This window comes from Lytechinus variegatus, chromosome 5 (assembly GCF_018143015.1).
Source record: "Lytechinus variegatus isolate NC3 chromosome 5, Lvar_3.0, whole genome shotgun sequence".
Taxonomy (NCBI): domain Eukaryota; kingdom Metazoa; phylum Echinodermata; class Echinoidea; order Temnopleuroida; family Toxopneustidae; genus Lytechinus; species Lytechinus variegatus.
In genome coordinates this window covers 18,332,285-18,402,270 of record NC_054744.1, presented here as the reverse complement: position 1 = coordinate 18,402,270, position 69,986 = coordinate 18,332,285, and the positions used below count along the sequence as shown (strand labels likewise).

The 69,986-nt window shown below is 36.0% G+C and overlaps 5 protein-coding genes across 6 annotated transcripts; 3 read left to right on the top strand and 2 right to left on the bottom strand.

The window, feature by feature from the left end:
• The first annotated feature begins 4,500 nt into the window (after window positions 1–4,500).
• LOC121415631 (WD repeat-containing protein 93-like) lies at window positions 4,501–17,174 on the top strand. Its single transcript, XM_041608919.1, has 13 exons — window positions 4,501–4,932; window positions 6,996–7,197; window positions 7,630–7,767; window positions 8,277–8,428; window positions 9,308–9,394; window positions 9,960–10,119; window positions 10,818–10,995; window positions 11,560–11,714; window positions 12,747–12,878; window positions 13,650–13,933; window positions 14,529–14,688; window positions 14,861–15,077; window positions 15,772–17,174. Exons 1-13 carry the CDS (start codon window positions 4,675–4,677, stop codon window positions 15,854–15,856), a joined length of 2,208 nt encoding a protein of 735 aa, XP_041464853.1. The 5' UTR covers window positions 4,501–4,674; the 3' UTR covers window positions 15,857–17,174.
• Window positions 17,175–20,833: 3,659 nt separating this feature from the next.
• LOC121415630 (NADH dehydrogenase [ubiquinone] iron-sulfur protein 4, mitochondrial-like) lies at window positions 20,834–34,731 on the top strand. The gene is made up of 4 exons (XM_041608918.1): window positions 20,834–21,020; window positions 31,237–31,412; window positions 33,038–33,111; window positions 33,708–34,731. The coding sequence occupies exons 1-4, from the start codon at window positions 20,871–20,873 to the stop codon at window positions 33,809–33,811; spliced, it is 504 nt and encodes a 167-aa protein (XP_041464852.1). The 5' UTR covers window positions 20,834–20,870; the 3' UTR covers window positions 33,812–34,731.
• A 1,023-nt stretch (window positions 34,732–35,754) lies between these two features.
• Window positions 35,755–42,301, bottom strand: LOC121414793 (somatostatin receptor type 5-like). The gene is made up of 3 exons (XM_041607849.1): window positions 41,898–42,301; window positions 38,218–38,353; window positions 35,755–37,190 (listed from the first exon to the last, which is right to left on the bottom strand). The coding sequence occupies exons 1-3, from the start codon at window positions 42,270–42,272 to the stop codon at window positions 36,565–36,567; spliced, it is 1,137 nt and encodes a 378-aa protein (XP_041463783.1). The 5' UTR covers window positions 42,273–42,301; the 3' UTR covers window positions 35,755–36,564.
• A 2,980-nt stretch (window positions 42,302–45,281) lies between these two features.
• On the bottom strand, window positions 45,282–53,202 carry LOC121415629 (DET1- and DDB1-associated protein 1-like). 2 transcript variants are annotated; one of them, XM_041608916.1, is made up of 5 exons: window positions 53,115–53,202; window positions 49,249–49,332; window positions 48,819–48,873; window positions 48,373–48,434; window positions 45,282–47,941 (listed from the first exon to the last, which is right to left on the bottom strand). In XM_041608916.1, exons 1-5 carry the CDS (start codon window positions 53,115–53,117, stop codon window positions 47,828–47,830), a joined length of 318 nt encoding a protein of 105 aa, XP_041464850.1. In that variant the 5' UTR covers window positions 53,118–53,202; the 3' UTR covers window positions 45,282–47,827. The 2 variants fall into 2 exon arrangements, with proteins under 2 accessions (XP_041464850.1, XP_041464849.1); XM_041608915.1 differs by lacking the exon at window positions 53,115–53,202 and having other exon boundaries at window positions 49,249–49,338.
• A 99-nt stretch (window positions 53,203–53,301) lies between these two features.
• LOC121415628 (maspardin-like) lies at window positions 53,302–67,788 on the top strand. Its single transcript, XM_041608914.1, has 9 exons — window positions 53,302–53,387; window positions 56,725–56,948; window positions 58,098–58,259; window positions 59,483–59,563; window positions 60,579–60,724; window positions 61,151–61,259; window positions 62,830–62,937; window positions 63,541–63,681; window positions 64,989–67,788. Exons 2-9 carry the CDS (start codon window positions 56,883–56,885, stop codon window positions 65,133–65,135), a joined length of 960 nt encoding a protein of 319 aa, XP_041464848.1. The 5' UTR covers window positions 53,302–53,387; window positions 56,725–56,882; the 3' UTR covers window positions 65,136–67,788.
• Window positions 67,789–69,986: the final 2,198 nt, after the last annotated feature.

The window sequence follows — 69,986 nt, the reverse complement described above, 5'->3', positions numbered from 1 at the left end:
GAGACAGGAGCTGTAGCTTACTGTATATATTTCATATTCACTTTCGGATTATCACAAACTTATCCCAAGTTTGTGAGTCAATTAAGTTGAATGTGATTAAAATCATTCAAAATTTAGGATCTAATTCGATACCAGGGATGTTTTATTCGTCATACCAGTACACAAAGATTATGATCATTTATTGTCAGGTAGTATGTCATATAATCCCCCAAATGCCCATGATTCTATGATACTTGGATAGTTCAGTTTGAGGACACTAAGCTTGATCTTTTACATTTAACAGAAAATTGGGGATTGAACAGTATATAAATTGCAGCTCCAGAATGAACTCGCTTGGTTTTGCTTGTCTTCTCTCAAGACAAACTGTCTTCTCTTAAAGAGTCAAATACATGTATGTTCTTTGCTGGAAGACTGAGTTGGATATTTGAATATTTTAATTGTGTAGTGTTTTTATTTTAAATGAAATATGATGATGGATCGGGTGCTTCCATACCATGATCCCACTTTTTCTGACTCCATTTTCCTGATACCCCTTTTTCCTATTATTTGTACAGACAGAGTTTCATTCTGTTGATTGTTTAATGAATATTCATCTCTTGTCGAAATGTTTTTTTTTTTATTAAAGAGAGGTGTGTTCAAATCCTATTCTCTTATGTTACTGAATATATATTCAACATCTAGCTTCTTCGCTGATGACAGTCTTTCATCAAGCAAAAACGCTTAATAATAAAAAAAATCTCTCTTAGCAGGAGTAAAAATTTGTGATCTCTGGGTGTATAATTTAATTCACAAGGGACATGTATTTGTTTCTTAGGTCCATATGTTTAAGGAGTTACAGTGTTAAATTTTATTCGTTCTTTATAGTTCTGAAGTGTGATATCACGAATTTTCCTTTCTTGCATTTTGGTTAATTTTGATAACATATTTCAATAGAGCATGATGAAATTCCTCCAAATCCAAAACTGGTTGGAATTGGGCTGTGGGGGCCCAAGCTAAGACCTCATGAATACATAATTAGCCCCATTGAAATAAATATATTATTGGCCTAGTTCAAAATTGTATGACCCCGGCCAATAATACATCGACTTATATGGGGCTCATTATGTATTCATGATGTCATATTGTGCACCCCTCTGGACCAATTCTTATCTAATTTAGGCTATGGATGTTTTTGTCTCGCCTGCATAATGTGGAAAGTTTATGGATCTGCACATGTTGTTCACAAAACAGACAAAGGTAATCAAGTATGAATGATTGTTTTGCACATGTCTTAGGTCACATGATCATGGTCAAAGGTCATGTTGGGTCATTGGACATACCAGTGGTGTTTTATTATCATTTGAGTGTTTCTTTTGTGAATAATAATTTAATAGCCGTTCTCAAAGTCAGCACTGCTGCTATATCGAATCGCGTAATACTGGCGAGACTGCCAGAGGCGTTTCACTTGTTTCATCGTATTTTGTGACATCATCACTTCGGTACTCTTCAGACGTGTTGTGAAGAGATCATATGTAGCGGTACTAAACTCAACACAGCTAGCCGCCCGAGCCGAAGATCACCCACCAGACGTGGCAAGTCCATTGGTCCGGCGACAGAGTATACACAGTGATGAATATTCATTTAAAAAGACAATTCACTAAAGTGAAACGTCAGCCTGTTCAAAAGTGAATGGTAAAATGAGGTGTCAGAAAAAAGTGGGGTCATTTTATGGAAACACTCTGATGAATTTTCATTTGACACTTCTGGTAACAGGACTTATGGTGTCAGATTTTCTTTACGTAATCATCCTCTCTTTCTAAGCCTTTCAAAGGAGTGGGTTAATTTTAGAATTAACCAATTTTAGAATTTTAAATCATCCTCTCTTTCTAAGCTTTTCAAAGGAGTTGGTTAATTTTAGAATTAACCAACTTTAGAATTAACCAATTTTTGAATTTTAAATCATCCTCTCTTTCTAAGCCTTTCAAAGGAGTTGGTTAATTTTAGAATTAACCAAATTTAGAATTAACCAATTTTAGAATTTTAGAGTCCTGCCAAGAGTATAAATAGTCTCGTTATATTTTGAATTATCTTGAGCTATGCATCTGTGTCTATTTCTGTTTCATGTTACAGTTTACTGTTTATAAAGTCAATATTAGCTACATGTAAAATGCATCTTGGAGGGATTGTGATGCAGATATAAAACTCTGCATCAAAGTGGAATCTATTAAGGTTATTTCATGACTTGATTAACTGATACTGACGTACAAGTAGTCATACTAAAACTCTTGTGCATGTTGTGGGTATATTAGTTTGTTTTATTCCAGATGGTTTTACACTAATTTGGCTAATTCCACTTTGTCTACTTAAGTTTGGGCTTATTTTCAATTGGCCTGTTACCACTTGGTCTTATAGCCACTTTGACTAGTTTCCGTTTAAAGAGAAATTCCAGTAGTTGCAGTAAACACTGATTTCATGAGAAAGTCTGTAAAACCAGGCTTAATTGTCAGTATATCATCGAGGATGAAGATCTGGTACAGTTACATAAACTGAACTTTGTGAAATCTTGAAATCTACTCTGAAAAACGCTCACACTGAAGATCACCAACACAGATAGGCACACGTGAGACAGTGTATTATTATTGCTGGAATAAAGACCCGACGGAAGTGACTGAATCCGTGCTTATTTTGCTTATTTCTCAGCAATTACACAGTTTCTCCCAGAATCCTTTGGCACATATTTTTTATTCATACAACAGACACTTGGTGGTCATTATATTAGATTCTGTAAAAAGTCATTTTGAGATCGTTACCAAAACTGGAATTTATCTTTAAGTCTTAAATCATGGTCTCGGTGTCACCAGATTAGTAAAGTGGTGTTATTGTGGGAATTCGACAAAATGTGAAAAACTTCAGTGAAAATAGACAAATTTGTAGAATAGTGGTGATTAGACTAAGTGGTAGTTAGATGAACTGGTTGAAGCCTTGTAGGATAACATCAATTGGCCCTAGGACAAAACAACAACACCCAACAATTCAGGAAACATTTTCAGACATATATCACAAAATATCCATAACTTTAATTTGTGTCATTTCTTTAAATCATGAATATTTTGCCAGTTCAACACACATATTCCATACTTTATTTTGTTAGGAGTATACAGATAACATATGTAATTGAGTATTGTAAAAAGTGTAGTGTTGGATAGCGGGGTTGGTAAGTATTTTTGATTGCACAATCACACAGTCGTATGATTGTAATACATCATTACAAAAATTATGTTACAGGTACATTGTGATTTTGGTGGTCATTTTGTAAAAAAAAAGATTATTTTTTGAAGCATACCCCAGTGTAAACCCATTCTCTCTACATTGGTTGGAGGGGTGTAGCTGTCTACTTTTTTTTTGCCTTATCTGATGAAATAAAAGGTAATAAATGTATATTCAAGAATAAAGGCTTTTTATTCATGTACTGTTTTCTATGATCCTTGGGGATGTTTCATAAAGATTTGAATCTGGTTAAAATTCATGCTTAAATGCCAATGTGCAAATGATATTGTAATGTGTAATCTCATTGATTGTCAGGCAGTAAATCATGTTTTCTGAGTGTGATTTAACCGAATTGGAGATGCGATTATATACCATACGCAATTTGGAATTTAAGTGTGATTATCTTGTTAAACTTTGTGAAATACCCCCAGATGTAGGAGTTTGGAATGACGAGAGAGGGAGAGAGAGGGGTGAAGGGGATGTAGGGAGAAAGAGAGTAGCCTAGAGGGGTGGGGAGATCGAGGGAGAGAGAGCAAGAGGGGGAGAGGGAGGGGTGAAGGGGTGTGGGGGGGAAGAGAGAGCAATTAGCATCACTCAAAAAAGTGTAATAAATCAGAAAAAGCAGCTAAGTTTAGTTACATATATGGTCATTATATTCCTGGGCTTGAACACTGATGGTAGGCCTAATGAAATAAACCATAATAACAATAATAATTGAGATTGAATCCCTTATAATCACAAATGCATGCAAAGAACCATTTGATTGGAAGTAGTTGATTCATATTTGACACAAGCCATTTTTTAACACTAAAAAGGGTCAGTGTTTGCTCAAACGTGATTTTCTTCATAGGCCTGGTCTGAGAAGACTTTAGAACATATACAAATATATAATCTTGATATGTTCAGATTTCGTTTAGTCAAAGATACTTTTGCATCATATTTACAATCAATCTTAATTTTTTTTTTTCTGTGTTATAGCCTTTAGTGAATTTGTGCTATTAAGAATTTAGTTAAATTTCCCTAGTTTTCCCACGGACAAAAGTAAACAAACTGTTAAAACCAATGAATATTTTTATTTAGTGAATTTTGAATTGTGAATTGAATTGAAAGAAGTGAATTCTTTCTAACTTGAAACGTCTTAAAAAAGAAAGTATATAGAGTAAAAAAGAAAATGCCCGGAAAAAATGAAAAGGGCGATACGGTAGTCGCGTCGGTGATGAATTAAACAGTGCCCTCTCCGGTTAATGAGCAGAACAATGTTGCCAAGGTACTGAGCTCAAACAATTTGTGAGGGCTGATGTTTTGCCTCAAAATTCTAGCTTTATATCTTCATTTTGGTTTAGCTTATCTTTTGGAAAAAGGTTCTCCTGATTAAATAGTGAACAGGCTATTTATGAGTGTGGCTCACTGACTTTAAATCCACCGACAATGCCAGTTTACGTGAGGAAAAACTTGATGTCCATTACGCCGGACACGCTGAGCAATCTGTCCAGCGACGACGATGACTACGCCACAGATCCGGACCAAATGTTCGACAAGTTACCGCAGCCTTTCAGATTGGTAGACAAGATTGTAAACCGGATTTTCGACGTAGCTTGGGAGCAAATAAGTGCAAGAGAGGCTGCTGCTGAAGAACTGCGAAATCGAGAACCTGTCCCTGAATATGAACACACTGCAATTGCTCAGGTATAATCAGCAGTAGACAGCTGGCAGCCGTCTGTTTCGAGGAGTTTTTTAACATTTTATTTTTTTCATTTCTCCTCGTACACAGACGGCTCGCTATCGTGCAGCCACCATTAATTAGGGGACTTGCAATGCAAAATCCCCCCGTCGGGGCTCTTCAATTTTTGTCTTTAATGAATAAAAAAAATTTAAGTTAACACAACCAAAATGCAAATTAATATTCCCTCTTGGCAATGCTTGGCAATGCTTGGCATTAATTGCCAAAAAACGGAGAAAAATCAAGTTAAAAGGAACAAAAACAGTGACTTACCTCGGCTGTCGCGCAAATTCACTTCCCCGCTTTATCCGATCTTAAGTACATAAACATATATGGCCATTGAGTCCCCTGTACAGATCGTGCTAGAACTTCGGTCTCTGTATTTGGTGAGAGAAGCCAACGGAGTTCAGCTCAACAACCAACATAACAGAGACCGAAGCTTTTGGTCTAAATCAGCAGCTGGTTTTAATTTTGTTTAAAATGCATTCCTGTTCACATTACATTTGCAGTAACAATCTTGTGTGTGCCTGAGTAAGACTGAGTCAGTGACACCGACAGTGGAAAGTCTTTACCCTTTCTTTACACTAACATTAAATTTAGACCCTCATTTAGTCAAGGAAGTCCACTCCTTTAAAAAAAAATGTAACATTGATTCGTTCAGACTTTTTATCTAATATTTGTCTTTTCTCGTTTACAATCTTTCTTTCTTATTTTTATAAATTTCTTCCTGATCGTTTGAAATTTATTGTAATTTTCCCTTTTCCTCATGCATGTCTTTCTTTTTATGTGGCATCATTTGTGGAATTTGTTTTCTTGTTTAGATGTTTTCTAATAGAAATTTTAATTGATTTGCCTTCTAAAAATTGTTCTTGTTGGCAGAGCCAAAGGTACATGTAGCCCCATGATGATTTATACCTCGAGTGAAGTTCGTGCAGGCTCCACTCCACTTCACTACACTCCACCTACCCAAACTTCGGGACGGTGAACTTGATCGCGTCGTGACAAATGTGGGATGGAAATGTTATTTATTGTAAAAATTATAGAAAAAAAAAGAAAAAGAAAAATATCTTAATTTCTTACTCTTCACCCGTATTTCACTCCATGTCCATCCTCTAGTTATCCTCAAAATTGGTGATTTGGGGCCAGTATCTATTTCCTCACACGTATTATTCACGGCCGATTTCAAAACATAATAATAATAATAATAGGCATTTATATAGCGCCATCTATCTAGAAATATTCTATTCCGAGGCGCACAAGAAAAGAAAGAATGAGAAAGTTTGGATGAGTGTCAATGTCAAAGTGCCAATAACTAATACTGTTAGAAAAGATAAGATTTCAGTTTGGATTTAAAGGTCTCCAGTGATTGTATAATTCTTAAATTTAATGGCAAATTATTCCAGAGAGAAGGTGCTGAAGCAGAGAAAGCTCGTGCACCATATGCTACACGTGTCTTGGGAGTCTTAAGCAATTGTTCGCAGGTCAAACAGCATAAATATTTATATTACATTTGATGGCTCAGAAAATACCAAAAATATTCCAAGAGTTAGGGAAAATATCACACAGATTCGTGGAATATATATTTTTCCAAACTCTTAGAATAGTTTTTCACGGTACCTACAGTGACGCGACTGCCGTGATCCCGTTCTGTAGATCCTGTTTTTCACACCGCGTGGTATATATTTAGTTCCCAAGACCGTGTACAGGTAATACCATAAATAGTCAGTCCCTTAGACCCCCATTTCAGAGTTTTGTGAGGCACACTCCCATAAAAAAATAATTTTGATTTAAGTGTTCCCCCCCCCCCCCCCGGATTAAGATACCTAGTCTGGACAAGACAGTGATTTATTGCTTTCATTGGTTCATTACTTTTTATGATGGTAATATCAGATTATTCCAAAGCACAAAACTTAATTTACAAGTATTTGAAGAAAACTCAAAAAGCAAAATACATTATCCATAGACCCTACATGTCAGTGTGTTCAGGATGAATACTAAATGACATTTATACTCGTCTCTTTTTTTGCAGGAGAATGAGGACATTTTGTGCATGGCTGGTAGCCCGGATGGGAGTGCTGTATTTTTAGGACTCAACAAAGGCCTTCTCGCACTTCATGCTACACTACACAATCCCATTGCATCATGGGAAGAAGAGGGTGCTGCACTCACTACCATAAAGAGCACACAGATTGGGGTTCAGATGTGCTTGGTTGCTACACTCGATGCCAATGGTAAATTTGCCTACCTGCCAAATTTTATTATCAAAATAGAATATTCCTATTTTCTATAAAAGAAAAATGCCATTTTATCTTGTTGTTATGTTATGTAAATGGGAACTTCAAAAATTTTCATATTTTGTATAATTTATTGGTAATTTTTTCCTTATTATCTTGGCTCTCACTGTTGGAAGGTATGTTTATGTGATTTATTATGATTTATGATTCAAATTTCCAAAGGGGTTATACCCACATTCCAATAGCTAGAAAACAATCCTTGCATTATGACATAGATTTCATCAAGAATATTCAATTTTCATCCAATGCCTATGTTGATCACTCATTTTCATTATTCATTTTGTATCTCTGATAAGACCACATAATTTCATTACTACTTTTTGAAAAGTATTTTAATAGCTTGATATTTCCTATTTTTTACTCTTCCAGATGTTTGCCGGTTATTCTGTTTCAGTGGATCAGCTCTGCTATTATTGAAAACCTTTGATTCAGAAATACCATCCAATGCCCATGTCGTTGCCATGCATCTTTCCAGGGATGGTGATTATATTGCTCTTACATTGGAAAGTAAGTATTATTTACAAAAGATTTTGATATAATCATTGACAAATACATGTAGAATGGGAAAACTGAAAAAGAAAGAAGGAAAGAAAGAAAGAGAGAGAAAAAAAAATGAGAATGAATGGTTCCGAAATTGAATTGTTAAAAACATTTATATTGAAATGAAAAATGAATGATAACATTTAAGAAAGAAGTCATAAGAATATTCTTGATATTCTTTGATCTCTTTATGCTTTATACATTTCTTAAAATCATCTCAAGTAACGATTCAAAGAAGTGGAGCTCCAACAATATAAAGACCAATGCCCTTGAAGTCAAGAACAAGATTGAAAATACTGAAATGTCACCTGGGTTAAATCACAGAATGTGAATACCAAGTGCCAATTTTGCAGGAAAGTAGCTAAATGTCTCTCGGGGCTACAGTGTACCTCAATATTTATGAAAGAATCAAAGTATCACATTTATTTAACAGATTAGCTCAACCAAGAATTCTATTTACCTTTTATTTTCTGTAGAGGGAGATAAAGATGACAACACAGAATCCTGGATAGATGTCTTTAAGCTTCCTAGAGACAACTGGGTGAGAGATGTGGAGGCTGCCATAGCCAAGCAGCAGCAACAACAGCCAGGTCACACTAAGAGCACAGAAGATCTTTCTAATGCACAGGTATACTTGTAGGCAGCTCTTAGCCAATGCTTAGAGAACTTTGTGCATCCTGTAGAATTATCCCAGCAGTCTTGGAATGTTCTGCTCAGACAAAGGTTGGGGGTAAATCCATTGTTAAAATACAATACAGGTATCTAGCCCCTATCAACCATTATTGAATCATAATGTTTCAGGGTTCTACAGCCGCATCCAATATTCCCTTATGGTAGTACAGTTGTCCTTTGTTAAACAAAGTCTTCTCCAGTACCAGCCGTACGGAAACGTTGTTAGAGCTATCCATGCACTAACGGGCCTAATACCATCGGTAATGTTGCAGCGAAGCCTAATGTCACAACAACATCACATTCTGAAAGATGTTTCTGGGTTTACTTTTAGTGCTATTTAAACAACATTTCTTAGTGGCCAGAACTGATATATTTTAGCTGTGTGTAACTGGATGCATTCTTAAACACTACAATTCAAGATTCTGCTGTGGACAGTAAAGAATTGTCTCTTTCTCATGAAATAGATAACTTTGTTGCCTCTTCTTTTGTGAAGTAGTCCACCTCTGTTCTCTTGTTCCCTTCTACAATATCACCCTCCTTTACGATCCTTTAGTAGCTTGTAAAAATGAATTTGTTAAATGTTTACCTTGCTACCTTGATCAAACACTTCGATCATCCAATATCTTTTTATCAATTAAAACCACTCTCAGTTGTGCTGTATGTTCACATTGATGGTTGATTTTTAGTCGATGGTAGAAGATCTCGGTATGAAAATGCAGAATGCATGTACTTGCCCCATGTTTTCATTTGAAAGTCATCGCACTCTTTCCTATGCTCTCATCACCATGCATGCCTTTCTATGTTGCTTGTATGTATGACTTTATTTGATTTACAGGAGGGTACCGGGGATGGTTCGCAGAGTGATGCCATTGAATACAGCCACCCCATGGAAGGGCTCTCAATGCCTTCAAATAGACCCAAGGTAAAAAAAAATGGAGGATTTCTCTAAATACTGCGTGGAAAATCTAAATCTGACAAGTAGAATCATTCATGTATGTTTTGACAGTGCATCATGTAGAGCATACCAGATCGAAAAAAATTAAAATCGAAAACAAAAAATGATAAATCAAAGGTTGCTTCCTTCTGTAAGTGGATGGCTGTATTGTATTTTTGCTTCTATCCATCATAAAGGAGTATTTTTTTTCTTTATGCCATTATGAAATAAACGTTTACTTGTGCATTAATTTTTTTTGGCCATCTTTTAAGAAAAGTTTAGAGCATAAACTTTTTTTCCTGCTTGCATGTTGTATATTCTTGAAGCCTTTGGTATATTCACTCCATTTCTATTCTTCGCCATGGAAACCTTCAGAAGTTATATCATTTCTATTTAATTCTCAATTCAATGTAGATGTTTCATGTTTAGCTTCTCCACACAAATATACAGCATTATTGATGTTTCTCTTATCGCGTTGAGAGTTTAATATTTTTCTGATCATTATCAATAAGAAGTTCAAGTAATTTTTTTCTCTTCTCTCATTTTTCCACAGTCTGTGACCTCACAGGACACACCACGAACCGTGACACCCACAGCAGCAGTGACGGTGCCCCAAACGGGTGCCTCTACCACAGCACCAGAATGGAACCCTGCATCCCTCTCTAAACCAACCACTTTACTTAGAGTGAAACCACTCCCAGACCAACTATCAGGTAATACTAATAATTGATAGTATGAAAATAATGATTGTTTGAAATGTTCAGAATACTTCATGAGGTAAAAGATGGTGATGAATTCAGTGAGGCATAGCAGAGTTGAATGGATCATTTCATCTTTCACCGAATGAAATATTCTGTTCATTGCACGAATGACAAAAACATTTCTTATTTGTTTTGTATGACACCTAAAAATAGATGACATTTATGAACATGCAATGCATGTAGCTGAGCGAGCACGGTCTGTTGATTTCATCAGATACAAAGCGCATTAAAGAAAGAAAGAATAACAGAATGTAAATCGGGAGTATGAAACATAAGGATAACAACTACAAAATTGTGAAAATTATATGGAAACCGTACAAAAAATTAGAATAGGTAAGTTTTTAGACATTTCTTTAATGAGGAAAGTGTTGGAGAAGTCTTTAGTGAAGGCGGCAAGGAGTTCCGTGTTTTAGGGACAACGGTAGAGAAGGCTCTATCACCTATTTGTTTAGCAGTACGAGGTACAACAAGAGTATTACTGGTGGCCAAGCGTGTTTTGTATTTGGATGTGTGTGCACTAAATAGGTTGGGGCTTGATTGTTAACACATTTATAAGTTAGCTGTTATGTTGATGAAGGAAATCATGTCATGTCTGGAATTGAACCCCAAAAGTAAATAATCTACATAATTCCTCCTTGATTTCCATTCAGCTGCGAGTAGCGTTCCTCACCCAGGTCAACCCACCCCAGCATCAGAGGAGTGGTGTTCAACTGTTGGTCAGGGTAGCAGGCATCTCATACAATCAGAGCATCTTAACACAAGAAGACTGGCTGCCGATCAAGTCTTAGGGCCTTACACAGACCCAAAGTACCACATATCAGAAAAGAAGTGAGTTGATGTCTTTGACATCTCTTTTGCCTGATAACAATTTGATTTTGGTTGTTAATATTTTTAAACATTTTTGGTATACACTAGCTGGAGATGGGATAATCAAACCTTCCTATGTGTGATGAATCCTGTGTCGAAAAATTGACATGAATTTATTTGATATGATATGTTGATTGAACAGGAATATCTGAATTTTTTTTTTCTTCTCATCTGAAACACAGCATTTGTGTGGCTCTTCCTGAGGTCCCAAGAATTGTGTCCATGTAAATTATTTGTGTTCAGGTACTCGGTTGTCATGTATTTATGAAAGGATTTTCATATATTTTAATATTACATTAATTCAGAAGAGTATGTAAATTAAAATGATATGTTCTAAATCCCCATGGGGGCTATTTGAATTGATAAAGGCAAGTTCATTGTACTTGTAGTCATAGTTTCAGTTTGTCAAAGGAATATGTATAAATTGTATTGGATGTATATCGTCATTTTTTAATTTATATTTTGTTATCTGTGTTTAATTTAATTAGGCAAATAGAATCACCACTTTCCTTTTCTCCTCTTCAGGCCTTGCAGAGCAAAGTGTCTGTTTGTGAAACCTGGTTTGATGCTAGCCTCTGCCAATGCAGCTCCCATTAACCAAGACCAGGCCCATATCTTCATAGCTAGTTGGTCTAACTCTACAAATATCTGCCTGTATAACCTACTTAAGACTGCCAAAGGTAAGGTTTAAATAAGATTTTAGTGAGCCCACGACAGGTAATATCAATTTATGAAATATTCAAGAATGCATGTTAGGAGCCTTTAGTGGATGTAAGTTCAAATCACCATAATGTTTTTCCTCATTTGTGACGAGCCAACCCAAAACCAACAAGTTGCCAGCTAGGAAGGTTCTCTTTAAAAAGCGAAAAAGTAATTTGGTCTCAAAACAGCAAAAATGAAAATAAGCTTGTCAAAAAGGGCAATTCTAAAGTTTTTAAAAACTTCTAAAGTTGAATATAAAATTAAATAATACAAGGGTTTTTAGACACCATTCTTTCATACTGCTTGAAAGTTTCATTGAGATTGCACAGTGTGCATATCTCATGCTTGAGTGAACTTGAACCCCAAACTTCAAGCATGGTTTCCCTCTGATTTTCAGAAGCTCTTGTTTAGTTTCTTCTGCAATCAATCAAGTACTAGAGTAGGTTGTTTTGATCAATTTGGCAAGTTTTAACATTTTAAATCCTGGGATGTGCTTTTTTCAATCTCAAAACTCATTTTGGCCGACTTTATTGGCTTCGGATGGCTTGTCACACGTTATCGGAATAAAATGAGCTACATGACTTGGATCATGTACTTCAAAAACTTGGTGCATGCAAATAAGTTGATGTGTTTTCAAGGTATTACTTTAAAGATCATTCCATTTCTAAAACTGCATGCGCTTTTCAAAATTTCCTTCTCTCTTTGATGAGCTGATCTGAGTTTCCTGTTTTGAAATACAGAAATTTATGGTAGTCAGACATTTGATGCGAACATTTGATTTGGGAGGTTCGGCATCAAACATGGAGTTGCCTTTTCAGTTTTACTTACAATGTACAAAAAGGATTAAAAAGGTTCAATGCTTAAAGCTCTGATGCCCTCATCAATGATTCTGTTCAGTGGTAAACAATCCAATACCAACCACCCACTCACATTACACCTATTAAATGTCTATTATCAGCATTTAAGTTGGGCAAATTTTGTTATTCATTCATATTTTACCCTCATTCTAGATTTAGAGCACAAGCCAGATCAGGTTTGGCCAAACGCTGGTAAGACCACATCAATGACTACCACACCATGTACATCACTCATTGCTCTCGGACTGGAAGATGGATCCATTGCTCTTTGGGATAAACATCTGAGTAAGTGTTCTTTGTTCAAGAATTGCATTATGGCTCTGATTGTGAAGAGAACTACATGTAGAAGTGTCAAAAGTCGGTTTTACCAACATTTCCTAGTTAGAAACATGTTTCTTACCCATTATCAGTACAAGAATGTGTTTCCGAATTCCTTCACAAACGTGTTTGTCAAATGGCTGCTTTTATCATCCCACTGCACAGCCAAAACACTTGATTTGTCACTTTGCAACCGCAGAAGAAGGGGCGATGTCAGACGTGCAAGTTGTATTTTTGGCGTATAGCTGTATAATCTGTTCTCTAAAACCAGAAATGTGTTTCAGAATTGATTAGTGTGTATAACTTGTGCAGAAACACTGTTCCAGCTCAAATATGTAATGGATCACACAACTAGTGAGATTAAAAAAGGCTTTTGGAACGTGAAATTAAAATACCTTTTTATTTGTCATCTGCAAAAATATATTGAAAAAATGTTTTGTAAACTTGTAGTTTGAACCTTATTTCTAATTTCTACCTCAGAAAAAAAAATGAGAAAAGAGATGATGCTCTACGTCAGATGGAATGCCTTGAACTATCGATAGTTTTCATGTTAGTAAAAGACCTCTGTCACTCTCACATAATTCATATAATACCCCATCGAATACTGAGCTTCTTAATATATCATTGCAATATTGAAAAGTGTATTTTGAAAAACTGCACCTAGCATTAAGAAAAAATGTATTTGGATGCTGAATGTGTATATTTTCATCTGTGATAACCTTCCTATACCACCCACAGGTATTCCTCTAATGGCCAGCAAGGTCTTCTCACGCCCCATCTGCCATCTGCACATCCTTCCCCCGCCCCCAACCAAAGGCATCACTTCCCCTGGTGACAGACTGGAAGCCCTCAAAGCCAAGCCCGAGATTGCTGTCCTGGTCGGCGATAGCAATGGTGACTTAGCGACAGTATGTTGTTGTTATGGTGATAAGCCGACTGTGAAGCCGGTGTATCGTGGGACATGGAGGGACAGAAGAGACGGGGCTTGCCATGTGGCACCTGTCGTTACGTTGCGAGACACGGTGAGCATTGTTTTTTACTCCTATGTTCCCTGTTTCTTATTCAAATTTAAGATTATATTAAAGACTTATTTTATTATTTTTTTTACATTGTTACAAAATGTATAATGGTTTTGCCATCTTGTGTGTAACCCAGTGCCAGGCAATGCTAAAACCATACCTCTCCCATGCCATTTGGAGGAGAGTGAACGGTTCTTTGTTTTTTATTTTGATAATTTTATATTTTATCAGCAAATCATTTCAATTTTTTAATGTCATTTCAATGTAATGAGTTACAATTGTAAAAATATGGTTATAAGATTTTAAATACTTATAGCTCCTTCTCTACAGTTCTTTGCTGGGATCTTATTTTTTAGGTATTTTTTTTATCCAGCCATTCCTTGAAAATGGGTAAGCCATTTGGCAAGTGCATTCTTCAAAGTGGGCAGATCAGTTAGTTATCCGATCAAATGTATTTACAGTCAAATATCTCTTTTCCTAAAATTTTACAGATTATTACTTAATCTTCAAGTATATGTTCATTGCATGCAAAAGAAATACTGCAATAAAAAATTGAATTACTGAGCTCTTATCTTGTTCTTACTTATTTTTCATGTAGACATTATTGGTGACCAAGTTTGGTGATATATACCTCTGCAATGTCTTTACTGGCAAGAAGCTCTGTCTTGTGAAACTCCCAGAATCAACTATTCTCAAATGTGACAATGAGAAGCCAGTCATTTCCTTGGCTGCTGCAGGCCAAATGCTGTTTGTGAGAGGTGAGTCACTTTCATATCCATAAATTATTATTTGTTTTGTCCTCATCATAAGCAGTATTTATTTCATTAAAACCTTCATATTGTAGGCCTACTAAAATGATTTATATTCAGTTCATGTAACAATTTGAAATTCAAAAATTATCTTGACCTCTGCATTTTTTTTTCTACAAAGGAGAGAAAGCAAGAGGGAAGAACAATGCCGCGGATGGAGCAGAAGCTGAAAATGATTTAACCTTTGACCCCAAGCCCACTGTCTATGCATATGGAATGCACTCCTTTGCTTGCCTGACAAACTTATGGAGAACATTGGATGATGTAGACACCAAGGCTCCCACTCTCCTTCACACCACACAGGCCAAAGGCAGATTTGATATTCTCTTCTCAAACAGGTATGTTAATTTGTTTAACAAATTTTCGGCATCACTCCTATTTGTTTAAGATCAGTATGCTCGATCTGTAATGAAAATCATAAGATCAGTATGCTCGATCTGTATGAAAATCATAAGTCAGAAAAAATTGGAACCAGCGGGATTCGAACCTGCCATCTACTGGTTCGAATCCCGCTGGTTCCAATTTTTTCTGACTTATGATTTTCATACAGATCGAGCATACTGATCTTATGATTTTCATTACAGATCGAGCATACTGATCTTAAACAAATAGGAGTGATGCCGAAAATTTGTTAAACAAATTATAATCTCCTCCTATAAAAGCCTCTTGATTTACTAGGTATGTTAATTGTTGTGATGAAATATTTCTTTATAAAGATGTATCTCAAGTAGTTCAATTTGTAGATCATATCAAGTTAATTGAAAGAAAAGCTTTCTCAGAAAGTCTGTTTTTTTTTTTTGGGGGGGGGCATTATGTAAGAAACCATGAGCATCAGTAAATAGTTAAACTTGGGTTACAATGTGTGAGGGTAGTTCAGTTTGTGTATTACATTATAAATGTAACCTCAGCTCTGCAATGCATGGAGCTTAATGATTGTTCTGCTGATTAAAAGATTAATGAAGGAAAGGGGAAAAAGGGGTCAGAAATGATTTCATCAAATGGAGCTCATATATTTCCTTGTTCTTACACCAGGCTGAATGAACAGCAGAGCCGTCAGGTACGGATGCAGGATCGATGGAACGCCCTCAAGCAGAAGGCAGCCAATAGGACTAGGTAGAGTTGGCACAAACAATCATAGCTGTTGACAAGAGATGAGCTGTTGCCAATTTGATGTGCATCCGAATAACCTTGTTGGCCACTGATCAGAAAACAATGATGTACATTCAAGCCAAACATGGTACTTCAGGATTCAATATAATCATGCTGGACCAGTTTGAGAAGGCCTGAACAATGATACAATTAATTGGGACCAGAGATTGGAGTGTTGCCAATTTGATGTGATGGTGAATAGTCCCGACAGTCAAAAGAAACTGACATTACTGTATTTCAAATAAGGAGCGTGTGAACTTGATAACTTGGTATTTGATTACTTGAAGCTCCATCTTCTCATCACAAGAGAGAACTAGATATTTATATAATTCCATCGACTTCCAAGTTTTCTCATTTCCAGAAGTCTTATACATGGACTAGTAGGAGGTCTTAGCTGTGTAACTGGGTAACTCCTGATTAGTAAATTCAGACAAACATAATGTCACTTATGTAAGGTTGTTATGCCTACCCCTCCCCCCTCCCTTGAGACTGTAGAACTTAATATTTGACGTTATTCAATGAATTGATACTATGCCTTTAACTGGTCTCCTTATGTTGATATCATTTATTTGGAGGAATAGATGAATATTGACTGTTTCTTCATATGTCTTAAAAAATTGAAATGAAATGGGAGGTATCTCTTACTTTGGAACTGAAAGTCATTTCCCAGTTAAAGTGAAGTTCATGTCAATTGGACCAAACCTTACCATATTACTTTTTGAGTGAAAGATTGAGCCCCCCCCCACACACACACACAGCATGGTATGGTAGTTAACTTACTGCGCAGACCATCTGCAGACCCTTCACTCATGGAAAGTGGTCTGAATATGCAGCTTATTGTCCCTGCAATTGACTGGTGTACAGTAGATCCCTCCCATTCCTGAAAATGAAACGGCAAGTTTTATTAGTGCTAGTCTTGTGTGAAGACCAAGTTATTGGTCACATTTTCTATCAGGGCCTGAGTCTACAGACTAAGAAATGCAACCATAGGTATTGGGGCCTATATATTGGATAAACTGAAAGTAGTTAAAGGGAGTGGGAAGAGTCATATTAAGAAATGTACATCACCCAAATTGCTTCTGAAAAAAGATATCCTGAGTGGAAATTAATTTTCCTATGTATATACATGTATATAGTTGCATAGATTATATTATAATTTTAAAGATATAAATGTATCTGTATAATTATTCTGTACAAACATTTCTACAAAAAGGCTGTGAATTATAAGAAGGCTATGTATATTTGTGTACAACAAAATGAATAAAAATGGATTTTGATGAAATGCAGTGATTTTTTTTTAAATTTTGTGTATTGTAGTGTCCATTGAGGAATGAGATAGATTGAAAACAAAATCATGATTGATAAATGACACCCATTGTAACAGTCACCTTTCCAGACAATTGTAGCTCATTTTTTCTCTAATATGGTAACACAAACAGAAAGAAATGAGCTAAGAACAACTGTTTGTTCGTTAAATCTGATGCTTGCATTTCTAACATGTCATTAAAAGAATTTGCTTTCACTGGCTACCTATTGTAGAAAATAGCAAAGTTCACAAGATATTATTGCATGGCTCATTTTGAGTCAAGAGTGATTAGTTCAAAATTGGCAGGCAGCGTGTGAAAACATTGTTTGATAGAATTATCAAGATGCAATCATTTCTAGGATTCTAAACGAAGAGAAATTATTTATTCTTAATTACTGAGACCTGTATCATGTAAAATTACAGATGGATCTTCAGAGAAATTTGCCTTTTTGGTTTAATTTCTTGTTCTAAATCTTGTGTGACATATGCATGAGTTTAATCAGATCAAAGGTAATGATAAAAGTGTTTAAAATATCCTTATCAACTATGATTTTTGGCTGTAGGTTGTGATTCAATGATTCTCTTTTTCATTTCATGTACTCGAAACATAAGCAACATCAACATATGTTAGGTTATAGTCATGTGGAATGAAAGACTGAGATTAGTAACTTATGCAATATGTTTTAGCTAATGAACCAGACTATTACAAAAGAAAATCAATTTACTTTTGAAACAACTAACAGCATACACATATTTGTCTCAATGTGAATATAATGAAAATGGGAATTGATACATCTGCAAAATGTCTCTGCATACAGCAGCGCCTACAGTTACAATCAGATAATGCTTAGGGTGCCCATGAAGGGGGGGGGGCTGTTATATCATAGTTGATCAACCTCCCACCTCTTTCTGAACCAAATGTTCTGTTGCCACAGTATGAGAGGAATGAATTGATTTAGTGAAATTCCAAATGAAAAAAAAAAGAAATATAAAATTGAGATATAGCAAAAACAAATAAGCATTATATCCTGATAGATTTTTTGTTTGTTTTAGCAACATGTATTTTCTCTGTAAAGCAAGGAAAAAAGGGAAAAGGTCATCATTTTCAAGGGCACTTTCTGTTTGACAAGCCATACAAAATATTTTTTGACAATTCAGTAAAAAAATATAAATGATGTATGTAAATGAAGGTTTTCATCACTTTTGGGTCTCTATTTTCTACTCTCCAAGGTCCTGTCAGAGGGTAAGACACTTTGCTCTGCCCACATCTGCCCCCCCTCGGGTATGCCAGTGTTCAGGGGCGAATCCAGGATTTTTTTTCGAAGGGGGGGGGGGCACATTTTCTTTAGGAAAAATTTGACAAGCAAATAAAATAATGAATTTAAAAAGAAGTGTTTTAAGCAAATATTAAGGGTATTTAGTCCACACAAAAAATTGACAAGCAAAAAAAAAAAGAGGGCTTCACTTTCAAAAGGGGGGCACACTTCTGTTTCAACGGCATTTTCACATTACAAATTTTAATTGTACCTCTCAAGGGGGGGAGGGCACGGGGCGGCTGTGCCCGCCTCCCCCTGGATCCGCAAGTGCCTGCAGTGTTCATGTGTGTTGAAGAATGCAGTTAGTGAGTTTATGAAAAGCAACTTACAATTCAGCACGCTTTACATGATTATCTCTACTGGGAAAAAACAATAAAAGAGACTATAACAATTACTAGTTCATTGCATGGGAAGTTCATCCTGATGGTCAAAGCATCAAAGAATGAGTTATTATTTTTGATGTATTTCATTTGTGATACTATTACCCATACATTATAAAATCACAACTTTAACAATTCATAACAGGTTTGAGTTCATCATACCACCAGCATTTTATTTCACCTTTAAGGCATGGGCGGAAATCTTTCCCCAGAGCTAGGGGGACCAGGGGCTGGAATCTTTGACAAGCAAAAAAAAAGAAAGGTTATCACCAAACATTTAAGTTCTTTTTAACCAAAAACAATTTGACAAGCAAAAAAAAAGTTTAATTTAGTCCAAAATACATGTATTATTTCGATTGTGAATGATGGTATTTTTCTCCATCATAACAGACCAAAAATAGTAGGGGTACATATTCCACCCATGCATTAAGGTAAACTTCCCTAAGTGTTGCGAATTTTCTCTAACACATAGGGGAAGGCGGGGTAAGTTGAGCCACCAGCCCCAGGCCAATAATGAATGAGTCAGACATTGTGGTGGTGTCATGTATTGATGACCCATAGCATAACCCCTAACCCCACCACATTGTTTCCAACTTTGAAACAAAAAGTAGTTTTTTAGAGGGAAAAATATGAATTTCAGCCAAAAAAGTAAAAAAGAGTGTGAAATAGATAAGTGCTTTATAAACACACACGTCTTTGAATATAATAAAGACATGATAACAATATTATTAGTCCAGGTATGGATCTTCATTCTTGTCATAGTCTTTTATATGATGGATGCATAATAAATTTGTGGATACAAAATTATCGCACTAAGTTCGGACTGGGGTAAGTTGAGCCAAACAGCATGGGGCAAGTTGAGCCATGGTAATTCCTATGGTAATGTATCTTAAAAAACAAACAAACCATAAAAATAGATTGAAATGCAGGCTGAAAGGAGCAAATATACATGACTGCTCTTTTCCTTTTACAGGATGTTAGTATTTATAGAGAATTAGCAAGTGAAAAGACTTTAAACAAAAAATTGACATGCTGGTTCTCCCCCATACATTTTGTACATAGTTTTTGTGGCTCAACTTACCCCAGAAGGTGGCTCAAACTTACCCCATATATGGGGCAAGTTGAGCCATTTGACATCGGTTTTTTCAAAGGTCACGATGACTTTCAGTGTTGGGGTAGAAAGTTATATATAGGTGGAAAATATTTCAGAAGAATGAAATTTCAAGGCAAGGTACTTATTTTGACAAGATTATTAATCATATCAATTCTAACATGCAAAAAGCAAAAACTGTCACAACTTACCCCGCCTTCCCCTATACAGAAGTACTGGAGATCCATTTCCATTCCATTCCTTGTTTTTATTTGGCAATAAGTCATAATTGAGACTATTTTTGCCACTCACTTTATAAAGAGTTGGGAAACGATTTAATTGAATAATATTATTTTCATTTTTTATTCAAATTTTTTTTCTTCCCTTTTTTCGAGATTATACCTGGTAGTCTCGGGACTGGACCCTAGCTAATAATGCATATTCATGCAGATCCATGTGCTTGAGAACCATATATGCCACACTCATATAATAAATAAAATCATAAAATTAATGCCGAGCGCTAGCACTTGGGGGCCATCTATATGCCTACATATAAAGGAATCAATTCAGATATATATATATATATATATATATATATATATATAATTTGAATTCAAATGATGAAAACTGAATTTCCTATTTCCCGGCCGCTTTCATCAAAATTTGCTTCGATTCGATCATGTCTGACCCCCTTGAAATATTTCCCTTATTACAGCCCTGATATTTTGATACTTGAAGGATAGATTGATGCTCCAATTAACAGCCAAGTTAACAGCCTGCCACTTAAACTAGGTTAACTATATAGGTCAAACGTTAGGCCAATTAAGTTTTCATACGCAAACTTTAATATTTGACAACATTACGTCTGTGATTAAGACTAGCCGCTGAAAATGGCGTCTCTGTGGAAGTCTTTTTCCGTCCTCAGACCCAAATTATGGTCTTGTAATCAACTAACATGTCGCACCTTAGCAGTTTCAGCCATTCCTAGGGCTGCTGCCAATCCAACAGAAACGCGGATTGAGGAAATTAAAGAAAAAACAGTGAGTATCAACAATATTTGTGTGCTTTTCTAACGGTCATTAGTATTTTATGCAAATGTGTTGTCCCATACATAGAAAATCGTGTTTGTTAGTTCAGTATTTTTATATGGCGGTCCCCAAGTCTGCGCACCCAACGATTTGAGTTAAAGATTTAACATGAAATTCTTTTTATTTTCCAAAATCTTTCAGTCGACAATGTTCTTTATACTATTATAAGTAAGTGTACCAAATATCTCAAAAAGAAATAGAAATATATCATTTTCTTGGAAAAAACCTCGGGTGCCGGGTTGTCATGTTCATGATGTTCAGATTGACTTTACTTTAGTTTTGAAGAACCTTAAGTTCGAGGCTAGACAAAAAAAAAATCTTGATCTAGACTTCTAACAGTAGGGTGACTGCACACTGAATTTTTTTTCACCCTTTTCACCCAGGGTAGGGACCCCAATCGAGAAAATCAAACAAAAATCTCCTTCGTTTTACAATATTAAAAGCACTTACCTCGATTGAAATAAGTGGTACAAATCTATTGGAACAGGTCTTGTTATTCCAACATGTAAATGAAATGTGGAAAAAAGGGTTCAAACTTGGCCAAAAACGTTCAATTTCCCCATTGACTCCGTCCGCGCTGCTTTGTGTCAATAGAGCCTTTGCGGCCAGTTTTAGACAGTTTGGGGCGGAGCTAACTGCGCGAAAATATCAGGTGATCGCTGGCGCATCGCGTAAGTCCGATGACCCCTAAATCTAGTCTTGTAAAAGACGTCGTCAACCCGCGCCGTTATTCAATAAATGATCTCGATCCCGAAATATTTCCACCCAGTTATTTCACTTTTAATTTAATGTACGCGTCCATCGAACATTGATTGAACAGAAAGAAAGCGTGAGTGAGTCAAGGAAATGAGAGAAAACAGAGAGGGCAATCGGGAGAGTATTTAAATTGTTTTCAGATATTGCTTGTGTGTCATTAATTTTTACATGTATGTAATAATGAAGTCATCAAGCTCGCCCGGCAAGCTCGAAGAGGACGAGCAGAATACAGATAATTTGATCGTTAGATTGTTACATTGTTATGATTTCATTCCTTACTTTGATCTAGAGGATGGTGAATTCTTATTTAGATAATCATGTCACGAGCTCTGTCTCTTTATTTTGGCAGTCTAGCTAATACCTCGGTTGAGTTTGCTTAGCATGCAAAGGCCGTCGGAGGTGTGAAAAAACGCCCGTCTTAACATTTTAAATAGCTCCGTGGTTTGAATAAAAATTAATAAAACGGCCGTCGTATTAACAAATGTGACCGAGGTAGAGGCTCCAGTGGCGTAAGCGGGGGGGGGGGGGGCGGGGGGTATAGGGGCTCACCTTAACCCTCTTAAATTCCCCCCTCCTAATTTTTTTTGCTTGCTTGCTTGTCAATTTTTTTTTTGGTGGGGGGGGTAAGTCAAGACCAAGTCGAAATAATGATGATTATTTATTCTTTGACTTCTAGACGATCTTATACCGCCCCCAAGAAAAACACACCTAGCTCTTACCAGATCATTCTTCCGCGAGCACATTGTTCCCCTTTATTGTTCCCACTTACGATAATGACTTAATGTCGACCCTCAATGTTTTCATATTTCTCCCCCCCCCCCCTCATCGCAAGTGGGAACAAAGATACGAGGGGTGCATTGAGGGACATGAGGGTTGAAGGAAAAGTGTAAGTTGTTGAGATTATGGGTTTGGCGCCCCCCCCCCCTTATCCGTTGTTTGAAATATATTTTCTATACATGCTTACGCACAAAGAAATCATATACCAGTAAAAGCCAGTGATCTAATCTTATATTTTTATGGAATAGAATCAAGTTATTAAGAACATTTAAAAATTATCTTTGCATGTACATGTAGGCCCAATTTGAGTAAGGTTTGGGGGGTGTTTATATCGAATTCTGTCTTTATAATTTATAAGGTTTAAACATTCCCGCAGTGGAAAATAAATTTGAATAAGGCCTACATATTGATTTTAATTATGAATTGTAATGGATGATTCTTACCCGGATGCCCTCGTCCATCTGGAGTATTCCTGGATCGGAAGGCAGGGGGCACGCCCAGCTCAGAGATCCCTGGGAGTATTCTCGTTTTTTCAGGCTAGAACACACAAACCCATCATGGGTTCATTCAAAAGATCAATGGAAAGAGGTGCTTTTCACTGGTCGGCACATGAATGCTTTGACCCAATCAGAAGTGAAAACGCAAGAAAAAAATCATTCATCTCATGAAATGTTCCCATCGATGGCGACGGAATGTCTGGCTTCCAAGACCTTATCGGACATGCGGTTTCATGTCTGTCAACACCGCGGCAACTTCAGAGAAAGATTCTTTCACACACTCCTTATTCCGAAAAATCCCCGTAAATTACTTTCTTTTTTTGTCAACACCTTTCGATATCGATCTTTTAAAGTACACCCTTTAAATACCGACAGTTGTAATATTTTGGCATTTCTTTACGTAATCAAATAATAATTTCTTTTGTGCTGTCATACATGAAGAGTTCATATTTTGGGGGATCCTGCAGACTGAACAAATAAAACGTTTTCTCATGCAGGTTCCCTCATGTTATCGCTGTATTGCCATGTCTGATTTGTACACCATGTTAATTCTTCTGATGTAATACTTTTTGTAAATGTTCATGATTATGACTTGTGAAATAATGCCATATCTTAAAATTGACGAGAAGAGCTCCACATAGCAACCTTCAGAATATTTTTCTTTTTGGAAAACTCACAAGTAGCCAGGGACACCAAAGGAGGGGGCAATAAGATAAAAAGTGAGTATTTTCGATCGTCTGATCGTTGTTACATGATGATACCCTTTATACCCCCACCCTATCCCTGTCCCCTCATATCGACCCTCAACTATCACAGGTTTAAGTTGAGACTCGATCATCGCGGAAAAGGAGACAATTAAATGGAGAAATGTGAATGAGCCATGTAGGCCCCCTCCCAGTGCTCCCAGTGTAAAAAAAAAATCAATATATGGCACATCCCTTGATATCAGATGGTAATTTCAATTTGACAGTCGCATTGGATACCTAATTTATTTTTATGGGGTAGGCAGTGGTATAAAAGCCCCATATTTTTTGTCAACGCAGGTCCATGTTTTGACTATCTTTTCATCCATGACAGGGCATGATGATAAGACGAAGTGTTTGAAAAATATATTCCCATAATAAGCAGATTACGGATGTATAATTCAGGGGGGGGGGTTCTATGAGAAACATGTTTTTTCCAACTCTCCGCTCAATCATACCAATGACCTCCAATTTCCAGGGGGGGGCGTAAAAAGGTTCTTTGCAAGAATTGGCAGAATAATTATCGTAGTTCAGGAGATACGTACGTTTCTCCAATTAGGCAAATCATTTTTTTATTTAATTCATTTATTCATTTTTGTTGATGGCAATTATGATATCAAGGGCGCAGCTTGGACCGAGGGAACGAAGAGACCCCTCCCCCCCCTCCGCCTGCATTAGAAAATAAAAATAACTGACGCCTCGTCGAGCAATTTTTGTAGGCCCAATATTAAAACAATCAGTATGTATGATCTCTGTAGAAATAAAATCTTAAATATGTGTGATTGTGAGAGGGCATTGTGCGTAAATATTGCCATTAAAACATTGATTTTTTAATAAACAAAATATATTTTAGTAGGCCTAAACAACTGATTACTAATTGAAAAGTATTCAGCTACACACCGAGGGATTCCCCTATTTTAATTTAGCCCGTACGAGCGAGTACAACGAACATGTCCATGCTTTTTTTACACACGCAGTCTCATCCACTCTAATTATTCCCAGGCCACCATCTCGGTCACAGACCTCACGCAAATGTAAACATCCTTGCACAGAATTCACACCACACAGTAACTGTATACCGCCATTATGCCATGTACAATATCTCATACACACGACCTTTCAAAATCACGGCGATTACACGTGATTAACATTTGTACATGTAACTAAGGGGGGGGGGTGAATGTTCCCAAGAGAACAATTGTGCTAGCCTTCATCCTTTCACATTTTAAAATTATTTTTATGAATTTTATTTTTATGATATTCGTTCACAACGTTACAGAGTTTCAACAAATTTTACAAATCATAAAAATTGCCTGAATCAAGACTATCACATGGTCTACGTTCGTGATAGGCCCCTCCCACCACTTCGGGCGATCTTCAACTTCATGACGAAAATTACGTCACGTACACGTCATATGGAGGTTTTTGCTTTGCATTTTGGAATTTATAAGTCAGTTCACTAATTTTTTTTTCTTAAATTAATCTAGATGCAAGACTTCGTCCCAAAACCATCTTTTTTAAGAATGAAAAGTCCCAAAACGGACCCCAAGATGTTTTTAGTGAATATCTTGAAGTAGAAAAGGGCGGGTCCTTCAAAAAGATTATACAGCTCTGCATGAACTTCCAAGACGGCCCCTGAGACAAGAATTTAGGGAAAATCCCCAAAGATGCAGCAAATGCAGAATTTTTATTGGTCAAATTTTGGAGGGCGCCGCCCCCAAATCAAGAACTTGGCTCGCTCACACGCAATCGTGGTGACGTCATGGTAACGGATCTCGTGTGCAAAACTTTGAATTTCCCATTGACTTTATACACATACAAACTCTGCACAATTCATGTGGAATACAAGGACAAAGTACGATATTTTCCCATTCAATGGACAAGTAGAGGTAAGCCATTCGAAAAAATAAAGATCTAAAGAACCACTGACCAATAATTACCGATCCTTTAGATACCAAAATATTCTTAGCTACCTGAAATAACCCAATTTAGGGTGAAATTATCAGTCAAGAGGAAGCATCATCCGGGGCTTCGTAGGATCAACGGACGCGCGCGACGCACTCGCAATGGTATGTAGGGATTTTGATAGAGAAAATGCTGTAGGGATTGGGGACCCTACCCAGGGTGACAAGATTTCACAAAATGAAATACGAGATGAACAAAGGCAGCTAATGCACGAGCGGATATCGACCGAGCCAGGTCTGAAGTTAAAAAATCAACAAAGAAGGTTGCACAATGTTAAAAAATATCAAGAAAAGGAATGGAGATTGAATGAAAGAATGAAGGAGAGAAAGAAAAGAAAAGAATTGAGAGGAAAGAAATAAAAAGTTTAAAGGACAAGTCCACCCCAACAAAAACATGATTTGAATAAAAAGAGAAAAATTCAACAAGCACAACAATGAAAATTTCTTAAAAATCGGATGTAAAATAAGAAAGTTATGGCATTTTAAAGTTTCGCTTATTTTCAACAAAATAGTTATATGAACGAGCCAGTTACATCCAAATGAGAGAGTTGATGACATCACTCACTCACTATTTCTTTTGTATTTTATTATATGAAATATGATATATTTTGATTTTCTCGTCATTGTCATGTAAAATGAAGTTTCATTCCTCCCTAAACACGTGGAATTCCATTATTTTAACATTTTGTGCTTCAGGCAAGGAGGTCCTAATTGTCAAATTCTTAAAAATTGAAATATTGTATAATTCAAACAATAAAAAACAAAAGAAATAGTGAGTGAGTGACATCATCGACTCTCTCATTTGGATGTAACTGGCTCGTTCATATAACTATTTTGTTGAAAATAAGCGAAACTTTGAAATGTCATAACTTTCTTATTTTACATCCGATTTTGATGAAATTTTCAGCATTGTGCTTGTCTGATTTTTCTCTATTGATTCAAATCAACATTTTTCTGAGGTGGACTTGACCTTTAAAGGGGAAAATGAAGGAAAAAATATAAGAAAGATAGAATGAAAGAAGGTTGAAAGAAAGAATAAGAAAATGAAAGCAAAAAGGTTTCTGTCATTCTTTGAAATGAACAAAGAAAGAAAGGGAAGATGAATGAATATGTGAAAGAAAAAAATAAATGAGAGAAAAGAAAAAGGTTTCCTTCGTTCTTTGAAAGAAACAGGAAAAAACAGGAAGGGAAAGAAAGATAGAATAAGGGAAAAGAATTAGAAGAAAAAAAATAAAATAAAGAAAAAAAGGATGGAAAAGAGGGAAGAAAGAATGAAGGGAGGAGAAAATGAAATAAGAAAATAATGGAAGCAGAAAAAAAAGAAGGGAGAAGGAAAGAAAAACCAATTTAAAGGGGAATCCAACCCAAATAAAAACTTGTTTTTATAAGGAAAAGAAAAATCAGACAAGTTGATAGGTGAAAGTTTGAACAATATTGGACAAACAAAAAGAAAGATGTGAATTTTTAAAAGTTGTAAATATTGGTAATCACTATACCCATGGAGATTTCAAATTGGCCGCATATGGGATGTCATAGTGATGTAAGGCAAGGACTACTCTTCCATGTACTCCAATACATATTATGGCTAAAATGTCATTTTTCCCAAAAGTTTTATTTCAAATTATATTTTTCTTTCATGAGGACATAAAACAATATACTACATTGGTTATATTTAGATTACTGCCCCAGGGGAATGGGTACTTAGGAGAAAACCACAAATCCCTGATAATAAAGTACATGGCCTATGGGAAAGTTGTCCTTGCCCCTTGTCATAATTTACTTACCCAGTTGCCAATTTGAAATCTACATAGTATTAGTGATCTCAATTTGAAAGCAGCTATAACTTTCTTATTGCTTGTCCAATTTCTTTCAAACTTTCACCATTCTGTTTAATTTATTTTTCTCCTTCCCAACGCAACATTTTATGGCCAAGGCTGGATTCCCCTTTAAGGGAAAGATAATGAAAGACGGGAAATTAAAAAAGGAAAGAAAGATAAATGAACATAGGGAGAGAAAGGATCAGGAAAGAAAGCTAGGAAAGATTGGAAATAAAGATAGATGGAACAAAAAAGGCAAGCAAGAAGGATAGAATAAATAAGGATAGAATAGAAAGAAGAATGACAAAGAATTAAAGGAAAAACCTTTAAACTTCAAGCAACCAAAAAAATCTAATCATCTAACAAAAATCTAAATGATATTTTGGGTTTTTAAAATATATTTCAAACATTTTTAGAAAACAAATGTTTAAGAAATAAAGAAAATTTTAAATGAAACATTGTCAAACTTAAAAAATTAGATGAAACATCACAGCATCACACACAGGCATCTCTCATCCCATTACACGATCACACCAAGACTCAAAAGGAAAGCTGAAACGACTAGATCTTGTTATGAAAACTCAATAACTTGCTCCTCCGATTACGTCACCAAATAAGTAATCTGAGAATCGGTGATATAATTATAAGGATTTCCTGCCGATTTTGTGATTATTTTGGTGGAAAAACTGTTTATCCTGTGATATTTTATGCATCATTGAGAGTAGTTACTATAATCTAGGCGGAGGTTGCAGTTATTGTCTTTGCTGTGAAGTTTAACGCAAGCGATACGTCTGGGGGCCGTTTCATAAAGCTGTTCGAGTGACTTTTAGAACGACTGGTGATCCTTTCTTCGGGTACATAATGTACACAAAACCCTTCATTGGCGAGGGTTTTGCGCGTAAGAAAGGATCACCAGTTGTTCTTAAAGTTGCTCTAAACTTACGAACAGCTTTATGAAACACCCACCTGATCTGGCAAAGACTACACATTGTGGATGTGAAGTATCCAACGCCTATACACTCCAGTCTTACTTTGGATGTTGTTTTTATTATCGACTTTGAAATGACACCAGTTTTTCGTAAAAATATTATGCATATGTATGAAAAGAAATAATACAAACAATCGGAAATCCGTTGAAAAGAAGAAGGTAATGCATATAAGTCACGTGACATGACGTCTTTTTCTTCATCTACAATGGCGAGTACCAGCACACGTGAGAAACTTTTGCGAGAGTTTTGATTATGCTGCCGATTCACTCCACATTCCTAGTGGAAAACTCAGAGACCTTTCTGAATCTGCCATTCATAGCATTATTTACGGCGGGAGGGATGTGGAAAAGCGAAATATACCAGGCAATGCTGGCAATCCCTCAGTGTAACGATAATATCTTCGGTTTTAATAATGATCTCAAGTCGTTGGCACACAGCAGCAATACAGGTACCAGTACAGATCCCGCAGTCAGACGGCAGGTCCCAAGAAAGTTGCTTCTTTTATCTAAGTGATATTCATGACTTGAGATGTTTTGTGCATATTTAATGAGCTTGATTCGAACCAAAACCCCTCTTTTCATTCGATCATTGCTCGTCTATTTGTGCATCGAATTTCATTATTTTGGTATCATTGTAAAGAAGAAGAATCATTCTTTCAGGTCATGTGTTTGAATTTATTCAAAGATTTTGTAATATAGGTTCAATTTTTTATCTAAACTTGCTACAAATAATTATTTTCACCTGACAAAAGCTGCTATTTTCACACTTTATTTTTATTTGAGCTGAAATGATTTTTAGATCATGATAAAGCTGAATATGCTTTAAAATGGTATAGGTTTCAATATAAGAATTGGTTTAATTGGGTCAAGATCACACTTTTCATTGGCCAATTACATAATGCAGCTTGAAAACAAGAATACTACACTCTGATTGGTCAAATAGACCACACACTGGCAAATTGGAACAGTTCCAGTGCCTGGGTTCATGGGAAGGTCACACTTCCCATTTGGTAATCTCCTCAATTTACCTGCGCCTGTTCTGTGAACCTTATCCAGCCAATCAGAACTCTGCATTTCATGCAAGTACAAAATTTCAGAAATCTCATCTTGTACCTTGATGGGAAAAGTGTGATCTAGACCCGATTAAAAGGTGCCGCATATCAAGAGTGGTATTGTGAGAAAGTACAGAAGTTCAGCTTTGTGGTGATATATATCATTGAGGCTCAAAATAAAAAAATTTGCACAATTTGCAAAAGAAAACTGAGGAAGAAAATTCAGTTTTGAGGCACATTTTTAGGCCAGAAATTTACTTATTTATCAAAATATTGTATACAAAATAAATGACCAGTATGAAAGAATAACATTCACTCTATCTGATGGTGCAATAATATTTCATTCAACTTGAGGTTAAAACAGGTAATTTCTTAGAGAAAGAAATCTCACGAATCACAAGATTTTGCAAGGAGGAGGATTCAGCCACAAGATTATTTGGATGAATCTGGCTATTTTGCTCATTAGCATAGGGACCTGCAGTCTGACTGCCCGGTACCACAACACGTCAAACGATGAGATGAATACCACCGGTACATGAATATTGATTGGGCAGACGGGAGTGTATAGGCGGTGGATGCTTCACATCCACAATTGCATAGTCTTCGCCAGTTAACTGTTTTCCCGTTGAAATAAGGAAAGATTAGCAGTACAATTTGCATGGTAAAGCAGTCTAAGTCAGAGATAGACCAGTTTTCCATGGAAGCTTTCGGTTACAAGTCGGCTATGTGCGAGATAGACAGTTTTACCATAAAAATTGGACCAAAATTTAATGAATTAACCTAGATAGCCGATGCTATCTCGAAAGCTACGCATTTTTGCGACAAACCGATCCCACCAGTGAAAAATTGTCCGGATTTGAAATTTTGTCAAAAACTCAACATTTCAAGAGAAACCCTTTTGCCATATCAGGGCCGCACCGTGCCTGTGATTTTCCTGTGCACGGAAGCATGTAGTGCACCCATGGGTGGGTCCACATCACAGTTCACATGCATGATGCAGTGAGATACGTCGCGCATCAGTATGGATTATTATGTGCTGGGTAATTAACAAAAAGAAGTGTACGAGGATTAAAAAGGTGAAGGAAGAGGAGAGAAGATAAATGAGAATACAATTTATCATGAACTTCAGTGGGTGGGGGTGAGTGAGATTAACAAAGTTATGACAGTGGTTCTGACAAAACCCATTGCAAGAAAATCAGAAAATGGTGGTGTATGGTATAGTAAATGAAGGTCAATATGAGGAAAGGAAAGAATAGCAGAAAAAAAACCTACTAAGAGGAGAAAGCAGAAGTTTTATAACGAAATAGGAGGTCAGAGAAAAATTGAAAGACAAAAAATGGGAAAGGCAGTATATGGAATCAACATTAAGCAAGAAGACCTATAACGTTAAACGGAAATAGAATCAATATTACTATTGGATTAACGCCTAATCCCAACTTGTTAATCATTTCCAAATTCATATACCATTGAAACATTGAATATTGCTTTGTGCTAACTGAGAATATATACTATCGACTATTTGGAAGAGCCATAATTGCCGATGTCATGCATTTATATATTTTTTTTCACTGTAGATGGATATTACTACCATTTCTGGTATTCCTGAGGAGCACATCAAGACCAGAAGAGTTCGCATCTTCGTACCAACCAAGCATGCTATGCAGTCGGGTACTAACAACATCCATCGATGGACCTTGGAGTTTGACACCAGAGAGAGGTGGGAGAACCCCCTGATGGGATGGACATCCACGTAAGTAACCAGTTTCATGGAACAATCATAAACTCATGAATGGACATTCTGTGGGAATGTTGGCCCATTCTGTACGTTTTCATAAAGGATAACAAATTTAGACATATGACATCATTTGTATGAATCTGCCCCCAGATTTGTACTTGAGTATTCATGACCATTTTACCAAGTTCACTGCCATTGCCCATTATTTCTGGGTAGATAAATAAAAGTTAAGCCTGGTATAGTTTTCATATAGAATTGAATGCATCTCTAAGATGAATAATCCATTTCTCTGATAATAATTATTTATTCTAAAACCTTCTTTTTTCAATACTATTTTTTTTTTATAGAATTGTGTTCTAAAAGCCTAAATGTTGCTGTAGCACAATTGTAAAAACTGAACCTCATGGGGTGTCTCATGAAGCAAGCTAGCTGTTTTTTAAAGTATCCATATTTACAAGAGATTTTACAGATTATGGAAAGCCAAATGAATTTCTCAATCACATTCAATATGTGCTCCCACTATACCAGATTCGACTGATATTGTCTACAAAACCATGTGTAAATGGTTGAGTCCCAACAGGAAAAGGAGTTGGTAAGAAAATTGCATGAATGCAGGTGAAGGCTGATGGCTGTATAAAAGATCGTGCAAATCAAATCAGATAAATATGAATATCACTTAAAGGGGTACTCCAGGTTGAAAATGATATGATTCATTCAAACAGAAAAAGAAAAATTAGACAGACAAAATGCTGACAATTTGATTAAAGTCGAACAAGGAATATAAAGATATGATATTTTAAAGATTTGCATTATTCTGGTGATGGTGAATCAGTTCTAGGCATGTCTTCATTTATTTTCTATAATAGTATAGGATATTTATATTGCGCACATATCCACCTTGTTAGGTGCTCAAGGCGCTCCTATTTTCTAGAGCAAACTGATGTTGTCATATCTGCACTTGTTCTTTTGTATTTTATTTTTTATGTGAAATCAGATTTATTCAAATTTTTCCGTCAAGAACCAAGAAAGTTGGATTGACAACTGATTTAATATATTAGACATTCAACGCTGCAACATTTTTTATTACAAAGGAGACATTCCATTCACACATGTATGAAAATTAAACATTTATAATTTCCTCTAGAAACATAAAGAAAAAGGAAAGTGGGGATGCGACATCATTCCGAATAATTAATATTCATGATGACGTGCATGTAACTGTTTTCACAATATATTGCTAAATAAAATTCAATAACTTCACTATTTGTTTATATTAGATTTTGATAATTTAGGCTACTTTATTTATTCAGATATAAACAATTTCAGCCCGCAGTATCCCTTTAATGAACATTCCTAATTATTGATTTACAATTTTCATGCCAACTATATTTTTGCCACAATTTGGTTTTGATTATTTCAAGAACAGACATACTTTGTCAAATGCTAGTTAAGAATTCATGGGCAAACTTTTGCCTTTTTTATTTCAGTCCTTCGTTAATTAATTTTCACTCAGTATTAAAAAGTTTACTAACAGCTTTCTGAAACTGTGGTCAAGCATCCTATTTTCCCCAGTTATGTTGTGTGCTACCTTGTTATGATAGATACATTTTTTTTTCTGTGACTTTGTGTTCTAATCACAGGGCTGATCCACTATCCAATGTTGATGTCTCGTTTAGGACAAAGGAAGAAGCAATCAGATTTGCAGAAAAGAACGGTAAGTTTGAAATAAAGTCTTGAAACTCTGTAGTATTCTTGTTTCTTTCAAATTTATAAATTCATCAGTGAGACATGCAAATATGCAATTCCTTGAAAGAGCTTGTTTGCCCCTGATATTATATTCCCTGACAAATACCTGTCAGGGTGTTATTATATTTCTTGTCTTTCTTGTTGAAGTTTAAACCTGAATTCAAATATTTCTTGCCATGAAATTTTAGTAATCAGAAGCAATACTGAGATTCCACATCCAAGAGCCGGTTGCACGAAGAGTTGCATTTAAATACAACTAAAAAATAAAATAGTTTAAACTTGATTTTTCATCCAGTCTAAAGCATGCATGTTGAACCTTTATTTGATCTCAGTAGTGGGAGTTTGTAGCACTTGGTGCAACAGATTGTACACGTGGATGTGATGCCTCAAGCCATTCATGATGAAGAATCAATTATCAATTTTCTGGTATACCATACATTTCAGCTTGGTGAAACATACATGTTTTCAATAAGGTGAGAGTATGACACTTTCCCTGAGTAATTTGCATGTTAATGTTTCTAGGAATATTATTTTTTCCTATTGTATCTTCTCTTAATTCTCCAGGGTGGCAATATGAGGTGGCCGAACCTCAGGTATCCAAACCCAGGGCCAAGAGTTATGGAGCCAACTTCTCATGGGATAAGAAAACAAGAGTTACTACGAAATGAGTATTTTGCATTGTTGAATTTAAGTAGTTTCAATTGTTCCCTGGTTGTACAGTGCATCACAATAGTCAAGTTTACAGAATATGGTTTTTATCACAAATTGGCTAAAGGAGTACTTTTTTTTATTATCTGTACTGTTCTTTATGCAAATTTATGAACTTGATAAAGAAAATCTTGACGCAATGCTATATTTTGGAATTTTGGGCATAACAAGATTGTGAATTTAATTTTTTAAAAGAGTTATTTTTGTTCTCCACATAATAAATTGATCCATATGTTTATTCTGATTTGGAAAGTATCAGTGATTAAAAACACAGTTTCATTCAAAGCTACATGTACAATAAACCAACGACGCCTTCAATTTATTTTCCTGATTATATCCATTATCTACAATAAGACGATTGTTCTTCTTTTCTACCAAGATAGATAACCCCTATTTAAAACATACATTTTCCTATAACATGCATTGACAGTGGTGTTACTACCCAGCAGTCACCATCTACCATTTGTCTTGAATATATTGCCCTTTAGGTCTTTGTTTATTTTGTAAGGTTTTAAAAGTACCAAGTCTAATTTTGATTTATGCTGAATTTTTCATTACAAGAAAACACTCTCCTCCTCTCCTCCAGAGAATAGAAAAAAAATGATGATGGCTTATCATCTTTTAAACCTAATTGCTCCTGTTAAAGTCTGTCACCATGCTTAATTGGTTGATTTCTGAAAAATTTTATCACATACATTCATCTTTAAAGTCATTAGTATTTAATTTTGTGGGATTGCTCAAGCAATCCAAAGTGAATTTTAGTGAAGCACCTGAATGATTGGCTTGACCTTTATCATTGTAACATATAGTCTATATTATGAAGTATACAAGATACATATGTACAATTCTTTATTGATAATAAAGTATCTTGTGTATTCACTCACAGTCACACCACATTTTATCTCTCTTTCCTTTTCACAAGGTTCGAATTCTGTGAAATGTGCCCCAATCTGCAACTTGTGATGAGGGTATGCATGGGTGATGAAAGGCTCTAAGTGAGTCAGTAATAGCAAATGTATTTTTACCCGTCAATCAAAATATGTGATTTGTAATGTAACAAGATCAGGGGGTTGTTGCAGAAAGGGTTGCTTTTAAACGAAACTTAAAAGTTAAAAAATATAAACATAAGATCCCAAAAAATTGCTCCTGGTTGAAAAGTAAGTTGCATTTAATTGCAACTTACCGGTAAGTAAATAAAGAGGCTTTAAACCGGTAAGTAAATAAAGAGGCTTTAATAGGAGAAATTATAATTTGTAAACAAATTTGTTGGCATTACTTCTATGTATTTAAGATGGCATGCTCAATCTTTAATGAAAATCAAAGGCAGAAAAAATTGGAACCAGTGGGATTCAAACCTTTCAACTACTGCTTGCCGGACAGCGACTTAACCACCAGGCTATTCTGGTTCACTGCCAAGCCATGATGAACTGGAATTCAAATACCCTTGATCCTCATCTCTCTGACTCATTATGCAAATGCAGTCGGCCGTGGACAATAGATGTAAATAAAGAGGCTTTAATAGGAGAAATTATAATTTGTAAACAATTTTTTTTTTTTTTTCCGACCTATGATTTTTCCATTACAGATCAAGCATGCGCTCTTAAACACATAGGAGTAATGCCGAAAATTTGTTTACTAAGTGCAACTTTGTTTTTGCAAGAACTCCAAGATCTGCAGGGATAGAGCTTAGAGGGATAGATGAAGGAATGTGAAAGCATTTGAGAAATAAAGAGATGTTGAATGAAGAGTTTATTATGTATAGGCCTGAGAGAGAGAGGGGGGGGGGAGATAACGGGATAAAGATTAGGTGGAGAGATGGGAGAGAAAAAGTTTGCATGTGTGTGTGAGAGAGAGAGGAGGGGGGGGGGGAGGGATGGGGGAAGAAGACGGATGCCAACTGATATCCCTCCCACCGTGTTCAAACGATTACTTTATGCAGTTAATCCAAAAGAAGCACAAGTTGAGATTTTGTGAAATGTTAGGAGTATTTAACAGTTTATTGATTGAAACCAACAGAGAAGTCAACGTTTTAAATAAGGTTTTATTTCATATTCCATCAATATCTTGTTTCCATTACAATTTATGAATGAGAATCGAATGTAAGAAAAATAAACTTGTGTTATCCAATCAATTTTCAATTTCAAGACAATATGAATGAGGGCTATGAGGCTCTGATTTTTCAGGATCATTTTGATACAATCCATTTACTCATGAACTCTGTTGCAATAGGGCTTCATTTGAGACTCCAAATCAAAGACGCATTGTTTCTAAAATCCTGGAAATATACAGGTAGGCCTTCTTGCAATTCTATTTACAATAAAAAGATGGGAGTTGGGCTGCAGAATATGAGCTTCAGTCATCAACATATAAATGTAAATCTAAAACAAAACCAATATATAACTGAGGTAGTATTACACAAATGAAATATAGTGACTAATGAAAATCTCAAAGCTCGTCTACATCGTCTTGGTTATTCTGTCTTCATTTCTTTGATTTCTTCCCCTTCCCTCTCCCTCTCATTCTCTCAATTCCCCCTTCTTTTATATTAACCTTTCTTTTTTGTTCAGTTTCTAAGTTTCACTTTCTTCTGGTTTTTGTCTTTTCTTTCTCCTCATCCAGCATCATCCTCACTTTAGATCGTTTTTGCCTTTATTTATTCTTTCAAATGTAACGATATAGCTGTCAACCAAATGTTGAGCAGAAAAGGGGCATCTCAACGTTCATTCTCGTACTGGCTCTGCCTTCGTGAATCTTCTTCGTTGGTATATGAATTCCTGCGGTTCCTGCTCTCACGCCTTGGTAGGATGTGCGTTGAGGAATCAGCGCTGTCCCTTCTCCACGTTTTAGGAAGCATCTCCCGGAAGACCGACTTAAAACTCGGACTGCAGAAGGCGTACAAGAATGGATTGATGACGCCCGTGAAGTACGCCAAAGTTTTGCACGCGAGATGCACGATTGACGCAGTCCGCCCGAGGACGAACGCTTCCCCGAGTCTGTACATCATGTTGACCTTCCAGAGGAGAAAGACCTCGAGCGGAGCGCGGCAGACGAAGAAGACGAGCACGATGACGACAACCTGTCGTGTCAGGGATCGTTTGTCGCGATGTCGCTGGCCAGGGCCTTGCCGATTTGCTCGTCGGATGCTGCCTTCGCTTTTCTTGCGCTCCCGGTCGCTGCGGGAGAAGTCCCGTAGAATGCGGACGTGGCAATAGGCATGGACAAACATTGGAATGACGAAGATGACCATCGTGACATAGCTGTAGGTGATGATGTGGCCAACCGAGACACTCTCATCACATTCGGTGAAGAATACGCTGGGTATCATCAGTACGATCGACACTATCATACAAAAGAAGAGTTTGGAAAAAGAAAATGGGGTTAACAGAACATAAATTCGGCATTCTATGCAATTTTATCAAGGTTCTGTTACATAGTACCATCCCATCTTACGATCGCGATATCTGCCTCTTAATTATTTTCAAAATGTTAGTCGGCCACAGCTTTCAGGTTGAACATGCCAACGTGAATATGCGTGTCTATGAACTTTCTGAGGTACAAAACAATAAAGCATATGTGTGGACGCACTCGTTTCTCTATATGTTCTCAGGTCATCATCGTTAGAATGTGGTAGTAGACCTTGAGATGCCCTGGGGAAGATTTGTTTAAACAGATTTTGTTAGTTTAAATTTGACAAGCCCCCCCTCCTCAAAAAAAGGTGCTACGAAATGAAGATGATTTGGTCCAGGAAAAAAATAAAAAGCAAAACAGAAAGGGATTTAACTACAAAATTAAGGTAATTTAGGCATGCTATTTAGCATGCCTAGCGGATTTCCAGGGGATGCTTCCTATAGGTAATACTGTACACCCCAGCACCCCTGCTTCCCATAAATCCGACGGCCATGATTCCTAGCCGTGTATCACTTAAACATGCAATTTGGATTCTCCCATGCTTGCTAAGAAATGGATAGATAACTTGAAAGCTTAAGTTGTTTTTCAAATATTGCTCGGTTTGCTCCATTTAAAATTAACTACGGAATATACTAACAAAAAAGGGCCAACATTTGATGAATTGTATTGCTGTTAAAGCAACATATACTAGCTCTCCCTCCCCTAAGCAAAATCGAAAACCTAATCGTCGACTGTTTTCCACTGACTCTATTTATTGTTTAGTACTATCTGTTCTATATTTTGTGATCTCATCGTCAAAGAGAAGAAAGAATAAAAGAGTCTGGTGATCGAGGATGGACTTACAGGCAAATTTTGATAGTTTCCCTTAAAATAACCAGCTGAAAAAAATTGATGAGCCCACTACCCTAAACAGAGATTTTAAAAAATGTATATATATATTTATATATAAATATATTACCCGTCCAGGCCACTACGATTGCAACGATCCTCCTTGCCCCTGTACACCTTGCCTCTGACGTCAGTGGGTGTATCGTGGCGTCGTACCTTATTATCGTCATCACAAGAAGCAGACAGCAGGTCGCTTGTTGGGCAATCTAACGATTGTAAGATGGAAAATAGAAAGGAGTATTATGGAAATAGAAAGAAGGACGATGATAATGAGAGAGAGGAAGCCTCAAATTTAAAGGGATGCTCCAGGCTGAAGATGTTCCTATTTTTTATAAATAGAGTAAAATTCACAGAGCAAAATGCTGATTTTTTTTCACAATCGGATAACGAATAAAGTTATTGAATTTTAAAGATTTGTATTTTTCTGGTGAAACAGTTCTAGGCATGTCTGCATGAATATTCATTAGTTGGGCTGATGATGTCATATCCCCACTTGTTTTTTGTATTTTATTATATGAAATTAGATTTATGAAAAAAATCCACCAATTAGAACTAAAACAATTGGATGGACAACTGATTAAGTGCATATTGCTGCAACTTATTTCGTCATAATGGAGACACATCATTTACATATATTAGAATTGAAACAATTATTATTCATGTGATAACATAAGAAAAAGGACTGTGGGGATGTGACATCATCAGCCCACCTAATGAATATTCATGACGGCGTGCATATATAACTGTTTTCACAAAATAATGCTAAACATTAAAATTCAATAACTAATTATCTGTCAGCCATTTTGCTGAAATTCTTGCTCTATTCATTTCATCTAGATATAGATATTCTCAGCCCGGAGCATCCCTTTAATGTTTAGCCTGGACGCCAAACTGTCTTTATAATATTCTGGCACTGTCTATATATTATGAAATTCAGACAGTCCCATATTGAAGAAAAAAATGAGTTTATACATTTTCTACTCTCCAAGTTGATACCAGGTCACCTTGAGTTGTATGTATCGTTTTAATCCTCTTTCGTTCCAAATTTATAGATAATGAGCTTTACCGAGAACTCGATTGCATCACTGGAGTGGGTCAGTTTTAACCAACTCGTTTGTATAGGTGATAGGCATACGAAATCAGCATTGAGCCCGAAAAATTCATGGTTTCGTTGTAACCTGTAATCATCACTATTGATATTAATTTATTTGGCTAAGTGCCATGAATAGGGGAGGTCTATAACAGATATAGGCCATATAATAAAATATGATGAGGGGCGGATGCCGCGGCGCCAGGGTATTTTGACGGAGGGGGCGGGGTGAGACGACATTTAAACAAACACTAAATTTCCATATTCCATGATCCCTTTTCTTTCCCCCTTTTCACTACCTGAAAAATTATAGGGGCAGGCATCTCTGAATAGGGTATAGCCCCCCCCCCCGGGGGGGCAGTCAAATATATTGCTGTACACAAGCATGACTAAAAAACACGTTTAAAGGGGTATTTTTTCAGTTTTGGACGCGGGCCGCGCGTGGTATAAAACACCGATTTTCAAAAAAAAGGGTAGTTTTGAAAGACTTGTCAATGGTCAATCGCAGGGTCAAACGTATTTAGGGTATGTTTTTTCTAAAGCTTTTTTTTTAAGACCAGCCAAACGTGTTTAGGGTAAGTTTATTTTGGGGATAGTTATGCAATCTTTAATTTCCGTTTATTTTCACAAAAACGTTATATGCACAACATCATGGTATGCAAATGCACATCGATAATGCCTCCCACTCATCATTTTATCGTTTTAATGTTGGGTTAGAATTGCCCTTTGCATATTATGTGCCCCTTTCTCAGTTTCTGCAGAGTATATGAGGCGCAATATAGTTGCATTATTACCATCCTTTTCACCTCGAGCTGCTCAGTCAATGTCTCCTTTATAACAGCCCCGTTTCTCATAATAGTCATATAATCTTCTCTTATTATTGCATCGTATCTAAAATTTTTGAATGTCGTTTTCAAGTCCAAGCTATTTTTCCTTATTGATATAAACAAAAATTCATACTTGCGATACGATTTTTTCGTCAGAACTATGCTTACTTTTAAAGAGCAGCTATTTATTCATGATCGGCGACCACTTTTGTTCTTTGTAATTTCCCCATTCAATAAACTTGATGCATCTCTTTTGGCACGAACGTTACTCCTATCCAGGGGCCATGGAAGCGGGGGGGGGGGGGGGGCTGAAGCCCCTCCCCAATTTTATTTTCCAAAACCGTGTTCAAACACATAAAAATTACCATCTGATTATTTTTTTCCTGGTCAGCCCCCCCCCCCCCCCCCCCCCAACTTTCGGCTCAGCCCTCCCCCACTTTCAAAACCGTTCCGCGGCCCTATACTCTCTACACTCTAAAAACTGAGCAAAATACGAGGCTTTATATTGAAATATCCACTATCCCGACTAAAATCAACACAAAGTGAAGCAGTAAGACAGATATTAAGAGTAGGGGAAGGCGGGGTAAGTTGAGCATAGGGGCGAGTTGAGCCTCCAGCCCCAGGCCAATAATGAATGAATCAGACATCGTGGTGGTGTATATTGATGACCCATTGCATAACCCGTAACTCCACCTTATTATTTTCAACTGTAAAACAAAAAGTACTTTTTAGAGGGAAAAATACAAAATTCAGTCGAAAAAAGTATAGAAAAAAAAGGTGTGAAATAGATAAGTGCTTTTTACACACACACGCGTCTTTAAATATAATAAGAACAACATTTGGTCCGTTGCAGAAAGAGTTGCAATCAATCGCAACTCTAAAAAATCATGTGCAACTTGATTTTCCACCAATCAACAGCGCGCATTTGGAACTTGCGATATTGATTTTTTTTGGTTTGCGTTTAAACGCAACTCTTTCTGCAACGGGCCCCAGGTATGGATCTTCATTCTCGTCACAGTCTTTTAAATGATGGATAAGTTGTGTGGATGCGAAATTTTCGCATTAAGTTCGGACTGGGGTAAGTTGAGCCAGCCAACATGGTAATGCATATAAAAAAAACTTAATGAGCCAGATATGCAGGCAGAAAGGAGCAAATTTACATGACTGTTCTTTTCCTTTTAAAGGATGTTAGTATTTATAGAGAATAGCAAGTGAAAAGACTTTAAATAAAAATTTGACATGCTGGTTCTTCCCCCATACACTTTGTCCACAGTTTTTGTGGCTCAACTTACCCCAGAAGGTGGCTCAATCCCTGACATGGGGCAAGTTGAGCCATTTGGCTTATTTTTCAAAGGTGACAATGACTTTCAGTGTGGGGTAAAGATATACATAGGTGAAAAATATTTCAAAAGAATTGAATTTTAAGGCGAGGTACTTATTTCTCCAAGATAATTAATCATATGAATTCTTACATGCAAAAAGCATAAGTGTCACAACTTACCCCGCCTTCCCCTACAGAGGAGAGCCACAATGTCATGATACTCAAAATTATGTTAAAACAGAGAGAGAAACATGAATATTTTATTTTATCAAATTTCGAAATTAAAGGGTCACTATACTTGCTATAACCTCCGGAAAATAGGATTCCTTTGTGTGTGTTTTTAGGAGCATCATATTATACAGGCTCCTCGTAAATTTGGGGAAAATATAAGAACTCAACCTAACGCCTTTTCTTTTTCACAGAAAAGCCTGTGAAACTTGAAATTTTAGGCTCATAAAGTGGGACAAGAATGAGTAATATATATTTACTAAGTTTTTACTACCAATACTCACATACTGCATGTAACTGATAATCTGGCATTGCCACCAGCTGAGTTCATTGACCACCAGAGCGTTGACGAGTGGGTTGACGGTGAGGTAGATGACGTCGGCCAGGGCAAGATTGGCTTTGAGTTGGTTGATGACGGTCCGTAGGGAAGGAACGAAGGCAATGAACCAGATAACAATTACGTTGCATGGTATTCCGATTACGGCGATTGGTAGAAAGAAGTAGATGTCGAAGAGCTCGATGAAAGGGAGATCGACATCGGGGGTCGTGGAGTTGAAGTTTTGACCTTCTGCTGGATGCAAGAGCGAGGGGGATGTCGAAATCGTTGTCGTGATGTCGCCAATAACTAGGGCATTGTCGGGGGCATTGTCCGTAGCCATTATCCTATTCTCTTTTTAGGTTTTCTTTTCACACCAATGCTATCACGTTTTGTTGAAACTTTGATTCAGCTATATATATCCGACATCTTGCTTCAGTTTTTCTACCAAGATAAGCTATGAAATAAATCAATTGTTCTCATGCTTTGCTAAGCTATAAATAAATAAATTGTTCTCATGCTTTGCAATGTACCAAATCAGAAGAACATATATACCGCACCATACACATCTGTACGTTTGAGTCTGTCGCCGGGTATGTCGCAAAGCAATTATGCCTGGATTATTTTCCTCATTTTGAGGTATTGCAATTCAGACAAGTCTCTATATACTTTGAGTTCTCGACCACCTGTTGGGTGTTATATCAACATATAATCGTGAAAATTATCGGTTATCCAGAGTTGAGTCTCATTAGCATAGATAATAGAGTAATTAATGTTATGGTCATACATGAGGTGTTATAAGTAAGATCACGTGTATGATGCCGGGTTTGGATGCATATCTTGTGTCTCGGTGGTGATTTGTGACGACAGGCCTCGATCGGATAGGTCCATGATCGGAATTAGGCCTTATTTTGTTTCTCTTTTCTGTATTACTGTTATAATCGTTCATATTCAGTTTAATGTGATTTTCTTTCATTTGAATTAAGGACGTGTGTCCTCCGTTCTTTACTTCTGCATCCCTTCCTTCCGACTTTTCTAATTTCCTTGTTTATTTTCTATTCATTCGATTAATATGTCACTCCTTTCTTCTTTCCGTCATTCACTTATTCTGAATAACTGAAAGACCCAATTCCTTCAGTTATTCTGAATAACTGAAGGAAAGAAAAAAGGAGTGACATATTAATCGAAAGAATAGCATGGAAAATAAACAAGGAAATGGAAGAAAAAATGAGAGAAGGCGGTTATTCATAATCCATTTTTGAGTTATTTATTGATTGCTTAATTAAGTAATCAGTCCATTTTACACTCATTCTTTTGTTAATTTATTTATCCATCCATCTATTCATGCAGTCATTAATCAACTGATTAATTAATTCATCCATCCATCCATCCACCCACCCATCCATCCATTCATCATTCATTCATTCATTCATTCATTCAATAAATCAATTCATAAATCCACACATATATCAATTTTTTCATTTGTTTGCAACTTCATTAGACCTATACAAAATGATAGATCTTTATAAGCCAATATAAACCTGTATAATTTGATTGGGAAATTAACTCAAATAGGTGTATTGTCAGTGCTGCAGATACTAATAATAGCCGCCATCACACTCATCTCTCAACATCCAATTCTTTCTCTCGTTCTACCCCCTCTTCTTTTTCTCTATCCCCTCTCCCTTTCACCCCACCCTTTCACTTCCTTTGCACGTAAAGTACGTTTCCGGTTGTTTCACTTTCCACATTTTTAAAGGTAGGGGCTCTCATTTAAAACCTTAAGAATATCAAATTTTAAATGATTATAACATACATATATAATCCTACTCATAATTGATTTTTGTAGAAAATGGGAGAAAAAGAGGAAGAAAATAAAATACTAATATATAAGAAAGACATGAAATAGTTGAAACCATAAGCATAAAAACTAACATTGCAGCAAGTTTGAAAGAAACCCTGTGGGTTGAGATTGGTCTATGGATGTCGATACAATTGGGTAGGTACTATAACAAATTTGCAGGTCCGAATCATGAAAGATAAAATCAATCTTTAAAGAATAAGGAAAACAGAAAGAAAAATAAGCATTAACAAATAATCATTCATAATATAAATGCAGAATATTTTTTATTGATTATTAACATAAAATAAATGATGGTTTTTAACCATCAGAATTTTGTTTCCAGCTATTATGTGTACCATTTTGTAAAAGTATATCAAGAGCTACATCAATGAATTGTATGTGAATGAGGAGAATGAATACAAAGCGTGATCTAGGATGTTTAAAAATCAAATTGACTTTTTTCCCTTCTCTACCCCTTTAAAATCTTACATATGGAATCAATATCAGACTATGGTTATGTGTATTGTAGATGCATGGAAATATATTTATGACAGAGGAAAACTACTTTTACAAAATTGATGTTTTTGGTGCTCATGCAGTATCTTACATGCAGTAATAGGACAAGAAACCAGCGTGGATACATAGACAGGGAAATCAACAAATATTTAAGTTTGATATAAATTCATACATTTGGCACAACTGCCATTTAAATGCATTTCAATGCATAAATATTTCATATCATCCTCAATTTTATAACCTCCAAAAGAATATCATCTCACAAATAGGAAGATCCATTCATGTGTATCCTAATTTCCATACCCATTACAAAAGTGAGCAATGTTTACCCGAACACGAATTATTTCATAACTTTGTTGTCAGAATGTTTTATAAAGTTGAGTCTAAGAGCTTTTCATACAGCCATTTCAAAAGTGCAACCTTTAAAGATGTACAGTCTAGCAAGATTCATACTCAATACATGTACAAATAAATGTACATATAGTGAGTTTTCACTAAGTATACTACAGCCAAACTCTTCCCTTATTGGTGCACACATTATACCAACTCACTGGATGAACACCCCAATTTAAATTATTACTTAAAAGTTGCATGGATAAAAATAAAACACCTCCTTCCAAATTTGAATTACATGTACATTAATTTTGCAGGGGAAAAAATCTAGGACCTGGGGCCCTTGCAAAAGAACTTTTGCCATTAAAAACTCTGGCATTTTTTATGCCAGAGTTTTTTGATGTGTAATTTCAAATGGCATAATTTTGTTTGCCAGAGTTTTAGTTTATTTGTCAGAGTTTTTCATGGCAAAAGTTTTATGCAATGGGTCCCTGATGCAGAAAAGATTGCAATCGAACGCCACTGCAAATATCAAGCGCAATTTAATATTCAAACATTCGAATGCGCACAATTTATACTTGATCTTTGAGTCATTAAAATGCAAAATTTCCTGGAATAGGCACCTGATCAAAAGTTTACCCCTGATCTTTTTAACTTAACTAGCCTATTGCTTCTGACCCCTGCCCCTCCCCACTTGCTCTATAATGCCAAAAGGTCGCTTGATATGTACGTAGAGTCCGGCATGACTGGAACATACACGTATACAATTACAAATGATACATGTACATGAAAACATTTTTCGATTTCCTTGACTTGTCAATCCTGCAAATCAAGCTGCCTGGAAGTCTCAGTTAGCAGTAGCACAACTTGCAAAAACAAAACAATGATACAAACATACATTGTAACTTTCCTTAGTTTAGAGCTAAAATTATTTTAGCCCCATACAGATAAAAGTTAAGAACGCAATAAAACTTTATAGCAAAGTAGTTAACATGTTAAAAATCATATATAATCCCACATATCGAGGACTCATTTCAAACCTGAAACAAATTATGTTCAAGTAATCAGGAAAGCATACATGTACTAGGCTGAATACTTATTTAGGATTACAATAACTATTAGTAGGCAAAGATACACTACACGTTTTTGTATGAATTAGAAAGGAGAAGTTTGTGGGATTGATGGACAAGAAGGAAACTTGGATTTGATAATTTGAGTGATCAGAAATTACAGTCAACCTATCAATCCCATCCAAGTCTTATGTACTGGATATCAGAACACAGACACTACTTTCTGGGTGAAAAAAACATTCATATGATGAAATGTGAGATTTTGTTCCTTCTTTAAAGTACTTGGGCACATTTTGAATTACATGAACATGCATACATGTGGGTTTGACTAACAATGTAAAAATGAGAGAAATATAGCTCTTGTCGCTAAAATAATCCCAAACAAACTTTATTTCCAATGCAGCCTTGAGAATCAATAAATGGAACACAGATGGATACATTCCAATCTGCATTAAAATTGCGGAGGTTCTGAGAGCAAAAATTTACATCAGCAATCAAAGTTGTTTATCATTTTTCTTGAAAAAGAATATTTGGTCCTCAACGATGTACTCACTACATGCATGTATAAATGTAGGATCGCCTTGCCGAGGCCGCTGCATAAAACTTAGCATAAATAGTAACTTTGTCCTAAAGGTATCAGCAATAGAATCTGAGTTAATTGGCTGGCCCAATGTTGTCATGGTAGATAATATTACTGATTACTGAATTACCTTTAAAGTAATTTTTGCTTCAGACCAAGATTCAACTTTCAAGAAGATACATGGAGAATAAAGGGGATAAATCATTAAAAAATGTGCGAAAATAAACTAAAACTTCATACATCACTACATGTATGATGAAATAATGAAACAGAATCATAATAGAATGAATAATACTTGTTATTTTGGGGTTCCATGAAATTATTCACCTGTTTTTTTTCTTCTTTTCTTTTTTTATTTGAACCAAGCTAATGACATGTTTATATTTTGTTCTTAACAGAACATTTGTGACAATTCTGTACAGAATTCAGATACCCTAATCTACTATATATAATTGGAGTTTTCAGAGCAAATTGAAGAACAGCTGGTGTCTGTTTCACAAAGCTTTCTTTTAACTAACAAATAATTTTATGCACAGGTTTGTGACCTAAAGTTGGGTTCTTAATCCCATCTGCTACAGCTGAATTGATATTTGATTTAAAAATCATAATTATTAACATCCATCTGGATGAAAAATTCAATATTTTCAAAAGTTTGATCAGGGTTTCCTGATCAGGGATCAGGAAAATGTACTCACAAAGCAAGGAAAATGTTGGTTATCTCATTTACAATTGAGCATAGGAAAGGGTCAACAGTTGCATGTATTGCATGTTAAATGAACAAGAAATAAGTTCTTCAACCTTTTTTTTATGTAGCAGTATTTAAACAAACTGCATTATGTAGAATCTTCCACTTCCAGGAGTGAAATATCTTGGACTTTAAGGAAATAGATTAGCAGATTCTTGCAATAACCTCTGACATTTTTAGAGAAGTAGGCTACTCAATTCATACAAGGCCTACAAAACTACTCATCTATACATGTACATTCATATTTATTTGACAAAAATGTAAGCCAACAAAAAAAAAAGGATTAAAAAGACAATGCCCAGTCTACTATGCATTTTGCGGTCAAAAGCCCATTGTCTTAAAAAGCCCTTTTACATGTGGGCATGAAAAACAATACATTATCATTTATAATAATAATAGAGTATTATATACATATACATTTAATAGCAAGGCATACAAATAAAGAAAATATATTTGCGGGATCGATTTTTTCAGGCATTTCCTCCCCCATGCTCAGAACGACCCCCAGTCAATTTGTGCACTTTGTTTCTGGAAGCAAGGGAAAGGCAAGTGTGAATCCTCTCAAAATGTCCTTGATCAACACAAAGAACACAACACCACCTGCTGTTTCATTCCTATACGACTTCTCGAGCATGTTCACACTGGCCATGAAAACATTACTCGAAGACAGCTGCATCAATCAAGGGGGTCACATGCTCAGGAATGTTCCAGCCTCATCGTCTCGATTGTTTTTTTTGCATGCAAAATGGCGACAGAGTTTGTGACATGGTAATAGTGACATATATCGGGACTTTGCATGGGAGACAGCCGTTTAGTGTCCTGCGTTGTCTCTGCTGCTATTGTGTTGTAGCCTGGGCATCTTTCGAGCTGGAGGTGATTCTGTGTCTAGGTTAGCGTTACCTTGATCTCGCTTTTTATGAACATTCTAAGAGAAAAGAAATACAAAAATATAGTTTAAAAATATGAAGTAATCAAAATCAAAGTACATGTAGAATGCTTTACAATACAGTACAAATTTTGTTTGTCCATTTATATAATATACAATTTTACCAGCAAGTATCAGAGTCAATCTTGAATGCTGCTTCATATGTGGACAAGTTCTCAAACATCTTGAATACCATTTATTTTTCAACTTTGACTGTTTTTACGACTCAACTTATTTACTGCCAAGGGTCCTGCCTTAAAGACTATGAATTATGCAAATTTTATTTACATTTCTCAAATTAACTTTTTTTTTCTTTAAGACTTTAGGATTATGGTAACTACCGGTAACCATTATGGCAAAGCTACCATAATTTTTACTTTATGAAATTGCCCAAAATGTCTTAAAATGTCTTTAATGAATAGATAGATTACCTTCTTATCCCACTGCTGATGTAGATACCTTAGAAGGATGTTTGTCTTTTCTGTTGTGATAACTGAATAACATACAAAATAAAACATTAAACAAATTATAATCAAGCTTTCTCAATCAGGTATTAGCCATATCTATAAAAGTAAGTGTATGTACATGTATGGTGGGGGGGGGGGGGGGAGGGGAGCCTTCTAAGATTCTAAATGCCTACGTTTACAAGAATACTTGTACAGTTTTCAAGATTTCATTTGCTTGTCTATATGTAGACTAGAGTGACATGCTTTAACAGAAAACATAATGAAGATCTACTGGCTACTGCATAATAGAACGTTTAAAAGAAATCGACACACTCTCTTTTTTTTTTCATTAAACTAATTTCCCCCAGGTTTAATCTTTCATAGTTTCATCCTCCTTTAATAATCATTAAATCACCAAGAAATATACAAACCTTGTTCTGAAGGGTAATCTTTGGTTGGTAAGTACACATTAGGCTTCTTGCTTGGCTGTATGAGCAAAAGAATTTTTTTTTGGAAAATTAGTACATGTATATGTCAGCCATATAATTATGATTTTAAAGCATCTGTGCAAATCATATTACTAGTAATGCAATTATACTGTATCATCAGAAAATAGTTTTGTCTTTAATAGCACCAAATGTCCCATTTGAAAACTTTCTTGTAATTGTAAAATGGCATTGTGACAGTGTCATTTTTTTTCATGAAATGCTTAAATGAAATAAATGTGAAATCAAATTTCAAGCACTCTCTCAGAAAAAAAATGACAATTTGAAATTCTTGTGTGAAGATCTGCAAACAGGACATGTTAATAAAATTGTGCTTCTAACCCATTTGATACTAGACAGATGTCATGATACTTACAGTACTTCTGTTTGGCTCGCTGTGGTATTTGGTAAAGTTGTTCTCATCGTGGCACGGAAGGCCCTTTAGTAGCTCTCCAACACTCTGCATTATGAATAAAACAAAGAAAAATGGAAATCAAATAAATCAGGCAAATGAATAGTTTGACACTAAATCCCGCTTCACCTGGTCTAGCGTGCGGGATATTTTAGTATCATGGTGAGATTCATGATATTTATCGCCAAATGCACGCATTTTTCATCTAGCATCGCTCATGATTTTGTCGCCCTCTATACGCGTCTTGTAGCTAGGCTGCAATAACAAAGAAGACAAGATGGCAACAATAACATCTGTGAGTAAATGATCCTCTTTATTTTTTTCATTAAACATGTAATTTTTTTAAATGAGAAATATTCGGGCCAAAAGGATATTGTAGCTCGTTTACATAAGTTTGGGCTCAAGTTGTGATTTTGAGGAACACTTTAATCGTGGGAAAAATGACGATGCATGTAGTGCAATGGCATGCCGTTCCTGGCTCCGTGGAGATTAAGCATGTCAGTGGAATGACTTTAATCTCTAGGAGTCTCCTGGCTAGGTTAAACCGATGGTTTCTTAAAACCACCTTTGTGAAATCGGGCCTATATGTCTGCAATGATCCCTGGAATGATCTACATGCAGACTATTATCATATGTTTGACTTTGCCTAAAATTTAAGTAGGTTAAAATCATGGAACAGAGATACAACCTTAAAAAAAGGAGCCCCCATGAGCTCCAAACTAACCACCGCAAAATATATTAACAGTGGCTATTTTCAGGGGGAAATCTAAAAACAGCCCTCGTAAAAAGTAGTTTTGTGGTTGGTGCGCAGACATGGATCACAAATATTTGTTCAATATGAGAAGTGAAAATGACTCAGTCCAAGTTCCAACACAAGTTTTGTCAAACTTCCAAGAAAATTATAATTTTCTCTCAAATTTTTTTGAGATTTTTGGCACACTTGGACATAAGAATATTAGGGAAATGAATATCAAGTGACTAAAACACTATTTAACTGTCTAATTACACTGTACTCCTCATGATCTGAGTCCCCTTCCCGTGTTGAGACTGCCAATTTTCCATACTACATGTAGCAGGGGACACACTGGATAACGAGAGGAATATGCTATGTACTTGTTATAGGAGTCCCCTCTCAACACAGGAAGGGGACTTGGATCACAAGAAGTAATTAGACTGTTTTTAATGTGATTTTTATTGATTTTAATGATTCTTATTATCAAAAATATTTATTTATCATCTATAGGAAAGGAAACTGTCTAAAAGTAGTAGAGTGGTTTTGAAGAGGAGGGAAATGAGGGGTGGATGAATATCAATGGGTATATTGCCGTTTTGGATTTTTTAGGGGAGGGTACTTGGATCACAAGTAATAGTATGGTACTCCTCGTTATCGAAGTCCCCTCCTCTGGGAAATTGGACAGTCGTAACACAGGAAGAGGACTCAGATCACGAGGAGTTATTAAACAGTTGAACAGTATTTCTAATGTGATTTTTATTGATTTTCATGATTCTTATTACAGTATCGAGAATATTCATTTCTCAGATTCTACTGATTTTAATAATTCATATTATCAAAAATATTCACTTATCATCTCTAGGAAACTGTCTAAAAAGACAGCTGGTTTTGAAGAGGAGGGAAATGAGGGGTAGATGAATATCAATGGGTAAATTGCCGTTTTGGGTTTTTTAGGGGAGGGTACTTGGATCACAAGTAATAGTATGGTACTCCTCGTTATCGAAGTCCCCTCCTCTGGGAAATTGGACAGTCGTAACACAGGAAGAGGACTCAGATCACGAGGAGTTATTAAACAGTTAAATAGTATTTCTAATGTGATTTTTATTGATTTTCATGATTCTTATTACAGTATCGAGAATATTCATTTCTCAGATTCTACTGATTTTAATAATTCATATTATCAAAAATATTCACTTATCATCTCTAGGAAACTGTCTAAAAAGACAGCTGGTTTTGAAGAGGAGGGAAATGAGGGGTAGATGAATATCATGGGTTAATTGCCATTTTATTTTTAGGGGGGCTTGGATCACAAGGGATAATTATAGATTTATAGGCCTACAGTTTCAGTGTTCTAATTACCTGATGAAATAAAACAATGGAGACTAAAAAAAGTACATGCAATTCTGATTTGTTATTAGGAATTAGGAACCAACATAAAGCAATGGAGACTTAAGAGGGAGATGTAATTTGCTTGATTTACCGGTACAGTAAAAATGTGATAGACAAAATAAAGTATAAAGTGAGAAACATGAGATAATCCTAATTTATTTAGTATAAGAAGTAGCTGACAACGAAATAAAGCAATAGGGACTGAAAAGAAGTACATGCAATTCAGATTTATTTCGTAAATTAGGAACCGACGAAATAAAGCAAGCGGGAGACTGAAGTGAAGAGGGATAGATGCAATTCTGATTTATTTAGCAAAAACGTAATAGACAAAATAAGCAAAATTTTAATTGTGAGAAACATAACTTGTAAGATGAATGTAATCCTGATACATATAAAAAAAGTACTAGACTCTATAGTCTATGAAATAAAAGCAATAGACTAGATAGAGATAAATGAAATTCTGATTGAAGTCCTGACGCCAATCAAGTGGAGACTGAAATGAAGATGCACAGATATTGCGAGGTTGGTAGAGACAGGACGTAGACTGACAACATAGGAGTGATAGGACTGTCAGCTGTCTTAGGCTAAAATAACTTAATAAGTCTTGGACATTATGATAAGACATGTTTTCCTTGTGAAAATTGTCCATTTCCCCGGGGGGGGGGGGGGGGCCACTTCCATTCACGAGTGGATACCATGCGCGACCATGGGGTCTCGAAAAGCACCCTAAACACGTAATTTCCATATTCTGAAAATGCACCCCTTAACAAGTATTGGCGTGTGAAACCCTACCCTTAACAAGTATTGGAAACAAAACGATACTCTTGGCAAATATTCCCTGAAATGAACCCCTAAACAAGTACAGGAATGTTTTATTGTTACGGGTCCTTTGGTTGTCGGCTTTACCTTATTTGGTTTAGAACGACCCCACCTTCTACACCTCGCGCAAATAGGACTCTAAACACGTAGTGTTAGGGCAAAAAGGACATCCTTTATAAAACATTTTAATTTTGTTTTATCATCCCCGCAAATTCGACCCTAAACACGTAATTTTCCTAGCGAAATAGATACCCTTTTTTCATTATATTTGTGTTTTTGACACCCTTTCCACGTTACGTACGTAACGTGCCCTATCGTGAAAAGGACATCCTTTTTACGTGTTTTTTTGGTCGCGCATGGTATCCACTCGTCAATGTAAGTGGCCCCCCCGGGCCATTTCCCATGGATCATCCGATCAGAGAGCTTGTTCCTTGGAATTGGATAATTATATAATGCCAAAAATTATTCTGAACCGATCTCCATTTATTTATTTTCAAATTTTGGGTGGCTGTCGCGTCGCAAAAGGAACTCTTCCCACCTTCGGTCTCAGCGCAGCTGTCTCACTCTCTCACTACACTAGTCTCAGCTCAGTCAAGTCAGTGACGTGACACACCCCAAATTGGCTACAGACAGTACAGGAACACAACCAACGTCATCATGAAAGCCGCACGGTACTAAACCTCTCTTCCACTCACGCCCAAGCTGTCGGGCTACGATATTCAAGGTCCGGTCCAGAGGACACATGCAGCGCTGTATTGGCAATGCGAGTGTTTCATTTCAGCGCGCAGCGCCAGCGACAGCGACAAATAATCGCTCATTACAACAAGGATAAATCCTGTTTTATACATAATACCGCTCAAAATAATTAAGAAGAATGAAAAAAACTCACCATGCTTCAAAAAATTTCTCCTCGTAGTCGTAAACAGTACCGAAATTCAATTCCAAAAATGATACAGTCTCGACTCAACTGCACTGGCCTGGCGATGCACTGATGATGTCTCGTTCGAGTTCAAAGGTCAACTTGAATTGCGACTTGCGAAGCTAAGGAGCCGGAGGAGGTAAGCTTGCCTTAGCTGAGGCATCCATTATTTGTGCAAAAAATAATCCTTGAGTTATTTGTGTCACAAGAAGTCGTAGTGCAGTGAGAGACTGGGAGCGCCCGGTACTTTACTCTTTTACGAATTCCTTTGGCTTTGTTTATTCGAACGTTTATTTAATAATTACGGCACAGCAGAGCAAAGACTTCGAAAAAAAAAATAATTGCGAGCCCACATATTAAGTTTTGTGTTGGTGATTTTTTTGTGTCTCGGCAACCATCCTGCTAACCCAGCCTCCCAGGGGGCTCCCGGCCGCGTAGCGGTCGGGAGCCCAGGGGCCGATTGCACGAATTACAATTCGATTACAATTCATAACAAAAATGGCCGATCGAGACGGGGGCAGAAGGAGAGAACTTTTCGTTTTTTGAGGTTCCAGTCTGTGCCCAGATGTCAGAAAAACTGCCACTCGTTAGACCATCATCCATATAATCGTGGTAAGTGCTTGATTTCTGTTTTAACTATTTATTCGGAGAATTATTTTGACCATACTTCACGCTTGTCAGGTGAGTATGCCAAATTGCACGTATGATCCTGGGCTCCCGACCGCTACGCGGCCGGGAGCCCCCTGGGTTACCATCCTGCCTGTGAGTGTGAGGAATCCACAGCCTGTAGTACAGGTACATGTAGGACTATGGTATGCCAATGTTGTATTGAGCACACACTTAAAAATAAATCATTAAAATATAACTTTTGTGACTAAAATTACTAATTTCCATACAGTTGCAATTCATTTATCATTATCTAGATCTAGTAAGTTGGGAATAATTTTTGCATTCACCGGGGCGCTCAAAAAAAAACTTGAATTTTGGGAATATTTTTGTGTACGCCCTCTATTGGTGTAAAGTAATTATATGGCAAAAAAACATTCATTTTCTATCTCTATTTTTAATTCAGAAAAAAATAATTTAAAGAATCAAATTTTCATGAGTGCTTGGTTATATGATGAATAGCTGTAATGAAAACTGACAGTGTAAGTATGAAAATCAAGCATTTGTCCCAAAGAAAAAAAGAAAATACATGTAAGCCAAACATTGCCACCCTTATTTTGCCACACATGGAGATGTAACTGAGAACAAGGTTATATCATAACCTTGATCATTGAATGAGTGTGTCTCGGCGTGTTTTGACTAGAATTCTATTACGTACACTTGCTGCACGTACGACTACGAGGTTAGACTACAGAGACTTGTTAAATGGTATTACCTGCGTTATGTATGGTATTAACTGGGCGTTGTGGCGTGCGCCTGTAATCCAAGCTGTTGGGAAGTTACAAATTGATGCAGAGGTTCGAGCCCTGGTCACGTCTTTCGGATGGTGACGTTAAAGGTCGGTCCCAGACATAAATAATCATATCTGATTGATACACGTCTGACAAAACTCAAACACACACACAGTAGTATCCAGAATTCCAGAACTGCATCGTGCAAAATATATGGATTACGGTTTTTCACATTCGCAACCACCAGTCCAGAGCTGACGAGGCGCACGGCCAATATGTGATTATGGGAGACTCTCTCCAATATGGGAGACAATCTCCCATAGTGGAGACTTGCTTTGCAAAAGAACAAAAGAAACAACACCAACAAAAGCGTGATTTTTTCCACCCCAAATTTTGTCTCACTAATGTTAGGTGGTGCTTTACCAGCCCAGGATTGCTCATTCTTGAGATTTTAGCGCGATTGGCTCTCTTTGCGATCAATTTTGAGATTCAAGAAACTCTGTCTCCACCATCGCAAGAAGAGTGATTCCTGCTCGAGCGAGGCATCGATGCATTATTCTGACGCCGTGAATAAAATAATCCTGAGTACGTCTGCACCTGCGAATTAGCGGGATAATTCGTAAAATAGTGCGCTATTTTACAAATCTTGAGATTAATCCTGTGAACTAGTGTGATAAATGCGTCTCCATTGCAAATAATCCTGAGATTGTTCAGATCAGGTTAGGATAAATGCGTCTCCATTGCAAATAATCCTGAGATTGTTCAGATCAGGTTATTTTGCTAGATCAGAAATAGTGTGCTAATTTGAAAACTCGGGCTGGTGCAGACGGCCTCCAGAGGTCAGAAGTCCATTTGTTTTGTGTGTGGATGACAACAAAAATCCTTATCAAAACAAAAATAGATGTTGAATTTTTAAAAGTAGACGGCGAAAAGGGGTAATTTTTAAAGAGGAATCTGCTTATCACATTTTTATTTGCCGTCAGGGTAATCCCTTTGTAGCAAATGTAAACAAAGGAAATTGGTCTCCCATTCTGGAGACTGTCTTTGAATTTTGATACTCCAATTTTTTACAAAAGTCTCTGATATTGGAGATCTCTCTCATGGAAGACAGTCTCCCATTTTGGCCATGTGCTTTTACTGTCCGACATGTCCGAGACAGATATTGCCGTTCTGCGACGCGCAATGTGAGTTAGAACTAACGTGTCCTTTGGCACCTAATCGGATCGGATTATTTGCTCTGTCGACACAGGTTGGTTTATGAGCGATAAACCGTTTTTTAACGATTCTCTATCAGTAAAGGTGCACAGCCAATATGGAAGACTCTCTGATAACAAGAAAGATTATCTCCAATATCAGAGAATTTGAGTATCCAAATTCAGAGACAGTCTCCAGAATGGGAGACCAATATCCTTTGTTTACATTTGCTGCAAAAGGATTATCTTGACAGCAAATAAAAATGTGAAGCAGATTCCTCATGAAAAATACCCCTTTTCACTGTCTACTTTTGTTTTGATATGGATTATTGTTGTCATCCAGACATCCACACACAAAACAAATAGGCTTCTGAGTTCTGACCTCTAACTGAAGTCAGAAGCCCATTTGTTTTGTGTGTGGATGAAAATCATTTTTTGTTTCCTATCCTACGTCAAACACTTAAAATAGATAAAATCATCAATTTTTATCTGCGTAAAAAAATGCAGCAAATAGTAGTTAAATAATCATGAAATTTTATGCATGCAATATTGTATCAGAATGTTCTTTATTGCTTTATGAATACCGATATTGCCTGTTTGATTTGATTTCTAAAGTACATGTACATGTAAGAAGCCTCTGTTCTATGTTTGGCCACAACACTTATGAGCATAATCTAACAGTCTTTAGTTTCCTTAAAACACAAGACAAATAGTTAAGAGAAATGAGAGACATGTAGGAAAGGATGAAGGATGGTGATAAACAGACAGTATACTTTTTGAAGTTTGAGTGAAAATGGGTGGGTATTTAACAGAAGGCAATGGGATGCCAGTACACTAAAACAACCTTTTACATGAAGCAGAACACTCTCTTACAGTTAGAATTATAATGACACTCAATACATGCAGATAGCAATACAGTTTCTCAGAGCCTAGCATGTAACAAGTAATCTGTGAATTAACAAAAAAATACCTAACCTATTTGCTTCATAGTATTTGAATGCAGGCAGAACCTTTATGATGCTGCAAGTACACCGTGATCCAGTATGAGCTGGAGAAACACCATTCTCAAGTGAATTTATGAGATTGACTCCAAGAAACATCAGAAAACATCGACTCTTTATAGTGTGTCTTTCTAATCAAACTCCAAGATGCCTTCAGCCATCTCTCAGTCACCAGAGTATCTCAGCTTCAGAAGTTCAGTGCCTCAGAAAAGGGTAATTGCTCCTTCAATTTACCGACAGTACCAGTGGGGGTTGATGCAACAATCTACATAAAAAGTTGAATTATTTTAGTCAGACAAGCTCAGAAAAGGCTTTGTTTAAGAGTTTTGACATTAACATGCAAGTGAGTGACAACCTTCTTTTGCTTTGAGTTCTCTACAGATACAACTCTCTTCAGACAATATGAGGTTTCCACCATTTCCATAAGTTCATAATAATCAACATGAGTATGTACATCTTGTGGCTCTATTTTAGGGATGCATGGATGGCATATGCATGAATTCTTTTATAATTTTCAGAAACAGTATAACAGAAATATCATTAAGATACACTTGATGTTTCAGAAAAAGTTTTGTTGTCTGTAATTTAGGGTGTGGGGAGTCTTTCATGTCCAGGGGTCTGTTGCAGAAAGAATTGGGTTTAAAATGCAAGTCAAAAAAATCAATCGCAAGTCCCAAATGCGCTGTTGATTGGTTGAAAATCAAGTTTTGCATGATTTTTAGAGTTGTGATTGATTGCAACTCTTTCTGCAATGGGCCCCTGAGCATCTTGTCAGCCACTTAATTGATTATTTATTTCATGAAATGCTCCCCTGGGCCCCATCTAACAAAGAGGTGCGAATGATCCACTAAACCTCAACACTACATGTATATGGAAATCCAACATTGTCATAACTTTTCTGACAGGAAATCTGCACTAAGTCAGTGTCCTTTGTAAACAAAGAGGTGCACACTGAATTGTCAAGCTGACAATGAAAGTGCGAGTATTTATCATTTCTTGAAAGCATTTTGAATCCACTTGCATTTTAGATGTTGGCGTTCCAGGCTTTCTATAGTTGTGGTTGATCGGAACAATCACAACTCTTTGTAAAACAGGGCACAGGTCTTGTATGGAGAACATTGTTCAATTAATTTCTCAATTAATACGTTGATATCATGTTGAAGAATCCATGATTTTACTCCAAGTATTGTGCCAAACAAAGTGATATTTTTTGTACCCAAAGTTCTACCCCTTAAAGTTTGATAGTGATTTTCTTTGACCTTCAAACTTGAATACCCGCCCGTATCCCTTACTGGTCCTGTTACCAATGTACGGTATGCAACATTGAATCACGCAGCTAAATGATCGCATTTTGTGTTGTAGGTGGTAGTGGATGATGATGCTGATAAATACTGGACAATGTATGATGCTGGTCCAAGGAATGTCAGATGCCCGTTGATCTGTCTCCCTCCAGTCAGCGGCACAGCTGATGTATACTTCAAACAGATTCTTGGCCTCACCGCCAAAGGATACAGGGTCATAGGGGTATGTTTTATTCATGGACATTCAACTTTGAGCTTCAGCAGTGTTTTCTACTTTCTACAGGCTTTGATAAAGTTCTATATCTTTTAGGGCAAACTTACTTTTCAAAAGGGCAAGATTTTGTATAACCTCGCCACTCTTGTAGCCCTCTTTCTTTTAGATCTATGTTTTTGCTTTCTTCTTTTAAGGCAATTTACATACATGAGTAATGGTCAATAACAACTTGTTTTGACTCTATCACCTGGAAAGTGTTATTTCATCACAGAGGCACTAAGATTTCTTCAAGCTCTGCTTCTTATTTAGAGTCTCTTTTATCATGTCTTCTACATCCTATATAATCAAGCTTTTGATTTTTATTATACTGTATATATCTAAGATTTATTTCCCCGTTTATCTCAATTTTTATGTTCTACTTTTTGTTATACATTGTAGTTTTAAATGTGCAACTGCTCATTTGACACATGGGAAATGAAAACGCTTAAAATGAACTGAATTGAACATTACTTATGGGATAATTGGTAGGCACAACAAATATCTAAGACCAGTGGAAGTAACATCGGGACTTGTCAATAGGGCGAATTCAAGGTCATTGCCTTTGGTCAATTTAAGCAATGGACTTGAATAATGAATGAATTCAATAGAACATCTTATTTTCACTTTATGCTTTAATTCATTGAATTTAAGTCAGTCCTTGTGAAAACTTCATCTCCAATTGCATGTCTATTAAATGAAAGCATTGTCCTGAAGTGAAATCCCTCGTACAAACATTCCCACCTATGAAATTATGGATTCAGTTAATGATCAGCTGCATCAGTATACAATATGTTTGTATTCAGTAGAATTTATGTAGTGTTATTCCTGTCTTTCTAGGTATAAACCAGTTTCTCTTTGGTACCCTATACTTTGCCAGATTTTGATACAATACAAATATAACATTTACATGTTGACACTGTGATCACCAATAAATGTAATACCTGTAAAGTTCTGTATAATGAAGTGGTCAGTCACTGCTGAATTCGAGACAATTTCTGATGATCTGAAACAAGAACTTTGCCAGTTCTGGGAATTGCATGATAAGTGCTTTGCATTGCCTGAATGGGTTAGGCTACATTGTAAAACTATTCTTATATGAAAATCTATGTTCACTTTATGGTATTGACCAGTTTATATTTTCAAATTAGTTTATTTCTAAATATAATACACCCTTTGTTTTTTTTTACATGCAGTTGGAATTTCCTGTACATTGGACGGTTCAGGAGTTTTGTGAAAGCTTCAGGAAGTTGTTGGATCATATGCATTTAGACAAGGTAGATCATTTTATTCCTTCTACAATTCTGTATTCTATATTCAAATTTAATAACACTCACAAAAATGATTTTGTTTTGATCTTATTTTTTGCCATTATTTTTGTTCTTTACTCTTTATATGTCCTTATTTCCTTATTGGGCTTTGAAGCAATTTGTATATTGTTTTACAAGCTTTATGTCCATGTATTATTAACATTTTCAAAAGTAGATGACTTATCAATATGCTGTTAAAGATATATATATATTTTTTTACTGTTGGAATATATTTCATTGTTCATGTAATCAATTTGTGCTTAGATGTGATGTCAAATGAAGCTTTCTTAAGGAACATTTTAGCAAATATTTTGCCCTGTTATGTAATTTGTAAGGAATTCAGCAAAATAATAAAGTACAAAGAAAAACAAAAATCATTTGAATAAAGGGGGGGGGGATGTTTTCAATGCATACAGTAGTATATACATGTACACTAACAAATAAAAATACCTATCTGAATAAATGGAGGAAAAATTATGATATGAACCTTCACTTGTAATACCTGTTAAAATAAATGGAGGAAAAATTATGATATGAACCTTCAATTGTAATACCTGTTAAAATAAATGGAGGAAAAACTATGATATCAACCTACATGTACACTTGTAAAAATATTCCACTTGTACACTGTAGAAGGAAAGTGAAAGTCAGATATTATTATCAGTCACTACTGCCCATAGAGGTCCCATAGAGGAAACAACAATTTTTTAAAGAGAAAGTTCAAAGATTAATTGAGCATGTGATTTATTTGATAAACCATAAATGGTTTTTAAAACTCTCACAGTTGTATAATGCACATGCATTATGTCAGATCCACACATATTCATGCAATTTAATATACTGTACACCCACGATGCATTTGTCATGTTTATCTTTTTATTTGATAGACTGTAAATATGAGTGATTTATCTTTCAATTCATGTAATTTCTTTTATGTAAATTTATTTTTCATTGCAATTTGCCCTCTGTCACATGCATGCAGGTTCATATTTTTGGTTCATCGCTTGGTGGCTATCTTTGCCAGAAGTTTGCAGAGTATACATTCCGTAGTCAGAGAGTAGCCTCCCTCATTCTTTGCAACACATTCACTGACACAGAGATATTCCAACAAAGCATGGCTGCATCGTCGTAAGTTAGGGGGAAAGAGAAATTCATTTAAAAAGTTAGATTTATTGACAAACAATTTAAATCATTATTTGTACATTTTCATAAGTTTTATCACTATCAGATCTTGAATCTTAGAGATAGTGTACAGCACATGTAATAAAGCACTGGTAAAAGGAAAATCTTTACTTACTTTTGCCAAATGATGTGTTTTGAATTTAAAAAGATATTCTTTGACAAATGTTTGACAATCAACACTAATTCAAACTCATTTGATTCAAAGTTCGCTTCCCCCGGGCCCCCTTTCACAATCTTAGCATCTAATCGTGCAATTGATCAATTTGTTTCCCCACATAAACAGTGTTACCCTGGAGATAAACAGTAGTGCCCTGTAGCTTCCCCACATCACTGGAGAGTTGACCTATGTACATTTAATTTCCATTTCTGCAGGTTTTGGATGATTCCCGGTTTTCTACTCAAGAAGATGGTATTGTCAAGCTTCAACAAATCCCTGATGGAGCCTCAGATAGCAGACTCTATAGATTTCATGGTGGAAAAGGTATCTCAACAAATTTAAGAATGGGTGTTACAAATTAAAGTTGTGAGTTCAGGGAAGTTCAGCCTTGCATCGCTCCATCAAATTATAATTTGATAAAGCAATGCAAGGCTGAGCTTCTCTGAGCTATAATAAATCCCAATAATTTTAGTTGGAGGAAATAAAGATAAATGAGACCAATATTTTCATGGAGGTATTTCGGTGATATTTTTCCCTGACCTACGTAATTGTTCCATTGTTAACCAGTTCTGATTCAAGAATATATAATAATAACGAAATAATGATACTGGGTTCTTGTATAGCACAGATTACCTTATCTTTCACAGCTCAGTATTAGCAAAACAAAACTTTGAATAACGTCATTGATTATATGTTAAGTGCATTCTGGTTACAACTAACAATCAATTTTGAAGATATCACAATGGAAACAAAATATTATTGTTTTGCTCAGTTTAGAAAAATATGTTATGACTACATGTAATTGTATTTTGCACATAACACTTTTCTGGCTTGCTTATCTCAATGCAATGATGGAAGAGTGCATGTTAGGAGCTATTGGGAGAATTCAGTAAACCTCAGACGCCTAATAGGCCCATGTGTGGCTGAAAGATTTTCCCTTTGGCAATGTTGTGCTATATTAATGACATCACACTACATCCATGTTCTAGTGGATTGTGATGCTGGGTGCCAGGGCCGCCAGTCTTTCAGGAGATTTCGGCTGGACGGTAGTATGCACCTTGTACATTTGTTGGTGAATTACCGAGATGATGTGATGATATGTTATGAATTGATATTGCTATGTGCTTTGTAATATTGTATTTATTCAAATTGGAAATGCTACCGAGGCCTCGTCTTATAAAGAGTGTAGTTATTTAAATTGTTCTCAAATATGGAAGACAACGATACCATCATCTAGAAAGCTGAAGGCATATCAAATTTTCCTTGATAGATTTACATCATGGTCTCATGCATAAAAGTCATTGGTTATCGAGCCTTCTACATGTAGATGACAACTTTGTGTGCTTACTCATTGTTCATAGATGTTACTTGATTTGAATCAATGGTAATCTTTGAGATGGGGCACAGTTTTACTAATGTACATGTATGGAACAGACATTTAGTAAAACTGCCCCATGGCTTAGGAAAAACAGTTTCAGCAGCCTGCTGTCGAGTGTATGTGTAAATGGGTACTAACATCCATGACCAGAATTCTGAATTTTTTTATATTTATAAAATTTTATCTTCAGTTTTGGCATTTTCCTTTGAAATCATTGAAGATTTTAACAGTGAAGTCATAATTTGCTTTAGCTGTGCAAAAATCTATGCACATGTATCAGCACACAAGTCAGTAGTGATTAGCTCTTGATCATGTATGGCTGATTGATTACATTAGACTTTGGTATGTACAATCAATCATAGAATCTTATGCATGATCAATTGCTAAGCTTTGTCTTATGGCCCTCAGATCTTGAAAAGTTTCATCGGCTATGAACCTGAAATAGACAACTAACAGATAAATGTTCTCTCTGCTTCATCCCTCTTTCCTCTGTCATGATTTCATCAATTCATTCAGCTTGATAGTTTGAGGCAGCAGGAGCTTGCTAGTCGACTCACCCTCAACTGTCTCAGTTCTTACGTTGAACCACAAAAACTCAGAGGGGTTGATGTCACAATCGTAGATGTAAGTCCAAGCTGTTTGCTTTAAATTCTTTTTGGTTAATGTGGGTAATGTACATGTAATATGAGATTCTAATCATATTTTAGTATTTAATTTCTTTACTGTGTTAGCTATTTATGTGATAATTTCAATATTTATCACACTTTGCAAATCTGCTATCACACAAATTGTTAGCCATTTCTATACTTGACATATACTGGACCTTGAGGAAGAACAGAGCCATTATATCAATGCACTGATTAGAGTGATCCATCAGTATATATTAATATTTTCACAGTTATTCTTCACTTTTTTCACACTGTATATTGTGCTGATTTTTATATGGTGAATAAAACCAAACCAAACCAATCTACATTATGACACAGAAACATCTTCCCACAACCACATGGGACTCCTCTTGATATCTCTCTCTGTGTCATTCATTTGCTTTCATTCAACAAGCTGGCTTGATGTTGTACAATACCCATCATAACTGTCTGCAATAACATTTTAATACCTCCTTGCCTTACTGTGAGTATTATTTTAAGGCATACCTCCTAATACTGTGACATAGCCATCTTATAATAGTTGACGTCATACAGTTAGTCACTTCTGTTTTGCACACAGGTATACGATGACTGTGCCTTAACACAAGAAGTGCGTGATGACATGTACAAGTGCTACCCTGAAGGACGGAGGGCCCATATGAAGTATGGAGGAAACTTTCCTTACCTCTGTGCCAGCGATGAAGTCAATCTACATCTTGAGGTTTGTAACATTTCTGTTGAAACTGGGAATGTGATTGTGTAAAGCTAGTGGGTGTTAAGTGTTTTTGAGGGGGGGGGCAGGTTATGGAAGAAACTCGTTATTCAAATGGGATGAAATATATTGTGCTGAACTGTAATAAATTGGTTTTCATTGCTTGAACTTATACTGGTTTTGTAGACAACAATCTAACATTATGGTAATTCTTCTTCTTTTTTTTTGGGGGGGGGTGATGGAGTTAGATGGTACTCTGCTTTGTATGCTTTGGAATTTGAAGTTAAATTAAATTCATAAATGGGGAAAAAATATGAAAATGAAAATATATAATGATTAAAAATAATTATGCAAGACATACATGGTACATGATCCAAAAGTAGTTAAAACACAATCATATCAGAATGTAGCATTAAATACTATCTTTGCACATCTCCTTTTCCCAGTTTTGCTTTTGTTGGTGCAAAACTGGGAAAATGTCCTGGATTCAAGTCTTGGGAGAATTTAGTAAAAGTCGGACATGTTTATGGTCGTGAATCTGAAAGATTCTCCCAATGACTGGAATGTGCTAGATCAATGACATCACACTACATCCATGTGCCAGTGGATTGTGATGCTGGGTGCCAGGGCCGCCAGTCTTATGGAGATTTCGGCTGGACGGTAGTATGCACCTTGTACATTTGTTGCTCCGAAGGCTTAATTATACAATGAGTTTGATTTGATTTGCTTCCGATATGCAGCTGAAAGATATGACTTATCATGTGTGTTTTTCCTTTGTAATTCTAGTTAAATGTATCAGTTCTTTTATTTTCTTCTAAAATTCAGTAAACTCACGATATCAGTGGTCTTTGGGGTTTTTGTTGAGTTTTATATATATAAATCCTATTGAAATCAAATTAGTCTGCATGTATGATTTTATGGGGAAATACTGAGCCATCAGCTTCTTGCCTTTGGTTTTTAGGAAAAGGAATTCTGATTCTGTCATTTGTGTCTTCTCCTCTGTGATATGAGGATTGGGTTAAGGTGTGAAAATTAAATGGTATATTAATGCAATAAATAGCAGATGTGATACATGTAATGGCATTGAAAATAGTAGACTTGTAATATTTTTTGGTTAGGTTGGCATCCCAGGAAACATGTGGATTTTGATGGATTGAAATATATTGAAAAAATAGCTTTATGTCTCCTCGTGTTGATATATCAATTGTCACTAACTCCTTCTTTATCTCTCTCTCTCTATCTCCTCTTTCATTGCACCATGAACGTCCTGCAAAATGGATTATAAATAATATCTATTATTATTTATTTATTCTTAGATTCATTTGAGAAGGTTTCTTGATAGCCGTTTCAGCGCAAGAGATCATACCATTAAGGAACCTAAGCCTGAGTTAGCCTCGGAGGCTGCATCCACATCTCAGAACAACGCGGGGTCAAGCGGTGAAGCGGAAGCCTCTGAAATGTGAACATGACTTGCTGAAGTGTATTTGATTTTGAAGAACTGAAGCAAGTGTGTTCATATTAATTTTAGCTGGTTAGTGAGCAGCAGTCAAGGAAATTTAAACATGCCTCCTTTATACTTTATAGAAGAACGTCTTTTTTGCACGAAGAGAGAATCAGTTTTCTAGTGCAGAAGGCATGGCAACTTCCAAGAGACTGAAGTTCTTTGTAGTTCATAAGTGAATTCAAGTCTTAAAATCAAAGTCTTAAACCTACTCATGCAGACTCTAACACACTGTTGACAGCAATATTTCAGCTGTTATGAGGAGAAAGACAATCATTAAATCTTCCTACATGATTGGATGAGGTCAGCCGGAAACCATGAATGATTTGAGAGTTGATAATCAATAAAGAATCTATTTTGACTAGTCATATCTTCATTATGGATTATGGATGAATTGTCTTTCTGTGTTTAATGTTGTGATGACATAATGTTCAATCAAAAATTTATGCCACAACATTCATACATTTTCTATTAACAGTCGTAACTACAATTTACAGTGTACATCTAAACTTGAAATATTATACATGATGATCATTAGAACCTTGACATTTGTTTTGCTATAGCAGAAATGTATTATTATTGTAATACATCTTTGAATTGAAAATATGCAATGAAAAGTTCAAGGTCCATGCATATTTTTAGGATTGTGTTGTTGGCTAAGTAATCTATTGTCTTCATTTCCCATTTGCTGGAATACTACCGGGGAATGGGTATTGTGCATACACTGTATGCAGGCAAGCCAGAACCTAATGATTAGAGCACATCTGGAATGTATTTTCATGCATTGTTTTTTTTTTATAAATGTCATTTTCTTTTAAATCAACATCTTCTTCTCTCTAATCAAAATTGAGATCATTAGAGACCCCCTCTTTGATGTTTCTTTTGAAACAAACTCTACTTTACTACTGTCCACTTTCTGTAATATACATATATAGTTCGAGTATGAGCAAGGAAAGTTCATTTTTGTAATAATGAAGATTGTAAAGTTGCTACTGATATGATTTAAGTTGTGTGCAATGAAAAGTTGAGAGAATGGGCAAGTACGGTGGGATGTTATTTTTGTATGTGATTGAAAAAAAAAGGAATTCTTCAGAATGATTGGTAGAGTATTATTTATATGTATAAATCATACTCATAGATAAGATATACATGAATAAGGAATTCTCCAGAGCGATTGGTAGAGTATTGTTTATATGTATAAATCATATTCATAGATGAGATATAAATGTATAAAATTTGATATACAACTGTTAGATGAGGGAATTTTGGAAACCTGGCTAAAGCTTTGTTAAAGGGTCATTGTAATAATGTGAAATATAACTTGAGGATTTCATCGACTTTCTAATCATAAACAAGTGTAGTGGCCATTGCATCTTTTTTTCTGCTATTAGAATTGAAATTTGGCATTGCTTCATTTCCAGCACCCTCTTTCTGCAATGTTTCTAATATTCTTTATTGAAAAAAAGTACAGTATTTGACCACCTTTTTTACACATCTAGCAAATGGACATCGGGAAGCTGCAAACAGTGATGAAATCCTGGGATTTTCAGCCCATTTCATGCATTGGAATAGGTTTTATATCAAAAAAGTAAAAAAAAAAATGCAGCTATTTTATTTTGATGTTTGAAAATCATTTGTGATTTCATTCTTTTGCATTGGAATCAGTAAACATGCTTTATCCGTATTGTGCTGCACTCGACCCAGATGAGGTACATGGGTACCCAGTAAATTCCTTGAAATGTGTGTGCGCTGCTAGTAAAAGTGGCTGCAAAGCTAAAACTAGGGTTATAATATCCAAGTCCTTTGGAAAGGCATAGAGACATTACATGTATATTCATAATGTGATATGCGCTATACAAGAACGGTTTATTATTAGGAGTAGTAGTATTATCAGTAAATATGCTTTATGTTTTTGAACCGTGATCCTTAATTCGCTTTTTTTTGTCTGCCTTAAAATCACTGCATTAGAATTACCACATGTCAAGTGACCTTAATATGAAGATAGATCTGGTTAAAAAAAAAAACTTTCATGTCCAGTGTGTGTTTGATGAACGACTTTCGAATCAGATTTGATGATTTTTGTAATTGGATTTAATTTGTAAATGTATGCTCATATTTGCATTTGTATGTTATATATATTATTTTGTTTACTGCTTGGGCATGCCCATTCCAAGGATAATATTCCTTAAAGCATATGTTCACCTTTTTGCTGAAACTTCATTTATATTCATATGTTAGAGAAAAACTGAGAATCATTAATAATAGATTTTGAATTACATTTATACAACAAAGATAGTAAGTATTATATATGTTGTAAATAGTCAAATATTATATGTTATAAATTTCCATATATCAGTACGTAGTATGAATGTTTGATATCCCCCATGGATCTGAAATGCAAGAGTACTTTGTGTTTATGATCTAAAGTTGTAGGATTGTATCACTTACACCATGAAATGGTATTATTGCTATTTTGTTCAGCCCTGCTTGGTTTTAATCTCATTGTCCAGGGCTCCATATTTGTCTTATTAATCGTATTTTCCTCCTTAATAGTATCTAAGGCAATTTTTCATGGGGCATTTTCTTCTTAAGTACCGGGTATTGTTAAAATATAGGTTTTTGTCTCACCTGCGAAGCAAAGTGAGACTATAGGCGCCGCTTTTCCGACGGCGGCGGCGACGGCGGCGTCAACATCAAATCTTAACCTGAGGTGAAGTTTTTGAAATGACATCATAACTTAGAAAGTATATGGACCTAGTTAATAAAACTTGGCTATAAGGTTAATCAAGTATTACTGAACATCCTATTAGAGTTTCATGTCACATGACCAAGGTCAAAGGTCATTTAGGGTCAATGAACTTGGACCATGTTGGAGGATTCAACATCGAAATCTTAACCTGAGGTTAAGTTTTTGAAATGTCATCATAACTTAGAAAATATATGGACCTTGTTCATGAAACTTGGACATAAGGTTAATCAAGTATCACTGAATATCCTGCATGAGTTTCACGTCACATGACCAAGGTCAAAGGTCATTTAGGGTCAATGAACTTTGGCCGAATTGGGGATATCTGTTGAATTCCCATCATAACTTTGAAAGTTTATGGATCTGATTCATGAAACTTGGAAATAATAGTAATCAAGCATCACTGAAAATTTTGTGCAAGTTTCAGGTCTCATGATTAAGGTCAAAGGTCATTTAGGGTCAATGAACTTTGGCCGAATCGGGGGTATCTGTTGAATTACCATCATAACTTTGAAAGTTTATTGGTCTAGTTTATTAAACTTGGACATTAGAGTAATCAAGTATCACTGAACATCCTGTGCGCGTTTCAGGTCACATGACCGAGGTCAAAGGTCAATGAACTTTGGCCGAATTGGGTGTATCTGTTGAATTACCATCATAACTTTGAAAGTTTATGGATCTGATTCATGAAACTTGGACATAAGAGTAATCAAGTATCACTGAACATCCTGTGCGAGTTTCAGGTCACATGATCAAGGTCAAAGGTCATGTAAGGTCAATGAACTTTGGCCATGTTGGGGTTTTTTGTTTAATAACCATCATATCTCTGTAAGTTTATTGGTCTAGTTCATAAAAAGTGGACATAAGAGTAACCATGTATCACTGAACATCTTGTTCGAGTAGTATTCAAAGTCAGCACTGCTGCTATATTGAACCGCGTGATGCGGGTGAGACGGCCAGAGGCATTCCACTTGTTTAATTTGAGAGTCTAGTATATGAAGATAATCAACAAAAAATCTCACAATGTGTTTGCCCTTATGTAGCCAGCCAGCCCATCCATTAGTTTTCTCAGTTCAGGTGCTCAGATTTCCACTGGTAATGTGCCCCATCTTGATTGGTTGTTACCCTTAGTTACAACCTTTTCTTCACTGCCTCAAAAAGGCAGTTACATTCTTTGATAAATTTCTTTCTTTCACAGGAATAAAACAAAGACATGACAATTTAAGGTAATGCAACTTTGGACAGCAAAATAAGTAATTTTATAATTGCTAATGTGTTTTGGGAGGAATTTTATCCCTAAATGTGAGACATGACATGTTGTTTTTTCAATTCAAGAGCATGTGGCTTGTTGATTTGAGGATGGTGGGTTACAAATCAGTAATTTCCCATGGCAATATATGTTTGAATTTTGATGTTATTGTTCCATGATTCCTTTAAAGAGAAATGATTTTGGTACATAAAAAATGAATGACACAACTCTCCAAGTATACATGTATAACATGTGTTAATGTAGGTGTGGGGAAAAAAAGGACATATATATTTCATCCATTTTCCTTTACTTCAGCATAGTGTGTATTAGACACATCATCATACTTTCAGTCTTTATTGGTTTTGATACTGATATCTTAAAAAAAAATGTTTCATCACTTATTAGTTTATTCCCCAACATGTTTATTCCCATTTTTTTATTAGCAGAACAGAGAATATAAGTTTGGGGTTTATGGTATTGATGATAATTTTTCTATGTGAAGTGAATGCTATAATAATCAAAGACCTGTATTTAGCACTAGTTTCAATCGGGTGGTTTCGTTAATCTTTCCGTAAGATCAGAGCGACTTTAAGAATGACTGGCGAACCTTTCTTACATGCTAAATAATCACTAATGATCATTTGATGTTGAATATGATTTAGCACGAGAAAGGATCACCTGTCGTTCTTAAAGTCGCTCTTATCTTGTGAACAGCTTTATGAAATGGCTCCCAGGTATATTGATGTCTTAAGTAGTCTTATCTTAATATACTGTCCTCATCAGTTTCATCACATTTGTTGGAAATGTTTCATCTGCTA

Bases quoted from the DNA above. Each gene is read 5' to 3' on its own strand.
- LOC121415629 (XM_041608915.1), bottom strand. From the start codon at position 49,338: ATGCAGAGTGTTGGAGAGCTACTAAAGGGCCTTCCGTGCCACGATGAG. The intron at 48,435-48,818 runs GTTTGTATATTT...TATGTTATTCAG, and splicing joins AGATTACCCTTCAGAACAAG to TTATCACAACAGAAAAGACA. The intron at 47,942-48,372 runs GTAATCTATCTA...CTTTTCTCTTAG, and splicing joins ATCAGCAGTGGGATAAGAAG to AATGTTCATAAAAAGCGAGA.
- LOC121415631 (XM_041608919.1), top strand. From the start codon at position 4,675: ATGCCAGTTTACGTGAGGAAAAACTTGATGTCCATTACGCCGGACACG. The intron at 4,933-6,995 runs GTATAATCAGCA...CTTTTTTTGCAG, and splicing joins AACACACTGCAATTGCTCAG to GAGAATGAGGACATTTTGTG. The intron at 9,395-9,959 runs GTAAAAAAAAAT...ATTTTTCCACAG, and splicing joins TGCCTTCAAATAGACCCAAG to TCTGTGACCTCACAGGACAC.
- LOC121415628 (XM_041608914.1), top strand. From the start codon at position 56,883: ATGCCTTCAGCCATCTCTCAGTCACCAGAGTATCTCAGCTTCAGAAGT. The intron at 61,260-62,829 runs GTATCTCAACAA...CAATTCATTCAG, and splicing joins TAGATTTCATGGTGGAAAAG to CTTGATAGTTTGAGGCAGCA. The intron at 63,682-64,988 runs GTTTGTAACATT...ATTTATTCTTAG, and splicing joins AAGTCAATCTACATCTTGAG to ATTCATTTGAGAAGGTTTCT.
- LOC121415630 (XM_041608918.1), top strand. From the start codon at position 20,871: ATGGCGTCTCTGTGGAAGTCTTTTTCCGTCCTCAGACCCAAATTATGG. The intron at 21,021-31,236 runs GTGAGTATCAAC...TTTTCACTGTAG, and splicing joins AGGAAATTAAAGAAAAAACA to ATGGATATTACTACCATTTC. The intron at 33,112-33,707 runs GTAAGTTTGAAA...TTAATTCTCCAG, and splicing joins CAGATTTGCAGAAAAGAACG to GGTGGCAATATGAGGTGGCC.
- LOC121414793 (XM_041607849.1), bottom strand. From the start codon at position 42,272: ATGGCTACGGACAATGCCCCCGACAATGCCCTAGTTATTGGCGACATC. The intron at 38,354-41,897 runs GTGAGTATTGGT...TACAATCGTTAG, and splicing joins TTATCAGTTACATGCAGTAT to ATTGCCCAACAAGCGACCTG. The intron at 37,191-38,217 runs GTAATATATTTA...TTTGTATGATAG, and splicing joins AATCGTAGTGGCCTGGACGG to TGTCGATCGTACTGATGATA.